A 70,427-nucleotide genomic window follows, 5' to 3' on the forward strand; every position below is an offset into this window, starting at 1 on the left:
TTGAATGGATAAGTGGATGATGGGTGGATGGATGGATGGATGGATAGATGTTGAATGGATAGGTGGATGATGGGTGGATGGATGGATGGATGGATAGATGTTGAATGGATAAGTGGATGATGGGAGGATGGATGGATGGATAGATGTTGAATGGATAAGTGGATGATGGGTGGATGGATGGATGAATGGATAGATGTTGAATGGATAAGTGGATGATGGGTGGATGGATGGATGGATGGATGAATGGATAGATGTTGAATGGATAAGTGGATGATGGGTGGATGGATGGATGGATAGATGGATGGGTGGATCATGTATGGTTGGATGAATGTTTGATGGTTGTATGGATGGATGGGTGTTGGACGGATAGGCAGGTGATGGATGGATGGAAGGATGGATGGTGGGTTAGATGGATGTTTACTTGTCAGATGGATAGATAAGTGGTTGGATGAGATACTGAAATGTGTAATATGTAGTCCTTGTCCTCACTAAGCTCACAGTTCCGTGGAAAACAAAGAGACAGAAACAGATTATTACAATAGAGAGGCAGAAAACCCAGCCAAGGGTGTGCAGGGGGTCGGGGCAACCAGGAATTAGCCTGTCACAAGAAGAGGGCAGTTCCTGCCCTCAAGGAACTCACAATCTAATTAAATAATTAGCCACTTCAGATTCCTTTTGAAACAGAGCCAGATGTAGATAAATCTGTATACAGAACAGTTAAGTAAACAAGGTGTACTTTAAAAGGCAGTGAGCTCAGATGTACAATAAATCCTGATTCAAAACATCATTTTCTCCTTGGAACAACCTCAGAGTTAATTCCCCAAATTTCCCAGAACACACACATTTCTTTGTCCCTGCTGCTCAGCCCTCACCTCCTCTCTGGACCGCCTGCGCTACTCTGATAGGAAAATAAATACCCAAAGCCCTCTGCACCCAGCCCGCCTGCCTGCCTCAGTGTGTTTCAAGGGGAAACAGATCCAATCCTCAGCCTGGAGAGCTCTGCGCCCCTCCCCCAATGGGGCGATCAGACACAGGGATCAAAGGACCGCAAGCTTGTTTTCTCATTAGTGCTTCAGGTTTTAGTCTCAAACGGGAAATAATTCATGGCATGAAATGTGTAAAGTACCTGGCCAAGAGTAATTGAACGAGCCCTAGACTCAGCCCTGGTCCCGGCTCTGCCGCTGGTCACGGTGCAAATGGGGTGGGAGGGGAGGTGCTCCCAGGTCCCCATCTGTCAAACAAAAGGATCCCAACAGAATGATTTCTGAGCTCTCAGTTCTACTATCCAGCAACATATATATTTTTATTTGCAGGTTACAAATGAGGGGGGTTCAAGGGTTTTCAAAAGGGGCAAGTTTGGGGCCCCCTCTACTTAGCATCTGACACAGGAACGTGATCGTGCAGGCTCCCAGCGGTGCTGCAGGGTCCAAACCGGACCATGTCTGTGCAGGTGTTGACAAACTGTAAAGTTCTGCACCGGTGAACGGGAAGAGGGCTTTCTGGACATTCAGAGGTGTGAGCCTAGAAGAAACAAAAGTCACACGAGGCTTCCACGTGGAGGTGAACTGTGTCACACGAGCTCTGAAGGGCCTTAGATGTCTGTTGCCCACCTCTGGGTGGGGAGCTGACGCCCAGAGAAGAACAGGGACCCCTCCTGGGACTAGAGCCGGGTCTCCTTGTGACCAGGACGCTGCTCATCACGAGTGTGGGCCTGGCCAGAGCCTTGGTCCTGCAGGGTCTCGGGTCTCCTGGGGGCAACGTAAGAGCAGATTCCAAATCTCTTCTTCCAGCACCTTCCCGGGCCGCACCTACCACAGGGCTTGGGGCGTGAGGCTTGCACAGGTGAGGACACCCACCCTTGCATTGGTAACGATGGTGTGACATGGGCAGCTGGGGAGCGGGTGTGCGGTCTCCCAGCAAATGGCAGTGGTCCAGTCACCCTCAGCCATGCTCTGGGGGCACAGAGCCAGGCTCCAGAGGGTAGTTACAAGCCAGGTTGTGGAGCCCGGTGCCCAGTGTGCAAACCAAGTCCTGCCACTTCCTTCCTACCTGTGTGGCTGCAGAGATCTGATCTCTTTACGCCACAGTTACCTTGTATGTCAAAATGGTTTCATCGTGGGGTCTCTCCTCCTTCAAAGGGCTGTGGGGAGGATTACATGAGATGGGAGGGAAAGGGCTGTCGTACATCGGGCTCCAAGGAACAGCCTCTAAGATGAAGATTTGCACATGGGAGTGAGTCAGGGAGGGCTCTGGGGAAAGCCCCCGTGAGGGGTGCGGGAGGCAGGACTGGACAGAGTGTAGATCCGCTCTGCAGCTCCAGGGCAGGGATTGCCCCTCCAGCTCTCCCACACTGAAACCAGATTGCTGCACCCGGGGAAGTTGGGCTTGGGCTGAGGGCACTTCCAAGGAGGCACTCGGCAGTGAGCTTTTAGCTGGCAACACTCCTGGAAACTGGGAATGATGCCTTGGTCCTGAAGGGGGACCTCAGCAGTCCACTGTGTCCTCTGCTTAAAAGAGTTTAAGACTAAAAAAAAAAGGGGGGGTGGCGCCTGGGTGGCTCAGTCGGTTGAGCATCCGGCTCAGGTCACGATCCCTTGGTTTGTGAATTCGAGCCCCGAGTCGAGCTCTGTGCTGACAGCCCGGAACCTGGAGCCTGCTTCAGATTCTGTGTCTCCTTCTCTCTCTGCCCCTCTCCCACTTGTGCTCTGTCTCTCTATCAAAAATAAATACATGTAAAAAAAAAAAAAAAAAAAAAGAGTTTAGGACTCAATAAATATTGGCTCTTAAGATCATCATCATCATCACCTTGTTTAACCCTCAAAACCACCCTGGGAAGTGGCTATATTAATATTATTTTACACCTTAGGGAAACTGGGACTCAGAGAGGCCAATCGACTTACCCAAAGATGCACAGCTTATGCATGACAGAGCCAGTACCGGGAAACCAGATCTATCCGTGACGAGCGTTCATGCCTCTCCACTCTAAGATGAAGGTCTGCCCATCCCAATTACCCTTCCTTGCAGAGCTGGACAGATGGCCACCCAGGGTGTCCGTGAACAGGAGTCGACTCCTACCAGGGCACCCAGATCCAGCACTGAGACTCCGTGATGGGGCCAAAGTCTGTCTCTACAAAGCTTTTACCCATCTGAGCGCTAGATCCTAAAATAGCCTAGCTCCCACCACACATATTTCAACCATAACTTTGCACTTCCAGGGTGAGAGAAGGGAGCCCCGGAGGTGGAGCCTTACAAGACCTGAGTCTTAGAAAGACACCCACGGCCCTGAAATGCTCTTGGCCCGATGCCTTCCAGGAGAGTCGCCCCTCACAGTCCCCCATGGCCCCCGTGGCCCCACCGTGAAATCTGAACCCACCCCTGAGTCACCCCCTCCCGCTTTGGGCCTCCTTCCCATCACGCTGGCGTGTTTCAATCCCCCCCACACACACACCCTGCTTGTTCCCACCTGCATCCCCTTCCTCTCTGGTGCCCCCCTTCCTCACCTCCTCCCCTGGCTTCCCCCTATTCACCCCTTGGTGTCAGCCTCCCCCCGAAGACTCTGACCTCCAAAACCCACGTTGGGGGCCTCACCTCAGTGTCCCCAGCACCCTGTGTTTGCCCCTCCTCCACCCCATACCACACTGGGAGCCTTATATGGTCAGGAACCGTATCTTGTTCACTGCACCCAGCACAGCACTGGGCATGTGGCCTGTGATGAATAAATAGTGAGTGAATGAATGAATGAATGAATGAGGTGATGGAGGAAGGAGAGTCACTTGGTGTGATTTACCCCATCCCCTAGACATGACCCAATAAAGGAGAAAGCCCTTACCCCAAGTCACAATACTCCAGTCTTTTTATTTAAAAAAAATTTTTTTTATGTTTTATTTTATATTTGAGAGAGAGAGAGACAGACAGGGTGCGAGCAGGGGAAGGGCAGAGAAATGGAGACAGAATCCGAAGCAGGCTCCAGGCTCTGAGCTGTCAGCACAGAGCCCGACCTGGGGCTCAAATCCACGAGCAGTGACACCATGACCTGAGCCGAAGTCGGACATGTAATTGACTGAGCCACCCAGGCGCCCCCCACAATACTCCAGTCTTAGCCTGCCCTTCTGCCTTACGTTACTCCAGAACCTTCCCCAACCCAACACAGTGAAAACCAAACTGGCTCCCGGACAGGCAGGTTGCATTTGTCCTGAAAATCATAGCCACTATGGTCCTTAAAAACTTGTCGAGGCCAGATGAGGAAACTGAGGCCCAGAGAGGCTACATAAGCCCCCCACACGGCCAGCTGGTAGCCGAGCCCGACCCGTGGCTCCAGCCACCCATCCCCACCTCAGCCTCAGTAAATCCAATCGGCTCTTTCCCACAGCTGCAGCCCCATTGGACCCTCTCTCTGGGGGGGCAGCGAGTGGAGGACGCCTGTCTTCTCCCTGTCCCTGCGGCCAGCAGGACACTTGGATGTTCTCCGGAGCCCATGGGTCCCTTCTTGCCCTCTCCCTTCCCCCACCCTCCTTGCCTCCCTGGCCGCCCAGCTCTGCAGGGGCGGGAACGTGGGAGGTTGGCAGCCGGGAGGCTGCAGGTTGGAAATAAATTCTAATCAAAGACGGAATCATTCCGTCTTCTCCCTCTGCTCGGAGGACAGCGTTTTTGCTGGGTATTACTCATATGTTCGGAGCGAAATCTTCTGAGGCTTCTCAGAGCCAGAGGGGAACTTGCCGGGTTGGGAGGGTAAAAATCTTTTCTTTTTTTTCCCCCCCACGCTGGTTCTCGCTTTTATTATCTTCTCTCTCTGCCTCTCATTACCCGCAGGACTTTGAGGAGACAGATTTCATCTGGCCCTTCTCACCCGGCCTTAAAGGCACAGGACCCTGGAACAGAAGCTGGCACGGAGCAGGTGCTCAGTGGTCACTGAGGGGTGAACGAGCTACCACCATTAGCGGGCAGGGCTTGGGGAGTAAGAAAAAGGTGCTGTAGACATAAAAGGATGACAGGCCAACAAACACTGGCCTGGCGTATGCACTGCACCGGGGAGACCCTTGCCTTCCGCCTCAAACCGCATCCCGCCCAAAGCTGTCCCCCACCCCAGAAGCACCCCTCCGCCTCACTGCCCACCTGCTCCAAAGAATGGCCGAGGCAACCCAACCCCTCTGACGCCCAACTCCCTACGTTCTGGTTCCTGCCTCGTGCTCACAGAGGTGGCCATACCCAAGGTCACCAGTGCCAGGGACCGCCAGGCCATCTCCTCTGACACTATTGACCATCGATCGCCCTTTCCTTAAGCTCTGGTCCCTGCCGGTTCTGCTCCCACCTCTCAGATCACGCCTGGTCTTCCCATCGGCTGTTGCCTGGATTCTGTCCGCAGCCTCGTCTCCTTTCTCTTCTCCGTCTGACGTGTCCCAATTCCACCAGTGTCCTGATGCCCCCATGTCCGATGGCTGAGGCAAACTGACAGTGTCTGGACCCAGAAACATAAAAGTGGGTGTGGTCAATTGTAAGTGTGTGTCTGCTTTTTATTATCAAGTACCGGTCCCGGCCCACCTCACTGATACTGAGCCCACTGAGGCACGTGAACAGACCCTGGGAGGGCGGGCACTAAGCCACTCCCCAGATGCACCCCCACTCAGCACAGGTCATCCACAGCCCGCTGCTCCACAAGCTGGCCCCAGCGTGCCAGAGGCCTGAACAAACATGTGCTGAATTAGTGCATGAATGGATTGGTGTGGGGGGGTAAGTGCTGATTCAAAACCCAAGGAAAGGGGTCGGATTGCTTGGTGGGAGGCCAAAGCGCCTCTTCAGGCAAGGAACACAGAGATACATGGGTAGATGACATGAATCTGGGAGGGGGAGCCACCCAGCAATGGTGGCTGAGACTCTGGGGGACATCTGTGTGGGCGAAATCAGCCTGTAAGACTCTCTGTGTGGCCCTGTGTAATGAGACCCAGGGGAGGACAATCAGAGACCAACCAGTCTCAGGCCACCGTGACACCACGTCTCGGCCGGCCCACTCCGAATGTTCCCTGTATCTCCAGCCACCTGTGCCTCTGCCTTTGCAGGGGGAGCATCTGCAGAGCCGTAAAGGTCCTGGAATGACTCTCACACTAACGTGGTCTTTGAGAGCTTACAAAGACCTAATGTACCTCATCCAGGTAGGTACGACTCTCTCCACTTAACAGATAAGGAAACCGAGGCTCAGAGAGGTGAAGTGACTTGCCCAAGAGCTATAAGAGGTTTGGTGATACCTGAACCCGGGCCTGTCTGACTGGAACTTCACCCTTCCCAGCATTCTATCTTCGGCACTAAAGGTGCACATGAGATGAAAGATATTACAGTCGATGCACACATCCGGTGCTCCAAACCCATGACATCTGCACACAATTGGTGTTGAATAATGCAGTCAATACTGCACAGTGAATGCACTTATCAGATGCCTGCTGGTGATGACAAATGTTACCGGCATGGGGAAGGGGGGGTATCACAGGAACATGTCAACACCCGTCGGCCCATTTACATGAGCTGGATTATCAACCCAATTAGTTGTCATCCAGCAAGAAGCAGGGCTCTGGAAACAGATGGATTTGACAGGTAGGGAGTAGGGCTGGAAGAGTCAGGGAAGAATGGGGAACAAAGCTAGGAAAGGCAGCAGAGTAGAAATAGGGGGCGGGGGGCGGGGTGCAGGATGCTGGGGAAGACGAGGCATGCCAGGGACCAGGCCAAGGTTTCCAAGCCAGTGACTCCCATTTCACTGAGGCCCCATTACTGGTCCAAGGAATCCCAGTGGTGATGGTGATGGCAACAGTGGTACCCAGTGTGCAGCCCCCCACCGGGGCTCCAATTGGGTGTCAAACCCCTCCTCTCTGTCTCACCCCTGAACTCACGCTGCCACCTCAGGGTTTGGTTACCTGTCTGCATCCCAGACACAAAGGGATTTAAAGCCAGACAGTCTGACCCTAAAGGTCCAATGACTTATCCACCATCATACTGCTTCACAGTGGATGGTTGGATGAATGGACGCTTAGGTGGTTGGACGGATGGATAGATCATGGATGGATGGATGGATACAAAATTAGGAGGATGGGGAGGTGAGAGGTGGTAAGATGTTGCAGTGACGGCTGTCCTGATCATTTAAAATCATATCCCACGAGGGATTAGGAGAAAATTAAATAAAGGTTCAGCATAGACCCCTAGGTCAGGGACCAACCACCATCCCTGAAGCCTAGAACTTATGCCATCCTCAGTGGAAGGGCCTGCAAGTATCTACGGGCCTTTGCTCCCTAAAGGTGAAGACCATCGATTAGCAAAGGACACAGGACAGTGTCCAGGATAGAGTCATGTACACCGGCCAGACCCCACAAAATTCCAACTGAATATGATGAGGAATATTTCTTGAACACCTACTGTGTGCTGGGCACAGTCTTCTGCTGACCAGCTGGCCGGCTGGCTGGCTTCCTCCCTCTGGCCGGTTGCCGGCCTGGGCTTGGCCAGCCGACTCACAGAGCCCGTATCCGCTTACACAGCAGTTGGTGTTTCCCTCACTGTAAATGCCCTTGTCTCCCTGGATAGAGGGAGAGTGTGATGATGACAGGGGTGGTCAGAATGATTTAGTTTCATCTCTGAGGCGCCCTGCCTGGGGAATTCTCATTGTCATCAGTTGGTGACAGTTTATGGTTGTGGGTATTCGAACAGCTCGGCTATTTGTTTCGATAGGCCTCATATAAAATTATGAGCCAAGCAGATGCGAGATCAGAGGGACAGCCTGATCTGTTTGGGGAAAGGTTACCTGGAAGCTGCTGACCCCGGGCAGAGGAAAACTAGTCACGAGTGGGTTCTCAAGGCATCCCAGGTGTTAATTATGGAGGCGACTCCCCTGCGGTCACCCCTCTTGAGTCCACAAGGAAAGTGCTCCTGAGTCTGCCTCCCTACTACCATGGTTTGGGGGGAAATAGCTTATCCTCTCGAGATAATAAAAGCAACGTACCCTCACTGTAAAATATTTAGAGAGTTCAGGGAAGTGGGGAAAAGGAAGTAAAACTCATCCGTTAACCCTCATAAGGAAAACAGCATTGATCTTTTCTTCCATCTTTTTATTTCTTCTTATATACGTTGACAATGGCTGAGATGATAATAATTAATGAGAATAAGTATATCTTAATACCTGGCAGGCATTGTTCTAAGTGCCTCACATGTATTAGCTCATTTAATCCTCCTAACAGCCCTCTGAGGTAGCACTCTCTGTCTGATTTGCAGATGAGGACATTGAGGCACTGAGAGGCTAGCTTGTCTGAGGTCACAGCCACTAAGGGGCAGAGCTGGGTTCAAACCGGTCAGCGACGCCTTCTATCATGGGCCCACCTGATGGCCTCCTTTTGGCCTTGAGCATTATGACATCGGCGCTTTCTCCCGTCAGGGCACAAACTGCAGAAACGTCATTTGTAATGGTTGCTAAATATTCCAAGTAGAGGGACTACAGTTCACTTAGTCATTCTTCTATTTTGGAACTCTTTTTCTTGAATGTTCCTGAATGTTCTACGGCATCAGCAGCACCATGGTGAACGAACTTTCGCAGAAGAAAGCCGCTGCCTCCTCACCACAGCACGGGCTCACATGCACCCGCCCCATGGCCACCACACAAGGCTGGCCCCGAGTCCGCGCTAGGACCCGATAGAGGCGACTCCTAGCCCCCGATTCCCCACCCACCCACCCCCACTCCCCGCCCCAGCCCCCCAGACGGCAAGCCTGGGATCCCCGGAACTCCGAGGAGGCCCCCCCCACCCCACCCCCCGGACCAAATATATCACAAATACACCCACGCCTGCCAGACAGTGTGGGCTGTGCACCTGTTCCCCCGGCCACCTGGGGAACGCACCTCATCACAACCAGCCTTTCTTTCTTCCTTACAAAATGGCAAACCATCCCTGCTTACCTCGAATGACAAGTGCTCTGTGACGATCAGATGACAAAATTGCCATAAAAAGGCTTTTGAACCCCGGGAAAGAGCTCTGCATATGCAAGAGGTTGTTATTATTATAACATTAATGCAGCAACATCCCCTGAGGAGCTGCTACATGCCAGGCATTTGTGCGAAGCCCTGGGGAAACCGAGACCAGCCAGAGAGCCCCAGTGCCACCGGAGAGGGAAACACGGTCTGACGGAGGAAGACAGACCAGCAATAACACACAGTAGGACAAGCCATTGAACAAAGGGCAGCATGGGCCCTGCAGGAGCCTCAGCGACGGGCCTAATTCAGGTGGAGGAGACTCAGGGAAGGCTTCCTGGAAGAGGCGGCATCTCAGCTGAAACCTGGAGGACCAGCAGGATTTGGCTAGAACAAAGGGCTGGGAGACCGAGAGGACAGCATATGCAAAAGTGCAGAGGCATAAAAAAAGCATGATATTCTGAAAAGAAAGCATGACCAGGGCATAGCAGATTCATAGAGAAGTGGAAGGAGGGGAGGCTTGCAGTGTAGACACCCCCCCCTCCCCCCGCTCTTTTAACTGCCAAGGATCCCATAACTGGTTAGGGAATGGGGAGGGTGCTGCACACCCACTCCCCAGCAAGGCAACCTCACCAGGCACGCTTAAGAGCAGCAGCACCCACTTTGCAGCCTGAGAGCAGCACAGCATCATGGGAAGGGCCCCATGGGAATGGTGGCTGGCGGGGGGGGGGGGGGGGCGAGGGGTGCTCCGTAGACCCGCACAGGGCAGTCTTTAAAGGCCTCCCCACCAAGCCTTTGCCCACTCTTGCCCCCGCTTCCCCCAGCTTCCTCTAGCCCCACCGGGGCTACCCCAAAGCTCAGACTCGATGGAGCCCCAGGAAGCTCAGGGAAAGAACCCATCAAGTTCTGGGTATCGCCTTTAGGTCTTTCCGGCGATCCTCTGAAGCCTGGATTCACGGTCCCATCTCACAGATGAGGGTCAGAGAAGTGGTGACGTAGGCCCAAGCCACTCGTGGACTGTGAGCTTGGGGTTCAGGGGAACGTAGGCATCGGAGAGGCTAGGTTTGAATAGCTGGGCTGCAGCCTCCCCGTTGGCACGCTTGGACAAATTACCACTTCTTTAAATCCCGATTTCACACCTGTCCCTACAGTGACGATAGTGCCACTACCTCTGCGGGCTGCCGTGAGGCCTGGCTGAGATGTGTTCCTAAAGCATGTGGTGCGTAGACTGCACAGCAGCTGTGCTGGTTCCCTAACGCTGCGTCTGATGCTCCCACATGTCCCGCAGGCACCCACTAGGATCGGATTGAATTTGAAATCGTTCCGCATTCATCAGAGGAGTACGTAAATCCAATCCCAGGCACCAGACACACTCTTGTGCTAAGTGACTTCCAGGTTTGGTCACTGTCCAAGATGCCAGTCCTTTCCAGCTCAGGCAGCACTCCAGGGAGACCCATGGCCCTCAGAACATCTCAGAAAAGTCCCGGGGTCCCTTTCTGTTGGGGGTAGGAAACTAGTGAGGATCCGGTGGCCCAGAGAAACCACCCAGGGGCTTTGCTGCGGCCTCAGCCGGAAAGCAAAAGGGTGAAGGTCCTGCTGTGTGTCTCCAAACGAGACCCTCAACCTTTCGGGGTCCCCACGTCTTCGCAGTTGCAGGAGGCTTGGGAGCCGCGAAGGCCATGGAGGGTTTATATGTTTCCTTCTCAACAAATATTTTGACGCTGTTCTAGATGCCGGCAAGACAGCAGAAAACAAGACACTGCCCTCAGGAGGCTTCCACCCTCTCTTATGCTGCTTCTCTGTGAAACGGAGATGATGACAGTCCCCACTTCACAGAGTTGTTGCGAGGATTAGATAAATTCATATCTGTGGGGCGCCTGGGTGGCTCAGTCGGTTGAGCATCCGACTTCAGGTCATGATCTCACGGTAACGTGGGCTCGAGCCCCACTTGCGCTGACAGCTCAGAGCCTGGAGCCTGCTTTGGATGCTGTGTCTCCCTCTCTCTCTCCCCTTCCCCTACTCACGCTCTGTCTCTGTCTCTGTCTCTGCCTCTCTCTCTCTCAAACATAAACATCTTTAAAAAATAAAATAAGTTCATATATGTAAAGAGCTTGGTATGGGGCCTGGCGCTTAACAAGTGCCCCACAAACATTCAGGATTATTAGTAGCAGTGGCACCTGTCACCGGGTCACAAGGATTAGATGAGATAGTAGAAGTAAAGCACTTAAGGTGAGGCTGGCCTTGCGGCAAGTGTGAAAATACCAGCTATTTCCTCAAATGGAAGCCAATATCACCAGCCCATGCCACGGAGGAGGGAACGGAAGCAGGAGGAGCTCGGTGGCTTGCCCACAGTTTTATTCTGGTTAGCGGAAAGGGGTCTTAAACACACGCCAATTCGGGATTTCTCGACCCCAGCACACTTGGGGCTGGGGAGTTCTGTGTCGTGGGGGCTGGCCTGTGCCTTGGAGGATGTTCACCAGCATCCCTGGCCCCCAGCCAGCAGATGCCAGTAGCTCTACCCTCCCCGCTGCGTGTTGACAACCAGAAACGTCTCCAGACACAGCCAAATGTCGCCTGGAAGGCAGAGTTGCCCCCGTTGAGAAGCTTTTCTAAATCAACCCTTGGGCTCATTCAAGGACTTTCAGGATCTGACCCAAAGCCCCCTCCTCCAACCCTGGCACCACCAGAAATGCCTCGCTCCACCAATACCCAGAGGACCTTTCTCAAGCAGATCCCCAGCTTGCCGGTCCCCGTCCTGCTGCGTCTTCCCTACACCAAGACTGCCTTTTCCGTCCCCAGCCCCATCTCCCAGGCCCTGCCAAAGCCCACCTGCTCCCTGAATGCCCCCTCCCCAGCCCATAACTCACTATTTCCTGCCCAGCTCTCTGCCTGGAACTGTAACTAGTCATGACTGCGGCTGGCCCTGCCTGCTTCCTGGCCCCGCCCCCCACCCTCAACTCCAGACAGAAGCACCTTGAGGGCAGGCAGGGCTGTGCCTTACTCATCCATGTGTCCCCAGCACCCGCCCCGGGCCAGGCCCACCAGGCTGGCTCACTGCTCTGTGTACATGGTGTGTCACAGATGTGACTGGTGCCCAAACAAACTCCTGGGGCTGGTAAAAGGCCTTCAGCCTAGGGAGACAACGTGTTATCCCACTTAGGAGTCAGTAAGCTTCTGAGGACTGACTGAGCACAGGTTACTCCAACCCTCGAGGCGTCGCTTTCTTCGTATGTGAAATGGGGATAATTTACAGTGACCCTGATTGATAGGATCACGGTGAGAACTCAGGGCTCCTGACTCCTCGCCCAGTGCTCTCTTTGGTTCCAGGACAAGGATTCCCAGGGGAAGGTGGGAGAAGGTGGGAAGCCCCTGCCCGAGCTCCCGTGGGGGCCTGACATTGGAACTTCTTGGATAGGGAAGACAGGGCCCCGGCTGCAAACCAGGATGTGAAAAAGCCACGAGGATCAGGAGGGCGGAGGCAGGCGGGAGGCCGCTGGGGAGGCCGCCAGGCACAGTAAATAATTCACACAGATGAACTGGAGATAAGAGCGGCTTCGCGGGGGATTGAGTTCAGGTCAGAGGAGGCGCAGACGGCTGCAGGGGACCTGTGGTCTCCCGGCTGAGAGGGGAGCACCAATGTGGCTCCGTCTGCCGGGGGGGGGGGGGGGGGGGGGGGGGGGGACGCGGCCCCAGGTGCCAGCTCAGGCCACTCCCTGCCACCGGCTGGGGCTCCCCGGAACTGCCCCACGGGGCACCCAGCCCCCACCTGCCGCCTCCGCGGGCCGTCCCCATGGCAACCGCTGGCCTGGTCCAGGGTTCACGGCCAACCGGATCCTCAGCCTCCCCTCCCCCACGGGAGCATGGGCGGTTGGGGCTGTGCCCTGGGCTGGGCCACAGAGGGCTGCAAGTAGCCTAGTCCGACCCCCTTCTCATTCTGGAGGAGGCGAAACCAGGGACTCTGGGGGTCAGCGTCCACCTGTCGCCTGGAGGTTTCAGTCGCAGCTTCACGACTTTCCAGCTGGGCTACCACAGGCAGAAGATTCCCCGGCTCTGTGCCTCGGTTTCCCTTAGCTGTAAAATGGGGATAATAGTAACTACCTCCTTGGGTTGTGAAAATTAAGCGATATAAATGCAAAGAGTGTAGAACAGTTACCGGTGAGCGCCTCATAAATAGTATTTCCACATTGGGAAATGGAGCCCCAGAGGGGCAAAATACCTGTGAACGGTCAGGGGTCAGGGTCACACATGCCAGCACGGTATTGGCACATTCAGGATTGGAATGAAATTGTCAGTCCTTTCTAAGACACCTACCGCCAATGCTGGCAGCATACTTTTGGGGTTCCCCAAGAGTTTCCTAAGTTTCCTGTGGGACCACCCCCCCTTTCCCAACATCCTGAAGCTACACTATTATCAAAGGGTTGTTGGCCAGACAGTGAGGTCCCAGAAGGCGACAGGAAGCCTCATGTTGGCCAGCTCTGTCACCCCCGTGCCAAGCACAGTACCCATTCCACCCCACCCCCATCCCTAGCAGAGGAGTCCTTAAGCGAATGCAGATTTAGTTCATTTCCACTGCCCAAACACCCTCCCAGACCAAGCCCCTTATGACCTTAGCCATTCAGCTCTCTGCCTTATGGAACACCCCTTGCCCTGACAACTTCCTGCCATCCCTGTCTGTCCCCCATCTGCCCAGCCCCCATTGCCACTCTGTTAGGATTTCCCATGGCACACTTCCCAGATCCTTCTCCTCCCTTCAGCCCGTCCTCCCAGACCTCCCTTTCCCTCTGGTGACCCTTTGTCCTCAAACAGCTGTTTCTGGGTCAAGGCCCTTCCTCCAGGCCCCTGGGTGTGCACAGCCCCGGGTTAAGGACAAACCCTCCAATGTGAGAGGTAACAAGAAAAACCAAATCCTCCTCACAGAATGGTGGGGGGGGGGGGGGGGGGGGGGACCGAGGTGGGGCTATCTCTCTGGGGCTTTGGGTTCTGCTGGAGAACAGGCTGGGGCCCATAGACACAGTCTCTCTGTCCCTAGGGGCCACCCCACAAGCTCCAGCCCAGCTGCCAGGTTTCCCCGGATACAGCCCGGTCCTCGGATTTATTTTTGCATATGGTTTGAGAGAATCTCTGTTGCTGGAATAATGACAACATTTTTTTCCCCTTCTGCTTCCCTCCAATAGGCAGATTCTATAAACCAGAGCAGCTGCCTGAGGCTTCCAAGAGAAAATTCTGCACAGTTTCTAACCAGGGTGACAGTTCCCCTCCACAGGAAGTTGCTTTTATTAAGATTGTTGGTTTTTGTTTTTTTTTTAAATCTGTTTTTTTGGTAAGGCTCCATCTATCGGTCATCAGGCAGCACCTTGGGCCTTGTGGGCATTTTTGTTTTTCCCCCGGTTTGCCTGGAATCCGTGATTACATCTAAACCACAGTGGGCTTGCCCAACACAGGGGCAACGTTGAACGGCTGAAAACTGGGTCATTCACGTGACCTGGGCAGAAGAATCCCGAGTAATTTATGGAGATACTCCATACCAAATTACTCCCCACACCTTGAGTGGGCTACACATGATGATTTCCTTCCAGAGAGGACAGTATGGAAAGGAGGTGGGAGAGTAACTTTGCAGTGGAGAAACCTAACAAATGCCAGCTCAGTCAAGTGATCAAGGTCAATATCAACGGTGATTAAGTCATGTTGATAGCATGTACTCTTAATATGATGTGATGAGAAGGGCACTTTATCTCCAGGATCTTCCTCCCCAACCCCATAACCCCAGCTGAACCATGAGAAAAACATCCAACAAAACCCCCAGTTGAGGGGCAGTCTACAAAATACCTAACCAGTACTCCATCAAAAACAAGGAGAGTCTGAGAAATTATCACGGAGTTTAAGGGGACACGAAGACTAAATGTAATGTCCTGGATGGGGTCCTGGAAAACAAAAGGGATGTTAGGTACACAGTCAATGAAATCTGAATGAATTACGGAGTTTAATTAATGGTGAAATACCAGTGTTGGTTCCTTAGCTCCCAGAAATGTACCACAGTAATGTCAGATATTAACAATGGGAGAAAGTAGGTCAGGGGTACTGACAACTCTGTTCACCACTTTTCTGTGAATCTAAAACTATTCTCAAGTAAAAGTTTATTTTTTAGGGGCGCCTCTGTGGCTCAGTCGGTTAAGCAACCGACTTCGGCTCAGGTCATGATCTCACAGTTCGTGAGTTCGAGCCCCGCATCGGGCTCTGGGCCGACAGCTCAGAGCCTGGAGCCTGGAGCCTGCTTCCGATTCTGTGTCTCCCTCTCTCTCTCTCTGCTCCTCCCCTGCTCACATGCTGTCTCTCTCTCAAAAATAAATAAAGATTAAAAAAAATTTTTTTAAGTTTATTTTTTTTAAAAAGGGGGCCCCATGTTTGGGTTTCAGGCAACCCCCAAGACCCAGTTCTCCTTGGCTCCCTCTTTTTGCCTGTACTAAGGGTCTGAGCTGCTGACTTTGATGGTACCCCGGCCCAACCTCATTTCCTTGGAGCTGTCATTTTCAAGCCCAAGGATAACTCCCATTTCCTCACTATTGTATTCTCAGTGTCCGGTCCATAGCGGGTGCCAGTTCATATTTGTCAAATGAATGAAACTGGAGGACTCATCGGAGGAGAAGATCCAAGCAGAGAGCCATGTTCTTCCCTTCCCAGGGCAAGAAGTCAGCACCTGCTAGCTCCCATCCCGAGAATGGCTTCAGGCAATCTGGTTAGAAGTGGGTAAGAGACTTCTCTTAACACGGCCTTTGGAGAACAAGCATTCAGATTTACTTACGATTGCATGTATTGGGGGTTTTGAGGAGCTGATAGATAATAGGCAGGCAGACTCTTCCAAACTGCTCCCCATCCCGCCGCTCCCCAACCCCACAGTGGTGCCTCCACTGCCCCCTCGGTACCCCCAAAGGGCACTTCTACAAAGACACTTCAGGCAACAAGATCTGTTTGCTAGGTTTTGAAAGTCCGTTACCTGGCACACAGTAGGCACTTCATAGGCATTCGTGTTGACGACTACCATTTATTAGGCACCAGGCTCTATGTGGGGGAGAGGGAGGGGTTCCCATTTAATCCTCTGTTGGTAGGCATTACCATCACCCCCATTTCACAGAAAAGCTTGACAAACTGGCCCCACATGACAACTAGGAAGTATAGGGGAGAGGTTTCAAATCCAAGCCAGGCAAGACCCAAATCCTGGCCCTTTGCTCCAACACCAGCCACCTTAATAATACCTTCCCCTTCCACTGGGCCCAGGATCTGCTCCCTGCTGTCCGAAGAGGCCCCCTGTGCTCACCTCTTCATCTGTGGCCCCCAGACGGCGGCAGTGTTCGAGCCTCTTTTTTTTAAAACTCAATTTGCCAATTTCCCCCTTAGAGGTACTTCTTGGTATTCCTCCGGGCCGTCAGCCTGGACTGGCCACGGAAGCAGAATCCAGGGAGATGGACGCTTATTACAAGCATTCAATTAGTGAAGTTTGAATAATGCAGTCCTGGCTGCTGGATCGATGCGTGGAGGCTTAGAGACACCTTCCCCACCTTGGACTTGCAATGGCCTTTTCCGTATTTATTGCCACCTAACCGGATACTTCAAACATATTCTGCACTTGGTATAATTTGATAGCTGCCCAGTCCCCAAAGTGCCTTCTCAACAAATGTTTACCCCCATGTTAGAGTATATTTAAAAGATTTATATTCCCTTTTATTGAATGGAGTCCTCGGGAAAGACAGACTCTGTCTTCCCCGGGCAGAGGATCCTGCCTTGGCTGACGGGGTGGCCTCCAGCAAGAACATTTTAATACATCACTTATTACAATGGACCCAGAGCCTTGGCCGAGGACTCCCGGGCTCCCCCACCCCTTCCCAGAAGAGGGCAGCTCCGGGCCTTTGCTGACACATCCAAGCCCTGCCTCCCTTCTGACCCCTTCCGCAGTCGTCTGTTGTGCAGAATAGCAGAGAACATAACCTCAAAACAGTGAACCAACACAAGGATCCTTAAGGCTGAAGGACCACGGCTGCAGCTGGGACGGAGCCTGGGTCTGGGGCCAGACCATTGTGCATCCCCGTCCCGGAGTGTATGGGCTCTGGGTTCTACTCCTGCCTAGCCTACTTACTAGCTGAGTGACCCTGTGCAAGGTAGTGAACATCTCTGAGCCCCTTTTCTCCTGTACAGTCAAGGTGAGATTAACACCTGCTTCCTAGGGCTATTGTGAGCCTGGCATGCAGTAGAAGCTCAATGAATGTAGTTGTTCTGTGGTCCTTTTAGCCCCTCTGGGCCATCGATTTCTTCACCTACCAGAGAGTTCATCGCTGTGGGTTTCCAGGGTTTCTGGGCTGATTCCGTGACAGAATAGAAGGGAAGCAATGTAATTGCCCAGTGCTTTGATCAGGGAAGCGGCAGTTACTCCTGGTATGGACAGAGACGTGCCTTCGGGATGAATCTTTTCATAGGGCCCCTGCCCCTCCTGGCAGATGGAGGCCGAACGGAAAAAGTGGGCCCTGCCCCTAACTCCTGGTGCAGCGCCACTCGACCGTCTGATGGGAAAAGCACAGGGGAAAAGAGAGGCGGGCTCTGTGCTACCTAAAGGCCCATCAGCTCCAAAACGCTGGGACTCTCCGGGGTTGGGAACAGGGAGAGCCACGTTCAGGACCAGGGTTGTGCGCCTGGGAAAATCAAGCTAGCACCCCCGATCATCGTGCTGGTGCCACCAGCCCCGGCTCGCCCACTGTTCCTACCAGTGACTGATGGGCTGTCCAGCTCTGTTGGGCCCTCCTGAGGCTCAAGGCCCACACTGCCTGGGAAGGGGGATGAGACCTCACTCCCTCCCCCACAGGCCCTCCAGAGCCCTCCTTTCCCCCCACCGCCACCACCCTGGGGCCTGTCTTACCTGATGTCTGAGTCACAATCAGGCTCCTGTCACTGTGAGCTGTGTTGTGACTCCCTGGCTGACAGTTTTACAACAAACACATTAAAAGCTCCCGGCACTGAGGCTCCTGGATGCAGAACAGCCCAGGAGAAAAACCTCTCCAGGCCTTTCTTCAGCCAAAATCCTTCTCCCAACCTTTCCTCCCACAGGGCCCCGCTCTACCACCATTAACTGCTCCAGAGCCCGACAAGGGATTGAGATTTTTTTTTCATCATGAGCTTTTTCTCAAGTGGTGACTCGGGGAAGCTGGAGACCTACCAGGCTGTGGGCCTCTGAAGTTGGGGCTCATCCCTCATATGGTGCCCTGTGAACTCTGCAGTGAAGTCAAAGGTATGTAGTCCCTCCTCAACCCAGCTTCTGAGGACAAGTGGCCCTTTGGTGAAGCATTATATGGGCACACAGTGGCCCGACCCGGAGTGCTACCAACGTCCCTCCCACAACCTTATGAGGCAGGCCCTGCATTATCCCCACCCCACAGACTTGGAAACAGGCTTCAGGAAGCGAGAAGACTTGCTCAAGTCCATACAGCTGGGAAGTGTAAGGAATTGGGATTTTCATCCAAGCCCGCCAGCCTCTAAACATTGCTTTTAAACAAGACTGACGGCCTCCCAACTCACAGGACCTCGTTCTCTGCACACCCCACAAGGGATGGCAGAAACCTCAGGAAGCAGGAAGACCAATGCAAATCCAAATGGAATAAGCTCTCCCTTGGGCGACGGCCCTGCCAGTGCACTGTCTTTCCTGCCATCTGCGCCCAACCCACACTGTCCTCCACACCGCCTCGCCGACCAAAGCTACCATTCCCTCCTTGTCTGCAGCCGGCAGACAGAAAGCAAATCTCCCCCACCCCTCCCGACCAAAGCAGAGACAAGAGAGGAGTGAGACACAGGAACAGTTCTTTTATTGTACATTGGAGAAATAGCCCTGTGTGCTGGTTAAAGGTGCAACATCCAGAATATCGAGTTAAGAAAAGAGGGAACAGGGCAGGGAAGAAACCTCTTGAGGTCCAAAGTTGCAAACAAAAAGTGGTAAAAGATTTCCTCACGCAAGAGGCGTTTTTGCAAATACCATGCAAAACAGGCAGCTGGTGTGCCTTAAGAGAACCCCTATAAATAACAGAAAAGACTCTCCAAGCATTCCTTAACGTGGACTCAGAGCACAGGGAAAAAGAAAGAAACCAAAATGCCTTTTGGCATTTCAAGATATTTGGCACTCTTGTGATTACATTTTTTTTTACAGCCCATCGAAGAGAATAAACTGACACAATATTAGAGAGAAAAAACAGGCTGCTCACACAACAGACTGCAGGAAGAGGTTAGAAAAAGCTCAAGCATTTTTTTTTCTTTGTTTTTGTGTGTTTTTTTTTTTTTCCTGACATATAAAATGTGTCCATTTGCATTAACTTGGGCAAATAGCTTGCAGCAACAGAGAAACACAAGCTTTACAAGTCATTTTAAAGTAAGACAAGGATTCAGTCTAGGTATCATTCCTTAGAAAAGTTCTCTTCTTGTTTTAAACACATTCCTGGTAACTTCAAAAGATGACCAAAAATAAAACAATATCTATAGAGATCATTTGCTGATTTTTTTCTTGTACATCCAAGGAGAACAACGTAAAAAAAGAAAACTGGACAGCATTTCACATCCAAGTGCACAGAACCATTTTTGCAAGATTAAATAATGTAAACATTGGGAACAGCCAAATCAGCGAACAATGCCAACATTCAAAACACCCGGTGTTGCCGCTTCATTATTTAAGTGGCTCAAAATCCAGATCTATAATTGTGCAATATTCACTGCATATAAAAAGAAATAGATATTACTTTTGACAGGTAGCTGCAACTGAGACGTCTTTTTTATTTCTTTATATGTGTGTATAGAGTGATTTTTAAATTTTTAATTTTTTTTTTTTAATTTTTGTTTTTGCTGAGGAGCCCAGAGCCTTCTCCTCCTCCTCCTCCTTCTCCCGCCTCATCTGTCTCCCGGCCTGACGCGAGATACAGGTTGTTGATTTCATCGTGGGTAGCAAGCTAGTAATAAATTTCAAAGTGCTTTCTCTTTTCATGCGTTTTGCCAATGACTGTTACCGCCGTTCTTATTCTCTCCCTTTAACTCATTGTCTTTGGGGGGGGGGGGGTTAGACACCAGGAGGTGCCTTGTCTGTCATATTTTTCAGCACGTCATCAATCCTATCATCTTCAATAACAACTGCAAAAAAAGGGGAGAAAAGGAGACGTGAGCGCGCTTGGGCCTCGCGGGGGGCGGGGGTGGGGGTGGTCTCCGACGTTTCCCATGGCTCCTGGGGACGGGGAAATGCGGGAGGGCGAAGGAGGGGGCGCTGCTCCAGCGCTAACACAGCCCCATCCTCCTCGGCCTAGGCCCGGGGACCCTGTGCTGCTTCCCTCCGAACCACTCCCCCCAGCCGCTCGCTGCGTCCCGGCAGCGTTCTGAGAAAAGGCAGCAGAGAGGGCGCAAATCCCGCAGGCCGGGCCGCGGCCGAAACGCGCTCTGGCCGCGCGTCCTCACCCCACCTCACCTCTCCCCGGGCGCGTTTATTTAGAAAAAAAAAAGGCTCCGGGGCTGGAGAGGGTGGGGAGGAGGAGCCCAGGTCTCCGGCTCAAGGACCCTCGGGGGTGCCCCGAGCGCGGCGCGGGGGGCCAAGGTTCTGGGTGCGGGGTGCAAGGGAGGACTCCGAGGACCACAGCGCGCGGCGGGTCAGGGGTCTGGCCTCGCCAGGGCGGGCGGCCCCTCCTGCGCGCCCCCTCCGCGGAGGTCGGAGCCTCCCCGCGAGGCCGGCCTCCCGCCGGCCCCGCCGCCTCGCTCACCATCTCTACCTAGCCTCGCCTTCCTCAGTCCCGCCATCAGTCTCTCGGCGTGGCCGTCACCTGTCGGGGTCTCTGAGTCTCTCTCCATCTGGGGTGTCGGTCGCCCTCATTGTTTCAGCTGCTTTCCTGTCCTCCCCAGACTGGTGTCCCCTGCTCGCGGTCTCTCCCGCTCTGGCTCCCTCTCCGGAGCTTTGTCTCGGTCTCTGCCCCTCTCGGTCTCCCCCCCCCCCCAAGCCACCACCCGTCTCCTCCCCCCCCCCCCATCTCTGCGTCTCAGTCTCTCCCGGCAGCTGTCGGTCCCCCTCCTCGTCCCCGCGCCTCCGGAGCTCCTCTCCCAGCCTCTCTGAGTCCCAGTCCCCCGGGGCTTTTCCAGCTCCCGCGCCGAGCGCCCGGGCTCAACCGCCCCTCCCCCACTGCTAAGTAACAATGAGAAGCCCAGGCGCTCCGAAAGCCCCTCGCCTTCCCCGGCGGGAGTGGGGTCCCGCCCCGCAGTTCTCCACGCCGTCCCTTGGGGAGCCCTGGGACCCCCCGCCCCGGGTTGCAGAGCGAGTGCAGCTGCGACTACACTGCGCAAAAGGGGAGGGGGTAGAAATCGCAAAGCAAACTTTGGCGCGGGTGGGGACCCGGGAATAACCTTCCAGCCCCCGCGGCCGCTAGAAGCCGCCACGCCCCCTAGGTGACCCCAGCGGGAATCAGGCTGAGGGGGAGGGGTTTCCGCGGCCAGCCGGTGCCCGACCTGCAGTGCGGGATCCCCCCCAGTTCCGCGCGACGGGATTCCATTCGGTCGGAACCGGCTCCCAGGTGCTGAAGAGCCCCCACAAACCTCGGCCAGGCCTCGGCGCCCGAGAAAGGGGGCGTCCGGGGCGGGGGCAGCGAACTCACCCCGCTTGCTCCGGCCGATCTGGCCCAGCTTGGGCGGCCGCTTGTTCTGCCCGGCGCCAAAGAAGTTGTTGGTGTCCTGCAGGCGGCAGGAGAAGATCTGGCCCACGTCGCCGCCGTCGCCGTAGGGGTTCAGCTTCTCGTCGCCGTAGGGCAGCACCTCCGACATGGTCGCGTCCGGGGGCTCCGCGGCGGCGCCTCCTCCGCCCGCGTCCCCGCCCGCGGCGGACAGGGTCAGCGGCGCTGGGGCCGGGGGCGGCCGGCCGGGGACGGCCCGCGGGCTGCGGCGGCGGCGGTGGCGCCGGCGAGCGGCCGGGGGGCACCGCTGGGCGAGAGCGCGCCGCCCGCCCGAGCGACCCGGCGAGCGCCCGGCGCTGCGCTGCGCTCCGGCTCGGCGCGCGAGTGGCTGCTGCTCCGGCAAAGGCGAGCAGGACTCACATCCTCGGCGCGCTCGGGCGCTGGGCGGGGGCCGGGCGGGGCCGGGAGCCGGAGGGGAGGGTGTCCCGGCGAGCCCGCGGGGCGCGGGGCCGAGGAGGGCGCACCCCGGGGAGCCGGGCGGGCCGGTCCTGCGGCGAGTGCGGGCGGCGGCGGCGGCGCGGCTTCGGGGAGGCTGACTGGGGAGCGGCGAGCGGCGGGGCGGCGAGGGGCGGAGGGGGAGGGGAGCGAGGGAGGAGGGAGGGCACGGGGGTGGAGGGGAGAGGATGCCCGGAGGGAGGGAGGGGAGAGAGAAACCGGGAGGGAGACGGCGAGAAAAACAGAGAAGAAAGAGGGAGGCCGGGGGACCGGGAGGGAGAGACGGAGGGGAGCGGACGAGGGGAGGGAGAGAGGGAGAGAAGAAAGGGGAGGCGGCGATGGGTCCGGCTCGCAGCGGCCGAGGGAGGAGCGGAGAGGAGAGGGGACCGGGCCGGCGGGGAGAGAAAGAGGGTCGGAGAGGGAAGGCGGAGAGTGGGAGCGCGCGGAGGAGGCGGCTGGGACGCAGGAGCCAGCCCGCGAGCGAGCTGCGAGCGAGAAATGCCGGCCGCGGCGCGGAGGCGAGGCGCGGGGAGGAGGGCGGGAGGAGGGCGGGGACGAGGGGACCCGGGGCCGCGAGGAGAGATCCCTGGAAGCCGCGCGACGTCACGGGGCCGCGCGGGCCGGCCCGGGCCGCGGCTCGCTTCCTGCCCCCGCCCCCGGCCCCCGCCGGCCCGCCCGCGCCCTGGGGCCCCCCGCGAGCCCCGCCCCGGCCCGGCGGCCTCCGGGCGCCTCCCCCCCTCCCCCGCGCCCCTCCCGCGGGGTGTTTACCCGGCCCCGAGCGGGTGCGCGCCGGACCCGCCGCCCGCTCGGCCTCCCGAGGGGTGGGGGGCGGGGGTTCGGCGACGGGAGGGGGAGCGGACCCGAGACCTCACGCCCGGAAGGACTGACGGACGCCCGTCTCCCCGGAGGCCGGACGCTGGGGCGAAAGGGCGCAGGGCGCCAGGGCGACCCGAGGACGCCGCCCCCCGCCTCCCCGCCGCCGGCCTCAAACCAGGGAACCCCCTCCCCCCACCACGTTTGCGCCCCGCTTCACACGCTCCGGGCGCGGCGCTTTGGGTCTCTCACCCTCCCTCCCTCCCTCTCCCTCCCATCCCAACCCACCCCCGATCGTCCTGGAAGGCCCTGCTCCCGGGCCGCGGCTCAGGACTCGGGCTCCCGCGGGGCCTGGGGGTGGAGGCGGAGGGGGGAGGGGGAAGGGAGGGGGCAGCCCCGCCTCCCGGGGGAGAGTGGAGCGCCTCATTATGCTGGGCTCGCCCGGGATGCCGGGCTCTCGGCGTCCGCTGCCTCCTCCGGGGACGCCCCAGGGCCTTGCAGCCCTCTGCCTGGGGGGACCTCCTTGCCAGCAACAGCCTTGAGCCCCGGGGAGAGACTGGCTTCTGGGCCGAGGAGCGGGCTCCCGGGACCCGTCCCGAGAGGGAGACTGGGGCAGCCCCAGAGGACTGGGAGGCGCAGCTGCCAAGCAGATGGTAACTCCGAGGGGGCAAGGTGCATGAGGAGGGCTCGTTATCCTCGCCCAGAGCCAACAGCACCTGCTCTCCCCCTGGAGACCGCCTTCACTCAGCAGAGCCGGCCTGCCCGCTGAGAGGGGCAACCATCTCAAGGTCGTGCAACCTGCTGAAGGCAGGGCTAGGGAACGCATCTAGGTTCTCCTCCCAGCCCTGCCGTGAGGTCTCAACTGGCTCAACTTGCTTCCCTGCACCTGGTCCCATCCTTAGTGCAAGAGCACCCTCAGGTACACTCTCCCCTTAATTCTAGAACTCTGGGTGGGGGACAGGTTGGAGGGAAAGGGGTGTGCTTTTTTTTAGCGACACAACATGTGATAGAAAGACTACCTGAGGGGAGCTAGCCCAGCCCCCCTCCAACGGTGCAGAAGGGCCCCAGAGGCAGGCACCTTGCAGAGAGGGGAGGAAGCGGGCTGAGCGATGGGAAAGAGACAGTGGGGCAGATCGAATGGTGTGGAATGAGAGATTCAGGCCTGGGTTTGAATCCCAGTCCCGTCATTTGCTAGCTGTGTGACTTTGGACAAGCCACCTCCTCTCTCTGAACTTCCATAATCTCCGCTGTAAAATGGGGCACGCGGCTGGCCAGCTGCCTTTGTGCCTCAAGGACTGTCAGGAAGACAAAATGAAATCGGGCTCCTGGTGCTTCCTGAGTGTGAAAGAACACCACTACTGCATTCATTCCCGCTTCCGAGCTGTCAGAGCTGGGAGGATCCTTAGGGATGATGTAGTTCAACCCCCTCATTTACAGAGGGGGAAACTGAAACTGGCTCAGGGGCTTGTCCCCAAATCCCACGGCTTGTCAGCTTTCCCTTTGCTTCCCTCCACAGTCCCCAGGCTCCATTCATGAAGGCTTTACACAGTGTCCCCTTTGAGGTTAGCACCAGGCCAATTGCTGGAAGAGAAAACAAAAGCATAACAAGCAGGATGATTAGGTTACGACAAGAAGCTCTTACCGTTTGTACCCTGCTTTCTATTTTTCCCCCAAAGCATTTCACATCCATTACTGACCTTGCTTCTCGAAGTAAATACCTTCTGAGGTAGAAAGAAGAGCCCGCTGCATCCCTGTCTAACTGATGTTTCCAGAAAGAGGTAAGTGACTTGCCAAGGTCGCAGACTAGTGATGGAGCCAGGAGAAGCCACTCTTCCAGCTGTGGTTCCAGGTCCTCGAAGGGATACTCCGCGGTGCTAGCATGCAGGGCTGGGGCTACTCTGCTCGTCTCGCACTCACCTTCTTCCTTTCTTGCTGCTGTGTTCCGAAGCAGTTTACACACTGAGCACCTGCCACAGTGCCCCCGCCCCCAGTCAGAGGTAAGCAGAACAGCACAGGGAGGGCAGATGAATCCCTGCACACCCGGCAAGTGAGAGTAAGAAGATAAGCCGGCTTTTATACCCCATCTGTTTTTATGTTTTCCTTGCCTTGTTCCAAATAAGGTTAAAGGTGGCCGCATTGCACCTTCCCAATTCAGTACCCACCCCCTTCCTGAACTACACACTCCGCCCCCCTCACCCCCCACCCACACACCCCAGGCATGAGGCACTTGACAGTTATCAAAGCATTTCCATGACTACTAACCTTCTTAGAGCCTCCCCTTGGCCTTTAGAAGCTGCAGGACTGGGACAGACCAGCCCATTTCGCTGATAAGGGACCTGAAGGTTGACCCGCGTCTCCAAATCCACACTGCATGGACATTCTCCACCTCTACCCTTTCCCAACTGCCTCCCTTACAAAGTCCACACTCGATCCTCTCTTTTGTCCAGCCTTCTTCAGAGGGGCATCCCTTTATCCCAAAGCAGCAGACCGGGATACAGACATGTCCTGGGATTCCATTTCCCCTCCAAAGCTGAGGGGCTGGCTCTGAGCCAGATGCCCAGGGCTGTGTTGAGTTTGCCAGGTCCAGATGGAGGAATGGACCATGTAAGAGTGGAAGCTGCCCTCCCTGCTACCCAGCAAGGAAGAATGGCAATACACAGTCCAGTGCAGTAGCCCAGGGTGAAGGGGGCAGCTTTCACTGGGGCCACCATGTTCAAATCTCTGCTCCGGCATTTCCTAACTCCTTGATTATTTCACCTCATTGTGCCTCAGTTTCCTCATCTGTCAAATGGGGATAATAAAAATTCTTCCTATTTGGTCGGGCTTGTTCTAGGGAAGAAAATCATACATGCGTCATATGCCTGGTACACAGTAAGTCCTGGAGAAATGTAGTTACCATTTTTAGCTATTGACTCTGTGGCCTTGACTAAGCTCATTCTCTCCTCTACACCTCTGACCCCCACATCACAAAATGAGAAACTTGAAGAAAATCACAGCTTTTTTTTTTTTTTTCCAGCTGGAACATCAGCCGGTTCTCCCAAATCTAAAACAGACAAAAACTGCTTGAGGCAAAGGTGGAGTGGGGGAGCCCCCACTCTAACTTCATCTGAAAGCTCCTTCACTGGACTCTAAGACTCTGTAGAACTGAGGACCACAGGACTGGACCATCTCCATGGCCCTTTCGGCCCAGACATTCTAGGGTTAAAGTAATAGGTCTTCACAAGTCCCTGTTGAGCACGGAGCCCTACCCCAGTGTTGGGGTATAGAGAAAAGGAAAGTCAGCCCCAGCAGTACCTGGTGCAAAATAGATGCTTGGCACATGTTGGTTCCCTTTGTTCCCTTCCCCTCTCTCCTACCCAGATGGGGAAACTGAGGCACAAGCGGCCACATCAGAGAGCGATGGCAAAACTTGGAGAAGCGTGGGGCTGTTGGATACCCTGGCCCCCGGTGCCTTGCATCTGCCCACAGCACAGGCCCAGGGTCCCATGGCCTTGCCAGGGCTGGCTCCCACCCTAGCCTTCGGTCAGCAGGGAAGGCCAGGATGCTGTGCTATGCCAGTGGCCAGCTGGTCACCTCCGGAGAGGCCAAGTGGCCTCCCAGCAGGGGACCACCACTCTGAGCCAAGGCTGGATGTGATCACATGTCACCCCCACCCCCTCAGCCCCCCAACTCATCCACCAGAACCTGAGTGCCCCCAGTTCCCCACTGGCCTTGCTAGGCATGGCCTCTGCCCGCACCTCCCCACTTTCATGCACACAGCACAGACACACGCAGTGAGGGAGAAGCATGTGAACTGACTGGAAATGGTGTAGGCCTAGAACCAAAGACAAGGATTCATTCATCTTCCACTGGGTCGGCAAATGTGTGTTGGGGACTTTTGCGACAGTTACCTTCCTTCCCCGGGTGCAACTCAAAAGACTCTTAGCATCTTTTCTTTACTTGTTTAATCACCAAGACACTTTCTTAAAAAAAAAAAAAAAAAAAAATCTTAGGAGAAAATAGGTAACAGGCAAGTTACTAGGGGCTCAAGACCCACACTGTGGGCACCCCCCATACTCCCTAAAGGGTCTCCAAAGAATGCCCAGAGCCCTAGACAGCTCAATGTGAAGCCACTCCTGGAGTTCACCTCTTCCAACCTCCTCCCATTATGGACGGGAAGACTGGGGCCCACACAGGGCTTGCTGGAACCTGGGACTCTGGCTCTTCTCGCTGTATCACCTGGCACACCCAGGATTGTATGGGGGAGGGGAGCTGCACCGGGCACAACTAGTCAGAAAATAAAAGGGCTTTCTCAACAAGGAAGTTTGCTGTGTTTCTTTAAGATAAAATAAATAAAAGGATCAGAGTGTAACCTATTTAGTTTTTATCGTACCAACAACCCACAAAGTAAGAGTCCCACGGGCCCTTCAGGAGCAGTGAGGACAGCTGGAAGGAGTTTAGGACACAGATGTCACCAGAACATGAAAGGGGATGACCGGTGTCCTGACTGTGCTCTCCCCTCCCCTCATCACCCCACAGCTTCACATGGGGGATGGAGGGAGGGGTCCTGAACTCTAAGACAGCAGGCTCTGCCTACCATCCCCAGCCCAGAAGGAGTGGGTGGGGACGCTGGGGCTCTGTGCCACCCTGGAAAACAATAGTCCCTCTCCAGCTGGGAAAGGAGAAGAGGGCGGCAAACAGGCCTGGTGCCACAGTGCTTTTGCATGTACGCACGACCCTGGGAGCAGACAAGGGCAGGTACAACTTTAGCCTTGTGGACAAATGGGGGAGGCTCAGGAGGCTGGGAACTGTGGTCTGGCTGCGCTCTGAATAATTTACTCACCCACTGGGCTTCTCCTGTCCAGAGCTCCCAAGAGCCCCAGAGTCTGCTGACCAAAGAGCCCCTGACTTCACCAGAGCAATGAGCTGAGCTAAAGGGGACTAAGAAGGAGCTGACTCCAGCAAGTTCAGGAAGGGTCACCACCACCTCCGGATCCCAAACTCCTACTACCCGATCGCTACTAAGAGCTTACCCTGCCCTGGGATCATGCCAATGGCTGTAGACGTCTCTACGCTCCTGATTACGTTGGGGAGTGACTGTCATCTATCTTATACCATCTGTAAGGGCCTGAGGCCAGAAAAGTTGAGCAGCAGGCCCAAAGCTGCACAGCGCAGGAGAGGCAACAGGTCTGACTCAAGGCTGAGTTCCCAACTGTTGGGCAACACTGCCTCCCTGAGGACATCTAAGAATCAAGAAACCAGGGACAAGCTTCTTCTGGTCTCTGCACCTCAGGCCTACTACCCACAGATATGGAGGCGGTGTAGATTAAAGAGTCCAAACCTGGGGCACCTGGGTGGCTCAGTCAGTTAGGCATCCGACTTTGGCTCAGGTCATGAGCTCAAGGCTGGTGAGTTCCAGCCCCTCATCGGGCTCTGTGCTGACAACTCGGAGCCTGGAGCCTGCTTCGGATTCTGTGTCTCCTCTCTCTGCCCCTCCCCCACTTGTGCTCTGTCTCTCTCTATCAAAAATAAATAAGTGTAAAAATAAAAATAAAAAATTTTAAAGAGTCCAAACCTCTTGCAGGCTGAGGACTCCTTGGAAATCTGATAAAAGAGATAGATTCTCTTTCCCAGTAGCAGAAAATTGTGGACCCAGTTTCCAGGGGATCTCTGAACCCTTACGGCCCCTTAGATGAAGAATGCAGGACTGGTCCTATAAAAGACATTCCCCACCAGTCTCCTGTGACAATAAAAAGGCTTTTAACATCTTAAGCCCAGAGGCCCTCACCCCTGACTCTCCCCCAAACCTGGGGTCAGACCTGTGGCAGCTCAAGCCTGTGCAGAGGAAAGTGGCCATTGACTTCTGAGCCCACTGGGGGGCTGTGCAAGGCTCTGGACCCTTCTGCCTCCATGGACTGTTACTCAAGCACTTTCCCATCCCATGGATGCAACGCCATTTAATGTCCATGATGACCGGTAAGGTTGGCAGGGCAGAGGAGAGACACTTTCCACCATACGGTAGGGAAAAGTCAGTCCCAAACAAGGAAGGTGAACTGCCTGGCTGGAGAGAGAGCCCTGACCAAGACCCCAGGCCTCCCAGCACAGAGATCTATCTAGTGGACCCAGTGAAAAGCAAGTGAAAGAGAGTAAATCAGAAGACCCGGGGTCACTCCCAGCTACACCCCTTCCTACCTGTGTGACTTTGAGGCAGTCACTTCCCTCTCTGAGCCAGAATTCCTCTCAGCTATAAAATGGGGGGGGGGGGGGGAGGGGTAACCAGACCAGCCTCAAAGGGAGATTGTGTGGATTGGATGTAGGGGCTGTTGGGTCACTCAGATAAGAGCAGGGGACAGCTCCATGCTGGGAGTCTTACCACCCAAAGCCTGCCAGGAGTGGACAGAAGGGCCCTTTCTTCTGAGGAAAGGAACTTCATATGTAATAGGGAGAGTGGAATTGAGAAGCGGTCACCGCACGGTCACAGAGGCCCTCCCCACCCTGCCCTGCCAGACCCGGAGCTGAGCAGGGGCTGCGGAAGAAGGAAATCCCGTCTGCGAGGGCAGGTGCCAGGCACGGGTGAGAAATACACCCACAGAAGCAGAGAGCCTAAAGGAAGCCTCGAGGAGGAAGACAGATCCACACGCAGAGGAAGACACTCTAACACACACTGGAAAGCAAGAGGCAAACAGGGCAGACAAGAGGCAGGACCGCCAAGGAAAGCAGTTGACAGCTGTGTCTCATACAAGCAGCCGAGAAGGGGCCAGAGGAGCTGGGTACATGGACGAGGGGCCAAAGGCAAAGACAGCACAGAAGAGACCAGAGCAAGGACGGCAGGCCAGGCTGAGAGAAGCAGGATTTCTCCGCGGAAAAAAAGGCTTCCGGTGGAGGGGAGAATCAGAATCTATGCCATACAATTTTTTTTCAGCATCCTTTACCAGTATGAAGTCATCTGGGTATTTTAAGAACATGTGATGCATTATGCATATCTCATTTTTGTTGAAAGAAGCCTGGGTTAGTATATTTAAAGATGTGAATGCCTGGAAAATTATCGGGGGAGAAATGTGGGATTGTTCCCCCCCCCTCCCAGAATTTTCTGGGCTTCTCAAAACTTTCACATCTGCACCCAGCTTCCTTCGGGCAGAGATAGGAAGGAACCCAAGAGAAAATCCCTGATTGTCCCCCTTTCCGGGCTGTGGCCCGCTGGCCCTGGGATCAGCAGCCCAGGATCCTCCTCTGACTGGGCTCTCAGGCCTCTGAGGCCTGTTCCCCACCCGGAACGGAAGAGAAAATTGACCTTTGGAAACGCGGCCTTGGTTTACACCCGAGTCCTCGAGCCGTCCTCAACCGTGGGGACACAGCGCCACCTGGAGGTCATGGTAGACACTGCAGCACTAGGACAGATGGCCGGCAGAGTCCTGAGTCAGGAAGGGTAGGAAGAAATAAAGACTATGGACAAACTTATTGCAAGCATTTATGAAGCTTCACCCTATGAAGCACCTTAAATACTAGGAAAGATGATGAGGGGATGGGAGGTCTGCAATTGTGGCGACTTGGACATGAAGATTAACATGACCTCATTTGTAACTCCCTCCCCGCGGCCTAGAGAGCATTCAGGTTTACGGATCCAGGGTGCCTGGCACACGAGGTGCCTAATAAATGCTTGTTGAGTTCGGTTGTGGCTCTCCAGAGTCATGGCCCAACCCTGGAGGGATCTGAATTTGAGGAACGTAACGGGAGGCCGCTCCGGAAGGGACAGAGGATAAAGGGTAAGCGATGAAGGCCTTGTAGTTTTACCAGGCGGACCCTCACCCAGGCCCAGTCAGCCCCTCTGCTCAAAGCCAGTGTCACTAGCTCAGCCTCGTGTGCCCTACTCTTGGGAAAGGGAAATGCCAGGTCCCTCGGCTGGCATCTGGAAAACAATAAGGCAGCTGCAGGGGAAGTGACTAATGAGCACTCCAGGGAGCAATTCAGGACATCATACATCGAAACTTCTCCCATTCAAAATTGATAAGTTACCACTATCTAATTAGAGAGAAAATGTGCTGATCTCCCCAGCTTCATGGGAACGTGGTCCTGAGGCTGTTTGCGGGCAGCTAAGCCTGAAGAGGGCCCACATCTCATCTGTCAGAGCAGCAGCCCCAAAGAGAGCCTCAAAACCGCCCTCCTCACTCCCTCATGCATTCCCATCTCTGAGACGCCAACTGTCAGAGCTGGATGGAGACTTGGAAGGTTCTAATCCGACTTGCTCCTTTTCTAGATAGAGCTGAGGCCCAGAGAGGTTAGATCACTCCGTTAAGATCACACAGCAACACAGCCAGGACCCGAGAGCAGGCCAGCCTTCGTGCTGCCAGTCCAGACTATTTCCCACCACACAGGGACGTTGTGCCAACTTTGTGTGGAGTCCTCAAGGTTCTGGTCAGCTTGCTGGACGTGATGTTTCTCTGACACAATTTATCCACCTTGGCTCGAGGCCCTAAGAGGGGTTCTTCCCTCACTCCTTACAACCAAGTCATGGCCCAGATCTCTGGTCCAATAACCACCCCCCGCCCCAGGCAGCCTTCCAGAACCGTGTTCCCCACACCTATTTCCCTCACTAATCAACTCACTCACTCCACATACACTCATTGCTTAAGCTCTTGGGCTTGGAGTCAGACCACCTGGGCTTAAATCTTGTCTCTCTTGTGAGCTCGGCAAGATCCCTGACCTCTCTGGGCCTTGGTTTCCTTTTCTTTAAAGGAAGAATGATGCAAACACGTAACTCACGATGCGGGTTAAATGGCATCAGTCACGTGCAGCATTTAGTGAGTACCTAGCGAAGAGCAAGCCTGAAGTTAGCTCTAATGAGTGCACAGTGACGACCAAAACATCGTGCCTGGCAAGAACTAAGATACGGAAACTGCCCAAGACGTGGGCAATTCGGTTAAGGGCAGGAAAGGGAAGACTCTATTAGGGAATCTCAGGGGAAGGGGCCCTAACTCTGCCTAGGCATCTAGGAAGGGAGGAGACACCACCTAAAGCTGAGTTTTCAAGGGTGAGTAGATGTTAGCAAGGTGAAGAAAGATCTGGGGTTCCAGAGGCAGGACTCAGCATGGCACATTTCAGGAACCTCAGTGCCTTTGCTGCCGGAGCCACAGGTGTGAGAAAGAGAGCTGCAGAGAGGCTTGGAGAGGTGGCCAGGGGCTGGGTCACACAGGCCTGCAGACGCCATGGACGAGTCAGGGCTTGGGCCTGGAGATGACAGGGAGCCTGGGGAAAGGCTTTAAGCAGAGAAGGGACACGATCAACTTGGTGTTTTAAGTAGGTCATCCTGGGCTCTGTGGGGTAGATCTTCTCTGCTTGGCTCTCCTTCAGCAATGATGTGGTGCCCTTGGATGGTTTATTTTAAATGGTCAGGGAATCTGCTCTAACCAGGCCAATTTCAAAGGCCCATCCTAGCTACGCTATTGTGTGGACCACATATATTCCCAACAACTGACAGTCACCACACCCGTCCAATAGGGTTTACTTGCCTTTCAGACAGCTGGGGTTTATTAAGACAACTCTGAGCCCTTTGAGGGCAGAGGCTGTTTTATTCATTTTTGCATCTCCAGACACAGAATATACATTTAGCAAGTGTTTGTTAGATGAGTAAGTGCTCGTCAATGATACCAAACTCTTTCTCTGAGCATTCCAGAGGCCCTGTGGGATCAGCACTGGATCCATCACCCAGTTGGGGGTTTCATGGCCTAAGACCAGGGTGATAAAGGGTGTCAGATTGGCCAAGTTTGTTGTGCTGTTGTTTGCTTAATTTTTCTGCATGTTATTTGCTTTTTAGTTGTTCCACATATTGTTGCTTCTAGAATATTCTATCATAATTCTGAATGGGTTAGGATTCCAAAGACCTGCCTTCCAGCTCCTGTTTCATCAAGATAAGCTAGGGAACCTCAAAGCCTTACCCTGTGGTATGTAAAACCAGGGTGTGACTCGTGATTGTTAATGTGCTGACTGGCTTGGAAAACACTGTGTGTCTGTAATACTCGGTTGTCTGTTGGACAACTTCCCTTCTTAGCCTCTCGGGCTTCATGTGATAAAAGACGAACTGCCTTTGGTCTTTTATCACATTAGGCATTATAGTCAGACCTTGGTAGCCTTCAGCACATCACATAACCTGTAAAAAGGGGTGATTCAGTCTCCCCTGATTGCTTGCCCTAAGTCTAAGAAACAAGGCCTGTAAGGAAGCTAACGCTGGCTGGCTCCTGAGGATGTGTGGCTGTAAGCACAAACATAACCCTCCCTTTTCTCACTTGTAAACTGGGGATGACAATATCCACTTCGTAGACCACACACATCAACACATATGAAGTGCCTAGCAGACGTTCAAAGCCAGGAGTGGTTATTCAAGATGACTTCTAAAGCTGTTTGCCTAGGATTAAAGTGGTGAGCATAAGGGTTGAATCAGCAAAGAATTGAAAACTCTCAACTATCCCAAGGCCAGTCCAGAACTAACCGCTATGTCCTCGCCCCCCTGTCATGCCCTGCTCCCAGCCTGGGCCCATCTCCGTCCAGCATAGGTCCTGTTCAACCTTCTTGGAGACGAGGCTCCCGGGATGGAAGGTGGGAACTGCCACAGGTGAACGAGACTGTGACAGTCCCAGCCCCAGCTGGGCTAGGACCTAGCAGGGACCTCAAATCCAGAACCTGAGGATATGTGTGCCCATGTTCCCAATCAGCTGTCACTTCCTAGGGCAGGGACAGTGTGCTGCTGTGGGTCTCCCCCAGCTCCACTTGGAAAAACACTTGGGGCAGATGCGATCTGCCCAGATCTGAGCGGGGCTGGGGTAGAGCAGGCTGCCTTCCCTCTTCGATCACTCTGGCCTGATTTTTTGCATGAAATCTGTGCCGAGGGCTGAACTCTTGGTAGACTGCCACGCACACCCACCGCAGGCGGCTCATTCACCCTCTGCCAAAGGCCTGAAGGACAGGACAAAGGGGGCAGGTGCTTTCAGGACGCTCGGCCACCCCCTCACCCTGCCCGACCCCAAGGCAGCTCCACGGAAACCCAAACTCTTCCCACCTCACCGGACAGGACTCGGTACAGGCACAAGGGTTCTCGCGTCTGCCTGTTCCTGCACAGCTGGCCCCTCCGCTAACATGGGAGCGATACCTTGGGGGATATTCCCGCACACGGAGGAAATTAGCCAGCCCCACTGCCACAGCAGGAGGGGGCTTTGAAAACATCTTGGGAGTTTAAATGTAGAGCCAGCACCTACCAGCTGCAAGCCCCCAGCCCAGTGAACTTCCCCTCTTGGGCTAGTTCCTTGACTGTGACAGATGCCATGAGAGCCTGCAGGTTTTGTGAGGATTAACCTGCCTTGAAATTAAAGCTTGAAAGAGCACAGAGTACAACACTCTAAACGTCAGTTTCCTCCCCACTATCCTCCAGCCCCCCACGGCTGTCCCACGGTCTCACTGGCCCTCTGGTCAAGACTTCTTCAAAGACGGCTGTCTCAGTGAGGCCAGCGCCACCTACAGGCTGGCCTCCGGAACGCCCTCCTCCAGGCCTCCGCCTCCCCAAGCTGCACACCACCTGTGCGTGGGAGCCCCCAGCCACCTCTCTACAGAGAAAGAAGATACACACAGAGGCCTTGAGGTCCCTAGATCATCCCACCGCGGCGGGATTCCATTCCATCTCGGGCAAGCCTCAGCCTAACCATCGAACTTTTGTTGACAAAGCAACAGGCTAACACTTGGTTGTAACGTGTTTAATTTGTGCTGTCCACACCGGACGCTGCATAGAACCGGAGTCAGCCCCCTGAGAGCACCCCCACCGCCCCCACACAGAGGAGGATGGGGATGGATGTTCAGAGCCAGGGAAGGGAGAGAAGAGCTGTGTGTAAGACTGCGACTCCCCGGAGGGGGTGAGAGGTTCCCCTCCTTGTCTGGCAGGTGAGGGGGTGAACGGCAATCCAGAGGGGGCGATGTGATTACACCCACGGGATGTTAACTTTGCCACGTGAGGAGGCGGGACCCTGGAAAAGGCTCTGTGCTCAGGGTGCTGGCTGGCTGCTTGTCCTCGGTGACAGCCTTGGAGGGAAGCGGAGATGGCCGGGAGGCCGGGGCTGCAGAGGCCTTACCGCTTCCTTCAGGTGGCGATGCCTTTCCAGCTGATCTCAGGCCCCCTCAGGTCTCGGGAGGTCCCAACCAGGGCCGGAGGAGCGCTCTGACGGCCCTGCCTTTAGATCACCGGAAGGGCCGCGGCCAAGCTGCCGTCTTCACCACCAGGGACCGCAAGACAGCGCAACTGTCCCTTCAAGTGACCGCTCTTCAGCTTGCCGAGCAGTTCCCATCTTTTAGGTAGAAGGCAAATGCCAGACTTCACTCTCTTCCGTCCTGACACACATGTGCACACATTTACGAGGTAAGCCGGTGAGGGAAAGGGACACGAGTGACGCGGCCAGCCTGGCTTCCTCCTGGGGTACAAGCAAGACTGAGAGTCTCTTCAGAGGCAGCTCCTCCAGACACACACCGCACCCAGAGCCCGACTTCTGCCTCCCTGCTGGCTGAGTCACTCAAGGCTGAAGTCCACAGGAACGAGCAATTCCCCAGAAAGGACCAGAAGACACCGGAACAGAAGAGCTAGAGGTCACTGGCTTGGGCCCTTGAGCGATGAGGTGTTGTCAGTCACACGCACACTCCTCAGGTTCCAGGAAGGAATGCAAGGCCACCACACCCAGCCAGGGTGGGGCTGGGATTCTGAGGCAGTGCTGGAAGGGTCCCCCTCAGGGTGGAAAGGCATCATCTAGTGCTAGAGGCGTGAGATCTGACTCCCCCAGTCCCCTCCCTCGGTCGTACCTAGGATAACAGCTGCCCCCATCACTGCTCTGCTAAAGGCCTCAAGACGAAAATTCCTGAGAAGGTTGGGCGGGGGGGGGGGGGGGGGGGGGGGTCCCTTCACATCTACCTGTGGGGCTTCCAGACTGTTAGCTGTTGAACAAGGGAATCACCCGGGTGATCTCCTGTCTGCAGATGGGGCACCTCTTGGGCTCCGGCAAGGCACGGTAGCACTCGGCACAGGAACAAACGTGCCCACACTCCAGAAAGACGCAGGACTTGAAGTTGCTCAGACACACGACGCAGGCGCTCTTCAGACTCTCCCTGTCCTCAGGCTTGGCGCGGCTCAGCAGCTGGGCCTCGTGCTCCTGGAACTCCTTCTCCATCTGCCTGAGGCGCAGCCGCTCCTGCCGCTGCAGATAGTGCTTTCGGAGGACGAAGAAGAGGGCCGCGCATGTGGCAAAGCCGAAGACCAGCGTCAGGACCTTCCAGAGCCTGACGCTCGACTCCTGCCTCTGCAGCAGGCTGTCAAAGTCCTGGCTGCTTAGATAGTACTGCATGCCCTGCTTGGGGGGCTGCAGGCGGACGGAGTTGTTGTCCAGGACCAGCTCGCCGACCCCCGTGAGCGTGGCCCCAACCTTCAGCATCTCCTCGGTCTCCTGGATGCCTTTGGGCCGCTCGCCGCTGATATAGTGGCCGATGACATCAGTGAAGGACTGGATGGAGGGGTGGAACTTCTCGTACACAGTCTCCAGGCCCAGATCCTGGGAGTCCAGGGGCTTCAGCACTCGCACGGCCATGTCCACGCTGTCCTCGTGGGGTACCAGGTCAAAGGGCACCGTATTGGTCCTCTGGTGAATGATCTTTGAGCAGTCATTCCTAAGACAGCAAGAGAGCCCAAGATAAAATGAAGGACAGCAAACACTTCCTGCCCAGGCAGAGACGGGATGGCCGAAATGCCAGGACAGGATAAAGTTTGAAATACCTAGAAGAATACACACAAATCGCTACTATCCAAGTGCCTCATAATAGGGAAGCTCAATTTTTTAGGTTCTCGGGCAATACCAGTGGGCAATAAACACTGTCACGGGTCACCTCTGCCATTTATTTCTCTTTGCCACATTCAAACAAACATCCGATTTCTTTAAAAACATTAAAAACAGAACTACGACAAAGGTGCCCAGGTGGCTCAGTCGGCTAAGCATCTGACTTCGACTCAGGTCATGATCTCACGGCTCATGAGTTCCAGCCCTGCGTCGGGCTCTCTGCTGTCAGCACAGAGTCCGCTTGGGATCCTCTGTCGCCCCTTCTCTGCCCCTCCCCTGCTTGCATGCACTCTCTCTCTCTCTCTCTCTCACGAGATAAATAAACATTAAAAAACAAACAAACAAACAAAAACTACCATATGATCCGGCAATCCCAATCCTCTGGGGTTACATCCCAAAGAACTGGAATCAGGATCTCAAAGAGGTAGCTGCACTCCCCTGTTCCCCGCAGCATTGGTCATGGGAGCCAAGACACAGAAACAACCTGGGTGCCCGTCAGCGGCTGAGTGGTTAAAGAAAACGTGACACGCACACAGTGGGACATCACTCGGCCACAGAAAAGACGGACACTCTGCCGTCTGCGACGACAACAGGGATGAGCCTGGAGCACGTCGTGCTGAGCGAACTGGGCCACTCAGCAGAAAGACAAACGCTGCATGATTCCACGTACACGACGATCTGAAAAGGTCACGCTCATAGAAACAGAGAGCAGATTGTGGTCACCGGGGGCTGGGGAAGAAGAAAACGGGAGTTGTTGTACAATGGGTATAAAGTTTCAGTTATACGAGGTGAAGAAAGTCTGGAGATGTGCTGGAAGTAACAGCACTGCCTGCCACGCTCCCAAACGTGCCAGAAGGGTAGATCTCACGTTACGCGCTCTTACCACGGTAAAAAACAAAATACAGAACAAAACAACACCACACAAAAAACTAGGTCAGTTGGAAAAACGGTTGTCTGTGTGATGGCACAAAACTGTTGCAATAGATGCTGAATTCACGAACCCATGCCATAAATCGGTGGTTCTCAAACTCAGTGGGCATACCAACAGATTCCACGCCCCCCACGGTGCGAATGCTGGCTCGGTAGGTCTGGAACGCAGCCCAGGAACCTGCATTTGAACAAGATGCTTCGGGGACTCTGATGGAAGAGGCCCTCAGACCACACGCAAGCACGCTGTCAGCATGAAGAAACTGGTCTGTGCGGGACACCAGCGTCCGAGCCGACCGTGAGGGGTGGCGAGGCGAGAGGGGATGCGTACCAGAGGTGGGTGGTTCGATTCCACACCATCTTGTGCTCCTGCAGGGTCAGCCGCTGAATCACTCCCTTGCAATTCTCCACGAACTGGCTGTTAAGCGTTTCTTTAACCGATCGGACAGCTCCTAAACGGAAACAAATTATTCGCCTTCTGAAGAATTCTTCCGCCCTCTCCTTTTACGGTGATTTACATTTCGTCTGGTTTGAGCTTAATTAATCAAAATGATGAAAATGATTATCACGGCAGGTTATGTTTTGCGGGCGCTCTGCTAAGCACTTTACAAGGATCCCTCATTTCAGCTTTACGACAGCCCTGTAAGGGAGGAATTCCTTTACAGATGGGGCAAGGGAGGTTCAGAAAGGTTCGGTGGTTGCCCCCACGATCACAGAGCAAAACCAGGTCTTTCTGACCCTGAAGCCCAAGTTCTGGACCACTGCCCCAAGGCTACAAAAGGCCCTCGATGTCAGCCAAGATTTTTATCAAACTTTTAGAAGAGGAAGTTTTTAATTTTACCAATAAATAAACATACCTTCAATAACTGCATAAGGCACACATTTTCCTGGAGCTTCTGAAAGAATGCTCTTCAAGTCTTCACCCAAGTGGATTCTTTTCGCTCCCTAAACGCAAACAACATATTACGCTGACTGATGAGTACTGCGCGTTCTATCAAACCTAAAGGCCAAACAAGAAAATGACTATTTGCTTGTCTCACGTCGGGAGAATGAGGAAATCAGGCAGGAAGGAGCGTGTGGAGAACCACGTCCCCAAGCTGTGTCCCAGAAGTTGTACCACATAACCAGGCATGTGCCATCTAGAGACCGGGGCGCCGTGGACATTCTTTCTCCTGTTATTGGAAACATACCCTCCTTTGCGTTTTAACTTCTTTTGGTGAAAACAGCAAAGGAACTTATCAGTCTTCATACCATAGACTGACCATGATTTAATCTCTTCCTGACGACACCGAACTGCGCATCCAAAGGGCTTACGTGGAAAGCACCTAAACGGGTGCCAGACGCGTGGCAGTGGCCCGGGCAGCGGGGTCTCTGAGCAGGTCTCCATCCGTGCTCCCCGTTACGCATGGCAGGAAAGGAGAGCCTTCACTTTGCAGGGCGAGGCTCTGTTTGCTGGCGCTATCCTCCCGCTTTCCCGTTCGCCGTCCTACCCCTGGACAAGCAGGTGAGCACGGTGACCGCCGCTGCCACCTCCCTAATCCTGCCACCCCTCCCTCCGTTCAGCCTCCGACCTACCGCGCGTGGGGACCCACCACGCCTGGCGCCCGCTGCATCACAAACAAGACAGAATTAATAAAATCAATGACCGTGTCCTGAGCATCCATGCGCCAGGCACTGTGCTGGGCGCTGGGCGTTCAGGGATGAAGGAAGGACACTCCCTACTTGCGGCATATCGCCGCCAACAAATCTGAAGATGCCAGGCAAGTAAAGCCTCTGGGAGTGAGGGGGGACTTGGCACTCTGGGGTCACTGTGAGGTGAGGCTAGTGCTATACAGTAAACGACAGGAGCCACGTCAATACAAACTTATTAACCACCTACCCTGTGAGGATAATACAAATAGCAGCCTAGCAACTCACGCTTACAGTCTATCGACTTGTTATCTGTCTCCCTCCCCCGGACTATTCAACTCTGGGAGATGGGACCTTGCTTGTCTTGTTCACTGCTGTCCCCCCCCTAGTGGCGAGAACAGTGCCTGACCCCTAGCAGGCGCCCAATAGGTGTCTGATGAATACGTTAAAGAATAACCACTCAGGGGCGCCTGGGTGGCGCAGTCGGTTAAGCGTCCGACTTCAGCCAGGTCACGATCTCACGGTCCGTGAGTTCGAGCCCCGCGTCAGGCTCTGGGCTGATGGCTCAGAGCCTGGAGCCTGTTTCCGATTCTGTGTCTCCCTCTCTCTCTGCCCCTCCCCCGTTCATGCTCTGTCTCTCTCTGTCCCAAAAATAAATAAACGTTGAAAAAAAAAATTTTTTTAAATAAAAAAAAAGAATAACCACTCAGACTCACTACAGTTGACCCTTGAACAATGCAGGGGTTAGGGGTACCGACGCCCCCCCACACTTGAAAATCTGTATATAACTTAACTATTCATAGCCTACTTTGACAAGAAGCCTTACTGATAACATAAGCAGTCAACCAATACATATTTTGTATACGTGTTTTACACTGTATTCTTGTACTAAAGCAAGCTAGAGAAAAAAAAAAAGTATTTTTTTAAAAAATCGTTAAGAGAAAATACATTTGCCATCCTGTATTTATCAGAAAAAACCTGCGGATAAGTGGACCCGGACAGTTCAAACCCATGTTGTTCCAAGGTCAGCTGTATACACCAGGCACTAAGCTACACACTTTAAGTGCATACGTTCATGTGATGCTCCTACCATCCCTATACAGTAGACATTATTATCCCCAACTACAGACAAGGAAACGGAGGCTCAGAGAGGTGAAGTGATTTGCTTGAAGTCACACAACTGGGAAAGTATCCACCACAGAATGGCCAGTTCGATTTTTTTTTTTTTTTAACGTTTATTTATTTTTGAGAAGAGAGAGACCGAGCGTGAGTGGGGGAGGAGAGAGAAAGAGGGAGACACAGAATCCGAAGAAGGCTCCAGGCCCTGAGCTGTCAGCACAGAGCCCGATGCGGGGCTGGAACTCACGGACCGCGAGATCATGACCTGAACCGAAGTCGGACGCTTAACCCACTGAGCCACCCGGGCGCCCCTAGAATTTTTTTTAAAGATGAGTGGGAATAGGGTCAGAAAGACCTGGGGTTTAATCAAGCTCCAGTGTACCTACTATGACTTTGAGCAACCTAATTTACCTGAGTGTCCCTTTCCAAAACTTTCAAAAAACTGGAGAGAAAATAGGGTGCCTGAGTGGCTCCGCCAGTTAAGCGCCCGACTTCAGCTCAGGTCATGGTCTCACAACTCGTGAGTTCGAGCCCCGCATTGGGCTCTGTGCTGACAGCTCAGAGCCTAGGGCCTGCTTCAGACTCTGTTTCTATCTCTCTGCCCCTCCATCTCCCTCTCTCTCTCTCAAAATATAAGTAAACATTAAAAAACTTTTTAAAAACCTGGGGAGAAAAATCTCACCGGAGTTTTAGGTGTACTAAATGAAGCTTTAAGGTGTGGGAGAGCCTAGCCCAGGGACGGGCACATAGCAGGCATGCAGTATGTATTCCCATCGCCATGAGAGATCCACAAGGATAAGACTCAAACCTACTCTGGAAATTTTGCAGTCTGATCAAGAGAATAGACTCTAAAATGTTAGGAATCCCGACTCTTTCCAGGAAGGGGCTTTTTCATCCTCATTTGGGAACTAACTGGCAAGACTTTTCGAAAACGGATCCTGGAGAGTTCACAGTTTCAAAGCTCCCACATTCAGCCAGCCTGATGCCAACCTGATTTCTGACTTTGAGAGGCAGCGAGTGAAGTTATCAGTTACACTCCTAGCCAATCACTTCAGGAGTGACTTATTTATAATCAGAAAAACAACTGGGCAGCTGGAATCTCACGAGGAGGCCATATGCACCACAAATCCAACTGCGTGGTAACCCAGTTCATTTCAGATGGATTCCAACACTCCCCTCGATAGCAGGGATTCCACTGAAAACGATATGATGATAATGAGCTGAGTCTGGTTTAGGAATCCTTCTTCAAATAAATGTCAAGTTAAGCCCTAACTGCGATATTGGGACATTTCAGCCAAAAGGAATCGACAAATATCTACTGAGCATCTATCACTCGTCAAGCACAGAGTTAGAACCTAGAAGGAAAGAAAGACAAAGCACAAATGAGACTCTGCCTCCGACCTAAAGAGGTCCATCTCTCATGGGCCAGACATTCACGATAAAGCAATGTGGTCAATCAGGAAAAAAAAAAAAAAAAAAAAAAAATCCCACACTTGGAATCAAAAGATCTCACGTTAAGTTCCAACCAGACCAGCTGTAAGACCTTTCCTCTGACTCTCAATTTCCTGCTTTGCAATCTGGAGGGAACTGTCATTTTCTCTACCTCAAAAAATTATCGTGAAGAAAAAAAAAGATGAGAAGGTGCTAAGCTGTAAAGGGCAGCCCAAGGAAGGGTTATTTTTAAAATAACTAAAATATTAAAAAGGAAGAGTCTGTAGAAGCAAGGAACTGAGTAGTTACATAAATGGGCAAAGTCTAGGGTTTCTGCACTTGCTATCGCCTCCATCCGAATTGTTCTTCCCCTAGACACCTGCACGGTCTCCCTCACCTCCTCCTGGGCTCTGTTAAATGTCACCTTATTTAAAATAGCAAACCTCCCTTTCTCCAGCATTGCATTTCCTCTCTTCCCCGCATTATTTTGTAGTATTTTTCTCCCCATCTGTCATGCCATCTGATGTACTTGTTACTGTCTGTCTGCTTGTACCAGAATGCGATCTCCGTGAGGGGAGGGACTTTGGTCCCCGAGGGCCTGGAGCAGAGTCGGTGGTCAACAAATAGTTGTCGAATAAAGTCATGAAATCGAGATTCCGAGTAATGAGAGGGGCTTCGGAAAAAAGGGGGCAGTGAAACGGTTATTACGAAACCCGAATTCTGGTCCTAGCTCTTCCAGGGACTGGCGGAGCGACACCTGTCAGGGCCGGTTTCCCCTTTGGCCAAGTTTCCGACGCTGGAGCGGCCCAAGGCGAACCGGGGGCTCACCAGGACCGGGGGCAGGGGTGACCCGGCTGAGGCCAGGCTGGCTCCAGCACTGACCTTGAGCTCTTGGGCGACCTGGGCCTTCTGCCGGTACACGGAGTACAGGACGGCGGTGACGACAGAGCTGGCGCCCAGGAGGATGAACTGGCCCAGCGAGGGCCGCCCTCCGCTCTCCATGGCCGCGTGCCGGCGGCGACGCCGAGGTCAGGCCGCGCGCCCCCGGAGCTCCGCCGCCCTCCACCCGGGACCGCGCCCCCGCACCGCCCTTCGCGAGACCGGCTCTCGGTCCCCAGGCGATGACGCGCGGCGCCGGCACCGGAAGTGGGCGGGGCCGAGCAGACCGGAAGGCGGCGTTGCCGGGGTGATCGTCCGGCTGCGGCGGCCTGCATGGCGGCGGGGTCTCCTTCGCAGAGGGGAGGAGCGGGATGGTTTGGGGGAGCTCGGCGACGGCTTGTCGCTCCTGACCCTTCTTCCCCTTGGACGCGCGGCGCACCGGCCACAGTTGACGTGCTCGCGCCGCCCTGGTCTCGAGCCCTCTGGTTTCCTGGGCTTACTGGGTTGTTTGATAGGTTCTTGGATGGCTCCAGTCAGTAGATTGAAAAGAAAGAAGAGGACGAGTGTTAGCAGGCACTTGCACATTTAAGCTGATGGCAAACCTTGAGCCTTGGATTTTATTCTTCCACTTTACAGACGCGAAAACTGAGGCCGGGGAAGTTAGGGAATATGCACAAAGTCACACTGCTAATGAGTGCTAGAGAGGAATTTATCGCACTCCAGAGCCCTTAACCTCCAAGAGGGCAGATTAGATCACCAAAGTAGCCCTTTAATCTGCCATCACCCCTACAACAACATATTTGTTAACTAATAATTACAGCTATTTTGTTGAGTGCCTGTTATGTGTCGGCTACTGTGACAAAAGTATTATGGACATGCCATTTAATCCTCACAAGACGACTATAGAGCAGCTTCCAGACTATCTTCCGACCTCTTTAGTGATCTCTTAACTAAAATAATCGGAAGATACACAAAATCTTACCCAAAACATCCGTGTGTTCATCAAGCTGGCTCCTACAGGTTATGCTTTAAATTCTTGAAAATGTAGGAAGGTACGCACTGGTCAAAATTAATATGTAAAATGCATCTAAAATCTGTAAATTTCGCCACAAAAATAAAACCTCTTTACTAAAGAAATTGGCTATCCATGACATTTTCGACCACATTCCTTAATTATCCTTGGAGTCAACCAAGAATTACTTGGAGTCTAACCAAGAACATGGGGTTAGAATCTCCAGATTGTTAACATCCCCAGATACTTTTGATGATTTTCAATCCAAGAGGTGATCGTGAATTTGTCACACGCATATACACTTAAAATGAAGTCTAACTTTAATTTTTTTAATGGAACTTGCCCAAAAGTTAGTAACACATTGTGTTGGCAAAGGTGCAGGGACAGAGGCTGTCATATATTGATGATGGGTGTGAAACTGCACATTCCTTATAATTAACAATTAGGCAATGATGATCAAGAGTAAAAGTGCCCACACCCATTGGCCTAGAAATCCCACCTCCAGAAATTCTCCCTACATAAATTCTTACACATCTGAACATGGCAAATATACACGATTATTCATTGCAGCATTGTTTTTAATAACAAGAATAAAAACAATGTCAACGTTATCAATAGTTAATTGGTTAAGTAAGTTTTAAAAATAGGTGTATATGAGGAGCACCTGGGTGGCTCAGTCAGCTGCGTGTCCGACTTCGACTCAGGTCATGATCTCACAGCTTGTGAGTTCGAGCCCCGCGTCAGGCTCTGTGCTGACAGCTCAGAGCCTGGAGCCTGCTTTGGATTCTGTCTCACCCTCTCTCATTCTGCACCTGCCCCGCTCATGCTCTGTCCGTCTCTGTCTCTCTAAAAAATAAACATTAAAAAAAATTTTTAAGTAGGTGTATATGAGCATAGTAATGTGAAAACGCAAAGTGCAAACCTGTTTAAGTATGATCCCATTTATTTTAAAAAGGAGGGAGGGAGCGCCCGGGTGACTCAGTCAGTTAAGCATCCTACTCTTAATCTCAGCTCGGTCATGATCTCACAGTTTGTGGGTTCAAGCCCCATGTTGGGCTCTGCACTGATAGCATGAAGCCTGCTTAGGATTCTCTCTCTCTCTGTACCTCCCCCACTCGCGCACGTGCTCTCTCTCTCTCTCTCAAAATAAATAAACTTTTTTAAAAAGGAGGGGGAAATATATATGTTTACATATATCTAGAAAGATTCATAAAAAGCTGATGATATTGGTTGTTTACATAGAAAGGAATCTGGTGTCTAGAGAACAGGGTGACTTTTGACTCTTTTGTACCTTTTGAGCATGAACGTATGGCATGTTTTGAACTAATAAAACTTGATTTTATTTTTTTTTAATTTTTTTCAACGTTTATTTATTTTTGGGACAGAGAGAGACAGAGCATGAACGGGGGAGGGGCAGAGAGAGAGGGAGACACAGAATCCGAAACAGGCTCCAGGCTCTGAGCCATCAGCCCAGAGCCTGACGCGGGGCTCGAACTCACGGACCGCGAGATTGTGACCTGGCTGAAGTCGGACGCTCAACCGACTGCGCCACCCAGGCGCCCCTAAAACTTGATTTTAAAAAGAACAAGAACACGCTGCTCCACAACCCATGATTATGAGAGCCTCCTTTATCCGAGGCTCTGGCTGGGCACTAGAAGATACAACCCTATATACCCAGGCTCTGCCCTCTGGTAGTGTAGGGTCTTGGGGAGAAGCAGAAATGGACAGTTATCTGCTATCCGGGCCCAATGGAATTAGGGCAAGCAAAACTCCGCCCGCATAGGGAGGTGCAGCTTCCTCTCCTCACTAGGGAAGGAATTTGAGTTCTGTAGACATGACGGAGGGTGGAGTGGGGAGGTGGGAGTAGGAAAGACTTCATGCAGAGGAAGGAAGATAAGCAAAAAGTGCAAAGCTACCAAGAGCTGGCTGGGACAGCCCGAGCCCAGGACACGTGATGACAGAGAACGGGGAGCAAGTATTTAAAAAGGAAGGTGGCAGTCAGGTCCTGTAAGCTCCTAAATGTCAAAACAAAAATTTCAACTTCTTCATTTGGGAGATGCAATCTAGTAAAGCTGGCTGAGAACCAGCAGCACGTGATCTAATCTGGTTTTGGTGTTTTTTTTTTTCTTTTTCATCATCAAAATCCCTATATCCTTAGCACACAGCGGGGGGAAGAACAAAAAAGGGAATGTAAAAACGCAAACAGGTGTGGCATCTCCACTAAAGGGTCCTTGTTTATGGGTTGTGATTATTTGCTTTATTCTACAGACCCTTTCATGGGTTCCTTGGGAGCTTGTTAAAAGACCATCAGTCTTAAATGAAACAGTTTGATTTTAACCAACCCTGCCATTTCTTTGCCAAAGGCTAAAATCTTTCATTAGCCATGCTGAGCACAGTCCGATTGGGCCATTTTGAAATGTGCATGATGTGGATCTTGTTAGGAACGATTGAGAGATGGGCAGTTTCGGCTGCAGCCAGATGTCCCTAGGGAGCCATTCCCAGCTCAGAATGGCTGTCCTCATTGAATCACGAGGTAAAGATGAGCCTCTGATTTCAAGAGAGTGAGTTAAGTTCATAACGCACCAGGCGGAGACTCTGGGAGGTGGGAGTTGGGGGGCAAGCCTGAGAGAGATGGGTTACCAAGGACACTGCCACCACTGGAAACACTGAGTACCAGACTTTTGTCATTGATTTTCTCTTAGAGGAGCAACAGTTCTCTGTGAGCCTCTTAGGCTGTCCGTCCAGTGAGACATTTAGCGGAGTCCAGGCACCAAATAAAAGGAAAACTGGCATCTTAGCCGCTGCACTGATGTTACCAGACAGGTGCCACAGGAGACAGAAAATAGAAAAGATTCACATCCGATTGTCATTCAGTGTCCTTACAGAACTTTCCATGGGGAGAGCCACGAACATCATAAGTATTAGGAATTATATAATGTATTTAGCATATTTTTAATGAGCATTTTCCCCATGCTATGTACTCTCCCAGATACGGTGGGTCATGAGGATAATGTACAGGGCATGCCCCCTAACCTCTCGCAGAGCACAGGAGACTTTTTCTTCTTTTCACGATGATTGAAACTGCACCTGTTTGGGTAAAGAATCTGAGATGACTTCCTAAGATAGAACATACCAAAGAACAGATATATTAAAAACAAATATAGAAATCAATCAATTAGGGGCACCTGGGTGGCTCAGTCAGTTGAGCGTTGACTCTTGGTTTTAGCTCAGGTCATGATCTCAGAGTTCATGGGTTCGAGCCCGGCATCGGGCTCTGTGCTGACAGCACTCAACTTGCTTGGGATTCTCCCTCTTCCTCTGCCCTCTTCGCTCACTCTCTTTTTCTGTCTCAAAAATAAATAAATAAACAATTTTTAAAAGGCAATCAATCAATAACAAAAATCAGCTAAAGGAAGCAAGAAACGACCTGTTACTAGGCCCTAGAATGAGTTAATCGTTACAAGTGGACACCATCCTTGACTGTGAGCTTCCCAACAGCCATGGCAAAAAGGAAATATGTTGATCTAGTAGAAAACATGGGGCAGCAATCCCTATCAAAATAACACCAGCATTCTTTGCAGAGCTAGGACAAACAATCCTAAAATTTCTATGGAACCAGACAAGACCCCGAGTAGCTAAAGCAGTCTTGAAAAAGAAAACCAAATACTGGAGGCATCAAAATCCCGGACTTCAAGCTATACTACAAAGCTGTAATCATGAAGACAGTATGGTACTGGCACAAGAACAGACACTCAGACCAATGGAACAGAATAGAGAACCCAGAAATGGACCCACAAACGTATGGCCAACTAATCTTTGACAAAGCAGGAAAGAATATCCAATGGAATAAAGACAGTCTCTTCAGCAAGTGGTGCTGGGAAAACTGGACAGCGACATGCAGAAGAATGAACCTGGACCACTTTGTTGCACCAGACACAAAAATAAACTCAAAATGGATGAAAGACCTAAACGTAAGACAGGAAGGCATCAAAGTCCTCGAGGAGAAAGCAGACAAAAACGTCTTTGATCTTGGCCGCAGCAACATGACTCTGGAGGCAAGGGAAACAAAAGCAAAAATGAACTAATGGGACCTCATCAAAATGAAAAGCTTCTGCACAGCAAAGGAAACAATCAGCAAAACTAAAAGGCAACTGACAGAATGGGAGAAGATATTTGCAAATGTCATATCAGATAAAGGGTTAGTATCTAAAATCTATAAAGAACTTATCAAACTCAACACCCAAAAAACAAATAATCCAGTGAAGAAATGGGCAAAAGACATGAATAGACACTTCTCCAAAGAAGACATCCAGATGGCCAACCGACACATGAAAAAATGCTCAACATCACTCATCATCAGGGAAATACGAATCAAAACCACAATGAGATACCACCTCACACCTGTCAGAATGGCTAACATTAACAACTTAAGCAACAACAGATGTTGGTGAGGATGTGGAGAAAGAGGATCTCTTTTGCACTGCTGGTGGGAATGCAAACTGGTGCAGCCACTCTGGAAAACAATATGGAGGTTCCTCAAAAAATTAAAAATAGAACTACCCTACGACCCAGCAATTGCACTACTAGGTGTTTATCCAAGGGATACAGGTATGCTGTTTCCAAGGGGCACATGCACCCCAATGTTTACAGCAACACTATCGACAATAGCCAAAGTATGGAAAGAGCCCAAATGTCCATCGATGGATGAATGGATAAAGAAGATGTGCTGTGTGTGTGTGTGTGTGTGTGTGTGTGTGTGTGTGTGTATTATATATACACTGTGGAGTATTACTCAGCAATCAAAAAGAATGAAATCTTGCCATTTGCAACTACATGGATGGGACTAGAGGGTATTATGCTAAGCGAAATTAGTCAGAGAAAGACAATATCATATGACTTCACTTATATGAGGAATTTAAGATACAAAACAGATGAACACAAGGGAAGGGAAGCAAAAAGAATATAAAAACAGGGAGGGGGGACAAAACGTAAGAGACTCTTGAATATGGAGAACAAACTGAGGGTTACTGGAGGGGTTGTGAGAGGGGGGATGGGCTAAGTGGGTAAGGGGCATTAAGCAATCTACTCCTGAAATCATTGTTGTACTATATGTTAACTGACTTGGATGTAAGTTAAAAAATTAATTAATAAATTTTTAAAAAGAAAAGAATCATAACAAACAAGCCTTGCTAAATTTCCCCCAGTTAACTACACTTACCTCATACCCTTTGTCCTATCACACTTCTCCACAACTGCCCATCCTTCATCAAACCTAGCGCAAAAATGCTCAGGTTTAAACATGTCTTCAGGTTAAAAATAGAACTACCCTACAATCCAGCAATTACAATACTAGGTATTTACCCAAAGACCACAAAAATCCTAACTCAAAGGGATACAGGCACCCCAATGTTTATAGCAGCATTATCTACAATAGCCAAACTATGGAACTAGCCTGTGTTCATCAACTGATGAATGGATAAAGACAGAAGATATAGTGTGTGTATACACGTACATATATATACATATATGTACACACACATATATACATACATGTGTATATACATATATATACACACACAATGGAATATTACTCAGCCATAAGTAAAGAATGAAATCTTGCCATTTGCAACAAAATGGATGGGGCTAAAGAGTATTTTGCTAAGTAGGTCAGAAGTCAGCAGAGGAAGAGAAATACGGTATGATTTCACTCGTATGTGGAATTTAAATAACAAAACAAATAAGCATGGGCGGGGGAGAGGCGGGCAAACCAAGAAACAGACTCTTAACTATAGAGAACAAACTGATGGTTACCAGAGGGGTGGGGAGGGGGGGGAATGGATAAACTGGTGATGGGGATTAAGGAGGGTATTTGTTGCAATGAGGACCAGGTATTGTATGGAAGTGTTGAATCACTAGATGGTATAGCTGAAACTAATATTACACTGTATGTTAACTAATGAATTTAAGTAAAAACTTGAAATATAAAAAGGAAAAAGGAAAGAAAACATGGGCAAGCATCTGAAAGATCGATTCAAGGCAGTTCGTGAAAAGTCTGATGAAGAGGGAGGGACCAAGTTGTCTGGAGGTCAGCAAGATGGTTCGCAGTCCATCTCTGAGGATGCTGCTATCAGAAGCTCATGGAAGGATGTAGGTTTCGAGGATTTCCCAAAAGAGGTTGCACCCAGAGTAGGGGGTGGGAGGGGTAGTGGACGCCCAATGGGTTTCCTTTCTCTCAGTTTCCTTTGGGCCAGGGCACCTACTCACCATTGGCTGACCAAAGGTTCCAGCACAAAGATGGGAGATCTTCTGGAAAGCAAAATGGCCTGTGAGGATAGAGTGCTTAGGGCTTGGCCTCACCAGCACCGCAAATCACAGAAGTATCAGTCTCTAGATGGGGACTGATCTGTCACAACTTCACTTTGAAACTCCCCAACATACTATGTTATGAACTGTAATTTTCTTTTTTTAAACAGCTTTATTGACACACAATAAACTTAGTTTTGACATCTGTACAGACCCATGAAACCCTTACCACAATTAAGATAGTAAACATATCCATCACCCCAGAAAGTGTCCTAATATCCCTTGGCGATCCCTCTCTTCTGCCCCACCGCTGCTTCATCCCCAGGAAACCACTGATCTGCTTTCTGTCACTATAAATTAGTTTGTGTTTTCTGAAATCTTATATAAATGGACTCATGCAACATATACTCTCCCTTCTCTGGCTTCCTACACTCAGAATCATCATTTTGAGGTTCAACGATGTTGTTGCACGTATTAATAATAGTTCATCCTTTTCTTATTGCCGGATAGTATTCCATTATGTAGATACACCACAATGTGTTTATCCGTTGACCTGTTGACGAACATTTGGGCTGTCTCTAGTTTTCAACTATTACAAATAAGGCTACTTCGAACATTCACGCTCAAGCATTTGTATGGACATAAGCTTTCACTGCTCTCGGACTGGGATGTCAGGTCATACGGTAAATCAACATGCAACTGTTTAAGAAACTTCAAAACACTTTCCAAAATGGTTGTACCATTTTATGTTCCCACCAGCGGTGTATGTGAGTTCCAGATCTCCCACACCCTCACCAATATTTGGAACATTCAGCCTTTTGATTGTAAACATTCTAATAGGTGTGTAATACATTTCATCATGGTTATAATTTGTATTTCTCTAATGACTAATGATGTTGAAGATTTTTATGTGTTTATATGCCACGTGTCTATATTCGTGGGTGAAGTGTCTGCTCAAATCTTCCTCCCATTTCTTTTTTTGGTTGGGCTGTATGGCTTTCTTTCTTTTTAATGTTTTTTTTTAATTTATTTTTGAGAGAGAAAGAGAGGGAGCGTGCACAGGAGCGAGAGGGTAGGGCTAGAGAGGCAGAGAGAGAGAGACACACAGGATCTGAAGCGGGCTCTGCACTGACAGCACAGAGCCTGACGTGGGGCTCGAACCCATGATCTGTGAGATCGTGACCTGAGCTGAAGTCAGACACCCAACCAACTGAGCCACCCAGGCCCCCCTGTTGGGCTGTATTACTTTCTAATTATTGAGAGTTCTTTATATATTTTGGATACAAGTCCTTTATCAAATATGTGATTTGTAAATATTTTCTTTAAAAAAATGATTTTAAGTAATCTCTACACCCATCGTGGGGCTCAAACTCACAACCCTGAGATCAAGAGTCACATGGACTGAGCCAACCAGGTGCCCCATAAATATTTTCTTCACTATCATGTCTTGACTTATTCTCTTAAATGGCCTTTTGGGGAGCAGAAGCAGCTGACTTTTATGAAGTCCAATATATCAATTTTTTTTTCTTCTACGGACCATGTTTTCTGTGTCTCATCTAAGAAATCTCTACCTAACCTGAGATCACAAAGATTTTCTCCTGGCTTCTCCCCAGAGTTTTATAGTTTTCAGATTTACATGTAGGTCTACAATTTATTCTGTATATATGATGCTCCAGGCGCTGGGCTTTCTGTGTGCCGTCTCACGCTAGTAAAGTGGTTATATACCATCTTCCTCCCCATTTTCAGATGAGGACACTGAGGCTCAGGGAGGTGATGTGGCAGGGTTTATCCAACTTCATCGTTCTCCAGATCTACCTGCTTAAGCACTAAACTATACCGGCTTTCACTTCATTCATATCGTTGGCCCCGAAAACAACTTAGTGATTGGTCGGTCATTTCCTACCCTGAATCCCACAAGTTACTCCCACTCAAAGATTTAGTCAATGACAGCCCATTTGGGGAAATCGTCTAGGAACCAGGACTCCTGAGCTCTAATCCTGACTCAGGCGGGTTTTACTACTCCGGAAAAAGATGGAAATTATTTGTAAAACGATATCCAAACGTCCTTCGACCTCCACATTCCATGATTTTCCAGCATTTTCCCAGGAACAGGTGCAGTCAGTGCTGCAGTGGATACTTTTAGCCACAAGGAGGTGCGAGGAGCACAAGAAGCAGCAGGTGAAAAGCTCGAGAATGAAAAGAACTGGGATGTAGGGAGGGGAGAAAAGGAAAAGGGAGGATCTGGAGATTTAAGGGGAGCATTCAGGCTCACTGTGGCCCCACGCTGGGCTGTTTCCAGGCGCTCGACTATGCCTCGGTCTTCTTATTTCCCAGCAGGTCCTGTGACCCTCACCTGTTGTTACTTTCACCCCCAGCCTCACCTGGGAAGTTCAGGAGCCGCCTTAGTTGTTAACGGCACCCCTTGCCCAGTTGGAAGGACCAGCACCTGGGTATTGGAAAAGGGGGATTAGGCAAGCTTGAGCCCTAGGCTCTGCCATTTACCAGCAGGGCAAGTCCCAGCCCCTTCCTGAGCCTGTTTCTCATCTGTAAAATGGGAAACCAGTAGTAGATGATCCCCCAGATTATCTTCCAGCTGGGATTCTATTCGAGCTACTTAAAAATTCGAGAAAGAAACATTCTCCTCCCCAGGACAAACCATTTCCCCATTCTGAGCCTGTGTTTTCTTAGCCAGAAAGGCAGGTAACTGCTGTCAGCCCACATAAGCAAGTGTGTGGGAAACTGCTACGGACAGGTTAGGAATCATTCTCCTTTTAATTACTGTTTGTGGGGGCGCCTGGGTGGCGCAGTCGGTTAAGCGTCCGACTTCAGCCAGGTCACGATCTCGCGGTCCGTGGGTTCGAGCCCCACGTCAGGCTCTGGGCTGATGGCTCAGAGCCTGGAGCCTGTTTCGGATTCTGTGTCTCCCTCTCTCTCTGCCCCTCCCCCGTTCATGCTCTGTCTCTCTCTGTCCCAAAAATAAATAAACGTTGAAAAAATAAATAAATAAATAAATACTGTTTGTGTTCTTGGCTTGCCAAATGCAGTCAAGGAGTTCATAAATTTGAACAATTCTAGCTTTTTTAACTAGTTGAATCTGTTTGTCATCATTTGCTAGGTTACTGTTGTCGTTTCTTTTTTTAATATTGATTTTGAGAGAGAGAGAATGTGTGCGCAAGTGAGGGAGGGGCAAGAGAGAGAAGGAGAGAGGGAGAATCCCAAGCAGGCTCCTCGCTGACAACACAAAGCCCCACGTGGGGCTCAATCTCAGGAACCACGGGATCGTGACCCGACTGGAAATCAAGAGTCGGACGCTCAACCAACTGAGCCACCCAAGTGCCCAAGCAGTTTCTGGGGGGAAGATTTGCTGTGGTCACAAGATAAACGGTTTACATTAAAAGTTTAATAAGAAAATCAAATGTGGCCAAATGGCAAATGAGTAACACACAGACACAGATGATACAGAGGCCCAGAGGAGGAAAACATTGCCATAGGGTTTCTACGGTTAGGCAATACCAGAAAGAGTGACATTCACTGAATACCTACTATGCGCCAGGCACTCAGCTAAGCAGTGTGCACACAGAATCATCCACCTTGGATTCAAAGGGGGACTTTGGGGGCCGCCTACCATACCTGCACTTATATATGTGCATGTATATGGGGCCCCTGGGTGGCTCAGTCGGTTAAGCATCCAACTTCAGCTCAGGTCATAATCTCATGGTTTGTGAGTTCGAGCCCCGTGTTGGGCTCTGTGCTGCCAGCTCAGAGCCCAGAGCCTGCTTCAGATTCTGTGTCTCCCTCTCTCTGCCCCTCCCCTGCTCGTGCTCTGTCTCTCTTTTTCTCTCAAAAACTGAATAAACGTTTAAATTTTTTTTTATTGTATACGAACATGTATAATGACTCATTTAAGGTCCGTCTCTCCTGCTAAATTTTAAGCTGAATGAGCCCAGAAGCTGTAGCGGTCTTGTTACCTGCTGCATTCTCAGCATCTAGCCCAGGAACTGGTATTTAGTAGGTGCTCAATAAATACTTGTTGAATAAATAAATGAATGAGCAAACCCATTCCAAGCTCACTCCCAGTAGAAAAGTCCTTCTATACTGACTCAGAGAGGGCCATCCAGCCTTTACTTGAATAATTCCTTTGGTGGAGAACTCACTACCTCACGGGAGTCTATTGGCAGCCATCTGTGTCTCTGGCACTTCCCCTTCTTGGCCCTGGTTCCGCCATCCCGAAGCTCTGACCATCCTGAGGAAAAGGCTGAACATTGAGCTCCTCTGCACACCTCGGAAACTTCCTTTGAGTTCTGCCACCCCTGAGCACACCTAACTCTAATGGAGGGAAGCAGAGAAACATTACGGCGGCTGAAAAGAGTACAAGATGGGAGGAAGTTGCCTATATGTGAAGCAGATGGGACAGACCCTGAAGAGGAAACAGATCATAAACACTGGAGAGGAAGAGATAAATGTAGGACCCTCTGGGGAACCACGTGTTGCAAGAGGTGGACCTTGGCTTCGGCCCCAGCCAATCACGGTGGCCCTGGTCCCCTCGCCAGGGATTAGCTTAGGAAGGAGCACATGACCCAGTTCTAGCCAATGAGCTGGGAGAGAAGGTCTGTTGAGGGGCCTCAGGAAAGTTGCTCTTAAGAAGCACAAGCTGAAAGAGCTGGTCCCTTTTCTGCCTCTGACGGACGGATGTGGGTGTGATGCACCTGTTGAAGCCCTCTTGCTGCCACAAAGACCAATACGCGGAGAAGGGAAAAATCCAAGAAAATCATAGAGAAGCAGAGCCGGAACTTTGATCAAACTGTGCCTGAAGGTGTTCCATCCCTGAATTTCTTGTCAATGGGATAATAAAGCTTATTGTGTAATCCCAGTGAATTGGCCATTGGTAAGTACTACCACCAAGAGCATCCTAACAGATACACAGATTAAAAAAAAAAAAAAACTACAGGAATGAGGGCTTTTTCAGGGACAAATGCGGAGGCTCAACTCTAACATGTTTTCACAAAGAATAGAATGCATTGGGTCAAATAACTGAAATGTTCAGGGTTGGTTGGATCCAGGACTCAAGTCATGTCATCAGGACTCACCTTTCTCTCTTTCCCCTGTTACATTCTTTTTTTTTTTTTTTAGTTTTTTTAAACATTTATTCATTTTTGGAAGACAGAGAGAGACAGAGTGCAAACGGGGGAGGGCTAGAGAGAGAGGGAGACACAGAATCCGAAGCAGGTTCCAGGCTCCGAGCTGTCAGCACAGAGCCCGACGCGGGGCTCGAACTCACGGACCGGAGATCATGACCTGAGCCGAAGTTGGCCGCTTAACCGACTGAGCCACCCAGGCACCCCTCTTCTTTCCATTCTTAGACAGTCATTCCCCAGGTCGTAAAATGGTCACTCATTGCCCCAGACCCACATCCTCACAGCTTTGCAGTCCCAGTGGAAGAGGACTTCTCTTTCCTAGTGGTTTCAACAAAGGTCCTGGGATTCAATTCCCGTGGACTTCCCTGGGTCACACATCCATCCCTGAGCTAATCACTGAGGTCAGGGAAGAAGGAATGCCGTAGCCACTCTTAGATGTGTTGTGGCGTGAGGACTGGCCAGAGATCAGAGTGCTGTTCAGTTCCATCCAAGAAATATCTACTGAGTGCCTTCTATGCAACAAACACCGCACTAGGCACTGTTCCCAAAGAAGAGGAGACGAATTAGTGTCCACTCTCCCAGCCATAAGACAAGTCAGAGTGACAAGAGCTCTGAGAAATGTACAAATGATAGCTGACCAAGTTATAACCAACACAACCGCATTCTTGGCATAATAGCTTGTGTTGCAGCCCAGCCAGTCCTTGGCAGTTGTGGAATGGGCTATAGTTTGCTTTCTTAGCCTAGAAGCCTGCTGGCTTTGATCCAGTCGTCTATGTTCTTCAGGATGTGCTCATTAATATGTAGACGTATTTGGCCAATGTGATCAACTAATATAACGTTTTTAACCTGCAATTACAACGTACAAGTAGAGTTCATATGGGGCAAAAATTCACTTAGTTACAAGTCAGTGAAACTCAGCTGAGGGCCAAGACAGAGGTGCAGCCAGTGAGCACTCTAGGATACAAATTTAAGGAGGCGCTCATTCTCAGGTTCATACAAGCAAGCTCGCCTTGCTCTGGTCCCAGCTCTGGCTCAACTCAAACTAGCTTGAGCCAAAAAGGAAAAATTATTTACAAAACAATATTCGAACTAGGGAAGGTACAGTGGTGAAGGCCGCCTACAGGGCACATGGGTCTAGGACTCAAATGCACCCGTATTTATTCATTCTCTTCTCTTCTCCCCTTCCCCTCTTCCACCGCCTCCTTCCTCCTCTCCTCTGCCTTTCTCTGCCTTTTTGTTTCCTCTGTCCTACTACCATTAGTCCTTCTCCTTATAATTACATCATAGTCGCAAGCAACACCAAGTTAAGCCCCTTATCTTGCAAGCAAGATGGGAGGGGGCACTGGGAGAGTTTCCCAATAGTTTCACTCAGGAAAAATCTCAGGGAAGACCTCACATTGGTTACCTTGGGTCACATGTCCATGCCTGGACCAAACACTGTGGCGAAGGGGTGGGATAATATGATTGCCTAATCTAGGACATGTATTCATTCCTATGGTCCAGGGGCTGCAGGTTGAGACCAGAAAAGGATCAGATGAGCCCACAAACTCCTAGTATTTAAAGTCTGAAACATTCTAGCTCTTGTTTGTTTGTTTTTTCCATTGAAACAATTATTTTTTAAAAAAAAATTTTTTTTTCAACGTTTATTTTTGGGACAGAGAGAGACAGAGCATGAACGGGGGAGGGGCAGAGAGAGAGGGAGACACAGAATCGGAAGCAGGCTCCAGGCTCTGAGCCATCAGCCCAGAGTCTGACGCGGGGCTCGAACTCACGGACCGCGAGATCATGACATGGCTGAAGTCGGACGCTTAACCGACTGCGCCACCCAGGCGCCCCGAAACAATTATTTTTAAATAACAGTTTGATAACCCAAGGTTCCTCAAAAAAATGCAACAATTGAGTTACAGAAGAAGAGATTCCAGGTGGGGGGGGGGGCGAGGGGGCAGGGAGGAAGAGGTGGTGGGGAAAGAGGCTAGAAAAAAATAAATCAGAGCAGATCAGCGAGGTCCTTTAATTAATTACTTTAATACATTTGTATCAAAGCCTACTGCTTGGTGGAGTCTGGACTCTATAATCAGTCAATAGCAAGGACTTTTTGACAGAGCAGAGGCATGTCAGAGTGAGAGAAACCACTCTGAAAAGCCACCAAACTGTGTGGCCAACACCTTTCAGGCCGGGACAAGAGGTAACAAGGCCCATGTGCTGGAGAGGACCGCAGAAGCCAGTGGCCAGCACTCACTGGCCACATCTTCTGTGCCCACCTACTATGGCATCTTGTGGGACACATGGTCCCCAAGAACTCAGAGGACTTCCTGAGAGTCATGCCTGACACACCTTCACCCCATATGACTCCCTGCTCTTTCCCAGGCAGACCCACTCAATGCCCACCTTTCAGTCCTGTGGCCATGGGTCAGTCACTTGAGACCTGACCCTTTACCTCTACTCATTTGTCCCTCTACTCAATGTTTACCATGTACAAATAGCTCCCAGGTACACATATATTGAGAAAACTTTGTGTTGAAATACAGCTAGTATTTACAGAGTGCTTAATCTATGCCAAATCCTTTGTATTCATTATCTAATCAAATCTGTGTGACAACGTGTGGCAGAGACAGCTAACTGCACCCCAATATTCGTCCCATCCTTTCTTTCCTTGTCATAAAAGCCCTCAGTTTTAGCTGGGCATATAAAAACTACATTTCCCAGCCCTCCTTGCAGCAGTATAACCATCTAAGCAACTAAGTTCTGGACAAAGGAGAGGAAAGGGAAGTGTCACATCAAACTTCTAGGGAATGTTCTCAACAACACAGCATCAATTTAATCAACAGTAGGGAGGGGCGCCTGGGTGGCTCAATCGGTTGAGCGTCCGACTTCAGCTCAGGTCAGGTCAGGTCTCACAGCTTGTGAGTTCAAGCCCCACGTCAGGCTCTGTGCTGTGCTGATAGCTCACAGCCTGGAGCCTACTTCTGATTCTGTCCCCCTATCTCTCTGCTCCTTCCCTGTTCACTCTCTCTCTCTCTCTCAAAAAATTAATAAACATTAAAAAAAATTTTTTTAAGAGTAGGGAAAGAAACACTTCATGAAATATATACATTGATCACAAGACACAGCCTGATTCTAGAAAGAGGCACATCCTCCTGTACTCCCTCCTTTGCTCCTGCTGGCTGGAATATAGTCAAGATAGCCAGAGCTCCAGCAGCCATACTGGATCATGAGGGAGAAGCTAGGTGTTGAGGACAGCACAGCAATAACACAAGTGGGACCTAGGTCCCCCAGTGGCTATAAAGCCACCCTGAACTTCTTATATGCATCACAGAGAAGGGAACTTTTCTCTTTTTTAAGACACTTTTGCTTTGGCTTTTTTGTTACTCCCAACAAAACCTAATCTCAACTGCTAATCCTAACTCCCTGGCATTAGCTGTCCTACCCACTTCCCTGCTTTATTTTTCTTCAGGGAAAATATAATTGCCACCACCTACTAAATTATATTTTAATAATGCGTATGTTTATCATTGGTCTGTCCCAGCAAAATGTAAGCTCACAAGGGGCAGAGATTTTATGTTTTGTCCACTTCTGCACCCCCAGCTCTTCAGCAGTGCCTGACATATAGTGGATGCTCAATGAAAATGTGTTGCCTGGGCAAACAGAAGGATAAAGTTATGTCATAGAATGATCTTACGGATGAGGGTGCAGAGGCTTCTAGAGGGTCACCCAGATGGGTAGCAATGGAGCCCAGACGTGATGTGAACTTACACAGTCTGACTCCAGAACCCATGCTCTCAAACACTAACTAAGCTGCCACCCAACTCAGGGAAGCCCCTCAAAATCCTTCTAACCAGAACCATACCTTACTTCTAATGGGAAAGGCTACATTTCTTCAGGGAGGAAATATGAGCAGGAATCTGAGGCCAGAAAGATTCTCTGAGGTCTCAGGCTTGGTTACTAATGAATATTGGAAACAAAAAAAAAGGGGGGGGGGGTGAAAATCTCGTGCTTCCTTGATTCTAAGACACTACTGGTTATAAGACACACTGTCAATTTTATTGGGACGAGGGAAAGAAACACTTCATTAAATAGATACATCGATCATAAGACATCTTGATGTCAGAAACATTATAATGGAGTGGCCAAAATGCCTTTGAGAAAGCTGTTAGAGGTATTTCCTTAAGTGTTCCTCGAATGAATATAGTTTGGCCAATTTTTTCCATAAAAGAAGCAAACACAAGGCTGGGTTCTTTGCTTTCCACCCCCCACCTACATCTACGCCAGAGTTAAGCCCTCCCTTCCTCCCGGTGCCTTATGCACGCCTCTTTCTTTCAAGCTGCTGTGTAATTTATGTGTTTACTTATCTCCTCTGTAAGATTCTGGGCTGGAAAATGAAGATCACTGAACCGTGTCCTGTTTGCCCCTGCAGCCCCAGCACAGCCCGGCACACAGTAGGGTCTTAGGGAATGTTTACTGAGGAAATGCATGAATGAATCAACGAGCAAATGAATAGAACAATGGGTGAATGGTTATGCCTACACCTGTCAGATCCTCAGCCCATAGGGGTGGGAGTGGTTCCCATGTATGTCCCTGGTAGAACCCAAGCAAAGCTCCAGGGATTTGAACAGCATCAAAGAAGGGAGGGACAGAAGCCAGAGCTCCTTCCAAGGATGAGGGGAAGACATTGGTTATATGACCTTGTAGAAAAGAGCTGCTTTTACACTGGGGGAGGGCTCCAGCCTCTAACCCAAAAACCTCAGTGTCTCATCAATTCTGGAAGGAAATCTGGTGCTGCTGAGCTCACCTTCCCCCTCCTCAACTCACAGGCAGGAAGAAGGCAGGACACATTTTCTCCCTGAAATATGCAGAACGGTGGTTGCCATGAGCACTGAGATCCGCATGTTGCTTGACATCCGTTTTTTTAGAAGTTCAGTTGCCATGGTAACAAAATACCATGTGCAAGACTGAAGATGAATCTCTCTAGCTTGAATCTGAGGGAGACAGAGGCTCGTTCTAGACATCTCCTGGTGTGGCAGGGTGGGACCGAGCCTTCCACCTCAGGACTCAAAACACATCAAAGAATTCAATCGAATTGCACTGAAGCAGCCTGCCAAGACATGGCTGATGGAAGGGGAATGCAGCTCCCATCATCAACCTGGCTGGGTTGGGGGGCTACCCAATACCCTCCTTGAAGCCACCCGAGGCACTGTGGACACTGCCTGCCACAGGTGGCATGTGCTTTCAAACAGCAGTCACTGCTGCTGGTGACACATATCCCAAGAACAGACAAACACGGCCACAGGCAAAACAACAAGTGTTCATGCCACAGAAATATTTATTGAGCATCTACGATTAGCCATGGATAGTCCTAGGCACTGAGGATACAGACAAAAACCCTCCTCGAGGGTCTAAATCCTGCCCTCAGGAAGACAGATGATAAATACAGAAGTAAAATATGGTTTATCAGAAGGTGGGGTAGGTTGACGAAGGCGCCTCGCCCCAAAGATGTTCGACATCCCTGTGAATTTGTGAATATTTTGCCCTGTGTGGCAAAAGGGATTTTGCAGATATGATTAATTCAGGAATCTTGAGGTGAAGGTATTATCCTGGATTATCCAGGTGGGCCCAAGGTAAACAAGATGCTGTGCTGCTGGCTTTGAAGATGGAGGAAGGGGTCACAAGCCTAGGATTTAGGCAGCCTCTAGAAGGTGGAAAAGAGAAGGAAACAGATTATCCCTTAGAGCCTCCAAAAGGAATGCAGCCCCATGGCCGTCTGACCTCCACAGTTATAAGATAATAAATTTGTGTTGTTTTAAACCCCTGTTTGTAGCCACTTGCTACAGTGACAATAGGAAATTGATACAGATGGAAACACATGTCAATGGAGAAAAATACAGCAGAGAATAAGGGCAGAGAGTGCCAGTACAGGGGAGGAGGTCGAAGTTCCAAATGAGGTGGTCCGCAAGCCACTCTGAGAAGGTGGCATGTGAGCAAAGGCATGGAGGAAAGCATGAGGGGAGTGGGTGTCTGAAGAATATTCCTGGCCAGGGGAATGGCCAGGGGGAAGACCTCTAGGTGGGAGTGTGCCTGGCCCGCTGGAGGATCAGCAGGGAGGCAAGTGTGGGAATAATCGAGAAGTGAATAATAGGAAGTAAGGTCAGCCAGGCTGAGGATGCAGCTCATGGGCTTAGTAGAACACGGGAAGTCTATAGACTAGATGTTTGTGTCCCTACCCACTAAAGTCGTGTTCAAACTCAATCCCCAGTGTGCTGTTGTTAGGAGGTGGGGGCCTTCGGGAGATGATTAGGTCATAAAACCAGAGCCCTCATGAATGGAATTAGTGCCCTCATGAAAGAGACCCCAGGGAGCTCCCTTTCCTCTTCCACCACTGAAGACACAATGAGAATGTGGTCCTCTGTGAACCAGGAAGCAGGGCCTCACTAGACTAAATCTTCCCGAGCCTTGATCTTGAACTTCGCAGCCTCTGGAACTCTGAGAAATAAATTTCTGTGGATTCTAAGCCACCCAGTCCGTGGCATTTTGTTATAGCAACCCAAAGAAAGTGAGACAGGAACTCCCAAAGGGCTTTGAGTAGGGGTGGGACATGACTGGATTTACCTTCTAAAGGGGTTCCTGTGTTGAGAATAGCTGATCAGGACCCTGGACAGAGTTAAGAGGGTAGTGAGGAACAGGGTGTTGGGGGGACAACACGGGGCCACATTGGGGGCCATGGGCGTGGTGGGAAAGGAGGAGGGGGTCAGACCCCAGATGTTCTTGGAGGGAGAGCTGACGTGAGGCAGATGGACTGGTTGAAGGCGGGAAGAAAAGAGAGGGGTCGAGATTGATGCTAAATTCTTGGCCAGAGCAACTGGCAGGCTGGCCATCACTGGTTTGGGCCATTTTCATTTTGAGAAATCTATCTGACCTGCAAATGCAAGATAGGAAAAGAGTTTGGAGTTCAGAGAGAGGTCCAGGCTACAGACAGAATTTGGAGGTCGCTGGCTTATAAAATGGTATTTCGGGCTAAGAGCCCAGATGAGATCACCAAGGGAATTCAGGCACTCCACCACCACCACCCCCCACCGGAGATCAAGGAGATGGGGGAGGACTCAGCAAAGCAACTTGAGAGAGTGGCCATCGAGAGACCAGGACACCAAGGAGGGCGTAGAGACATGTGTTCCGGAGGAAGCGGTGGCCAGATGTATCAAATGCAGCCAGGAGTTCAGTAAGGTGAACACTGAAAATCGACACTGATTTAGCAGCTTGGCAGTTGGCAGTGACCTTGAGAAGCGTGGTGGAAGCCAAGGCCGGATAAGAGCGGATCCAGGAGAGTGGGAGGGAAGGAAGTGGACCCAAGAAACAAGTTTTCAAGTTTTGCTGCACAGAACAGCGGGGAAGATGGAGAGACGATGTCTGATCAAGAGAGGGCTTTATTTTAGTTTTGTTTTGCAGGAGGTGAAAAATGACAGCGTGCTTGCATGCCGATGGAAAAATATCCAAAAGAGAGGAGAGGGGGAAATGGAGCACCGGGAAGAAAGTGCAGGGGCTTTCGGGGAGTAAAGACCCTGAGGAAGTGAGTGGGGTGGGCTCACTCCCTCCAGCAGGGGGGCTGAATTTAGGCAGCGCTGCCGCCACAGCAGAGAGAGAGGGAAGCCAGCGTGCGAGCACAGAGCAGGTGGGTGGGTGGCTGTGCTGCTGAGTCTGAGGAAGTTCTCTTCCGACTGCCCCAGTTTTCTTTGGGAAGTAGGAAGCAAGGAGCCTCAGCGGAGAGTGAGGACAAGGAAGGAGGCGTGGGGGTCTAGAGAGAGGAGGAGGTGTGAAGTCATCACGGAGAGAGGGAGAGTGAATGGACGAGGGACATATAGTAGAACCGGCTGGCAGTCTAAGGTTTGCTCGAGAGGAGTGGTCATGAATGGAGAGTGAGCTCCGGTTTCTGTGTTTGTCCGGCCACACTGAGCGGCACGGGTGCAGACACGGAGGAGGTGGCCGGTCGGATGAAGTGAGATTTGGGATTCTGCTCAGGTTAGTAACATAACCTAGGGGAAGGGCAAAGCACTTGAGGGGCTGGTGGGAGGCAGAATAAGGCCCCCCCCCCAAAGATATCCACATCCTAATCCTTGGAACCTCTGAATATGTTAGATTACCTGGCAAAAAGAAACCCATATTGAGGTGGCAGATAGAATTAAGATTGGCAATCAGCTGACCATGAAGTGGAGACATTATCCTGTACAGTCCACACCGGCCAAATGTGATCCCAGGGGGTCCTTATAAGTGGAAGAGGAAGACAGAAAAGAAAGAGCTAAAAAAATGGCCGTATAAAGACTCAGCCCAGCATTGCTGACTTGAAGATGGCAGAAAGGACAATGAGCCCAAGAATATGGGCTAGAAGCCCCTAGAAGCTAGAAAAGGCAAGGAAACAGAGTCCTCCCTAGGGCCTACCAACAGCTTGGTGTTAGCCCCATGAGACCCACTTCAGATTTCATACCTCTAGAACTGTAAGAGAATAAGTTTGTGTTGTACACAAATACCATTATGTCTGTGGTCATTTGTGATAGCACCAGTAGGAGACTGGTACAGGCGTGTGTGAGGAAGTCATGGCATTTGAGCGGAGTGAGGAGGGAAATGAGCTAGGAGCAGGATAAAAAGGTAGTAAGATCGATGAATTAGAGGCCAGGTGGAGTCAAAGAATTGTTGGAGATGAGGCACTAGAAGATAAATTCTAATACGATGGCGTGCTCTGAATTGACACGAGAATGGAGTTGCAGCTTTTGATAATGGCAAGGTCAAGGGTATGACCATGGGAATGAGTGCTGAGACGGGGCGGAAGACAGGATCCTCAGAGGAGGTGGTAGGGAGCCAGAAGAGTGAGGAATCACTTTTGTGGATATCGAAATCACCAAAAAGTAAGCAGGAGTGGTAGAGCAGAGAACTAAAGCCAGGAGTTAAAATCTTTAGGGAAGAAGGCCCCTGGGCTAATGAATGACCACAGCATGTGGGTGGCATGGTCCAGTGACATGGGAGACTTTAGCAGCAGGGGGAAGGGATTTTGACTTGTGAGCAGCAAAGGCGTGTGCCCCACTGAAGGTCCAGTGGCTTGAGAGGTGAGGGACAGGACCCACCCATCCATTGTGAGGGCTACAGGAAAACATTGTATGGGAATGCCACAGCTTAACCTCTGTTGACCTGTCATTTGTAACCAGCCTCTAAAATGCCTCCCAGTGGTCCAATTTCCCAGCACACACAACATGATGTGGGACTGGCCCTGTGTGACCAATAAAATCTGGCACAGAAACACTCTGTGACTTCTGAGACTAATCATAAAAGGCTTTGCAGCTGCCATTTTGGCCTCTTGGCTCATTCTCTCTGGGGAAACATCAGCCCCCATGCCATGAGGATACTCAAGCAGTCCCATGAAGAGAAACCAAGGCCTCGGCCAACTGCTGGTACCATCTTGCCAGGTACAAGGGTGAGCCATGTTGGAGTGGCCCTCCCAGCCCCATTCGACCCTTCAGATGACGGCAGCCCCAGCCACTATCTGACTGAGATCTCACAAGAGACCCTGGGAATGGGCTGGCTGAGCTGCTCTCAAATTTCTGACCCACAGACACCACGAGAGGGGACTAAATAATTGTTGTTGTTGTAAGCCACTGAGTTTTTGGGTGATTCATTACACAGATACTAATACACTAGTGCTCTCTTAATAGTCTCTCCTCTGGCAACGCCTCTAAGTTTCAAATGAAATGACTTCCTCAGGCAGGTTGCCCCAGACCCCCTCTCAGAGCACTCCATTCTTCTCACCATATAATTAAATAATGATTTGTGTGATCGTTCATCTCATGTATATTCCTATGGCATATATCCCTCTCCCAAAGAAGACCGTAAGCTCCAGAGAAGGACCACACATGCCTTACCGTCCTCTGTACCCAGGACCGGCCACAGAACAAGTAAGTGTTCAGAAACCATCTGTTGAATGGCTGATTGAGCGAATGAAGATGGGCCATATTTGGTTAGATTAGGAGGTCAGGTGGACGGTGTCATGCTGAGATCAGTATCATCACAAAACGGAGCCCAATTCCCCTCCTCTGGCCTTGTCGTTGCTCGCCCCCGCACTGGCTCAGGGCCCAGTGGGCTGCAGGTGTCTCCTCTTGTCTGCATTCCTGAGATCCAGCTGTATCCAAATACTGGCCTTTGTTTAGACTGTTCTGTTTGTTATGCAAACATGACTTTGCTTTGAACTGGACTGCAATTTGATGGATGCACCAGGAGCTTATCTCGTGAATACAGGTGCACTGAAAATAACATTTCATCCATCACTTTAGTTCATCTGCTGTATTTATACCACTCGGTACTCAGGCACCTGATTGTAGACTAATGCTATTCCGAAGGCTCCTGTACGCTCAAAATCCTCCAGAATGAATAGAAATTTTTGTCACATTCCTCTTTTTCTTTATGTCTTCCTCTATTTCTTATTTGTGGAATCACAAATCCACAGGCACAATTTTCCCAAAGGGTTAAGAGCATGCCAAACAGATTTTGGCCATTGTTCTGCCAGCGGTGTGGCCTTAGGGAAGCTGTGGGTCCTCTCTGAACCTCAGTTCCCTCATCTGTAAAATTGGAATTATAATAGTTCCTGCCTTGCAAAAGTAATTGCGAGGATCAATTACGATAAAGGAAAAGGTTTCACATAAGGCCTGGCACACAGCAAGCGTTCAGTAAATACTGGTTTATTATTATCAGAAATGAACAGAGACATGTGACTTTGAAATGAATACGGCTTCAAATCCAGCTTCAAACAAATTGGCAGGAATACTGTGGATGTTCATGAGCATTCTAGAACAAACACAGATTCTTCTTTTTAAAAAATGCACACACAAGTATATACCAATGTAGCACTAAAAGACACACACACACACACACACACACACACACACACACACCTATAACTGCAAAGCATCCACATGGTAAATCATAGCTCATTTCTATTCATCCCTTACATAATCACTTACAACCACCTGGATATTAGGAAAATTGTACTTCAAGAGCTTTGAAAACCTTGCCAAAATCTCTCTAAATGAAACCGTTCCCAGCCTTCAAGAGAAACATTGCACTACCCACCTTTTTCGGGGAAGGAAGACAAGTAGTCCAAGGTCACAAAATGAGTCACTGTCGGAAGTGAGATTTTTTTTTTTAAATAAAAGTGTATGTGCCATCCTTTAAGGATAACGTACTGACGTACTGTCAGTTAGAGATTTGCTGTAAGCTGCTTCTCTCATAGTTAGGAGGATGACAACAGAGTCAGCTGTCAGGAACCCACCTTACTCAGCTGTCCAGCAAATGTCTTTTCCGAACCTACTATGTACCAGATGCTGTCCAGGGCACTGTGGAGTTAGCAGCCTCAAAGACAGATGCATTGCCTGCTCTCAGAGTGCTCAGTGACTTAGGGGTAGAGGGAGACAGGCATCCAATAAATGATGACATAAATAATGACATGACGACAATTCTGATAAATGCTTTAAGGGAGCCAGGAAAGGCAGAACCACAGGAAGTCAGGGGAGCTTAGGGGACTGTTTCCCTAGGAGTGGGGACATTTAAAAAAAAATTTTTTTTTGTAATGTTTATTTTTGAGAGAAAGAGAGACAGAGCAGAAGTGGGGAAGGGACAGAGAGAGAAGGAGACACAGAATCTGAAGCAAGCTCCAGGCTCTGAGTTGTTAGCACAGAGCGCACACCGGGCTCGAACCTATCAACCGCAAGATCCCCACCTAAGCCAAAGGCGGATGCTTAACCAACTGAGCTGCCCAGGCACCAACAGTGGGGACATTCAAGCATTGGCTTGGAAGATGAATAGGAAGGATGGGGATGAGCAGAAAACAACCTATAGAAAGCACATAATGGTGCTAGGGAGGTAGAGGGACTGGAAGGAGGCTCGCATAGCGTGCCTGAAGCAGAGAGAGGGTCTCCCAGGGAAGCTGGGGGAGGGGATGGAGTGCAATCACGAGCTTTGGGGGCCAGCGTGACAGATTAGGAATTGTATTAGTTATCTTTTGCTAAAAACAAATCCTCCCAAAGCTTAGTTGACTTAAGACACCAGTGAACATTTGTCATGTCCCAGTTTGCGTGGGGTGGGAGTTTGGGACTGGGTTAGCTGCATGGTTCTGGCTGGGGGTTCTCACGAGGTCGCAGTCTAGATGTAAGCTGGGGCTAGAGTCATCTGACATCTGACTGGGGCTGCAGGGTCACTTCCAAAATGGCGCCCTCACACACATGGTGAATTGATGCTGGCTGTTGGCACGAGGCCTCAGTTCCTTGCCATGTGCCAAGCACTCCATGCTTGAGTGTCCTCGTGATACAGCAGCTGGTTTCCACCAGAGATAGTGACCCGGTAGAAAGCATGGCAGGAACCACGATACCCTTCATATCCTGGCCTCAGAAACCACATCATGTCCCTTCCCCAATGCCTGATTCATGACCTAGGTCAGCCCTACTCGTTGTTGGGGCGGGGACTACACACAGGCATGACTACTGGGAGGTGGGGATCAGTGGGAGCCTCGTGGTGGCTGGCGAGAGCAGGGATGTCTCACGCATTTCTTCAGTGTCCCCTGTGATGTCTAGTTTTGAACTCAGCACGCGCTTAATAAAACAATTCCTGTGATGACAGAATATCTAAACCAGAAGGGACTATGGCAATGAGTCCAACTTCCTCATTTTGCAGAAAAACATTGCTGAATGAATACATAAATAAATATGGAATAATTAATCAACTGATCTAGATCGAGGCACTTTTATGTTCCTAGGAACAAACGATCATGAGAATATGACACGTGAATCTGGAACACAATAATGGTCCATCTGAAACTACTGAGGAGAGACTTCTGGTAGACCCAGAAAGTTGAGGGAAACTCCCCCACTCCTTCCCCAAGCCTCAATAAAAGACAAAAAGAACAATAAGAGGACAAAAAGTGACATAAACTGACAAGGAAACACAGAGAAGTGATGACAGCAGCTGACATTCTTAACATTCTGGAAGACGGACGGCACACGAGCAAGGGGTCGCAAGCTCAGTAGGGTGGGAAAACGGAAACCTCCCAAGAGTCATGCTGGGGAGCCTGGAGCCTAGGTATTCCACGCACCAGACATCTCAGGTGATCAGGTGCAGGGGGTAAGGAAAAACCGAGGGCCAGGTGAAAGCCTGCAGTGAGAGGCCCAGATCCAAGCCTTCTCCTGAGAAGTGCACACATTCCCACCCCACGCCCTCGGCCAGAAGACTAGAGCTTTCCTCTCGAGGGGGACTGCCTCCAGAATATCTGGACTGAGCACCCCCGGGCACAGCTGAGCGTGAGGGAGCACCACGCTGAACACAGAAGCACGGGCAGCCTGCATGCTGATCAGGAGACAGGAGGCCCTGTCTCCACTCCTCCCCCAGAATCCTGGCAACCCTGCTTCTACCTCCCCTCCCCCATGGGCAGGCTGCTCTGGGAGTTCTCTCCAGGGACAGCGTCCAGCCCAAAAGAAGACCTACAGACCTCGATATGGTGAGGGTTGTTAAGAAAAACCAGAGCGGGACTGCTAAAGCGGTAACTATTGCAATAGGGGAAGAGAGACCTCAGTACAAAACTGGGCTCCTTTCCCGATACAGCAAGAACAAGTGAGGATTTATGGCCAAGAAGCAGGGGGAAATCAATCAGTGGGTGGAAAATTATTAAGAGGATACATCAGGGGTAAAGGCTTATTCTTGCTAAACCAACTCCACAAGACTCTTGCTGAAGGTGATCAGATATCACCTGGAGGATGGTGGGGGGTGAGGAATTGGATCAGATATTGAGGGTGGCAGATATGGAGGGTGGGACCCTACTTTATCAATAAACTGACTTAACAAGATTCTGGCTAAAACTAAGCAATGTAGGACTGGCAAGGATGGGGCCATAGAGAAAAGGGTTCAGAAGAGTCTGACTCAATTTTTTTAATGTTTATTTATTTTTGAGAGGGGCGGGGCAGGTGGAGAGGCCAGAGAGAGAGAGAGAGAGAGACAGAGGACCCGGACGTGCGGCTCGAACTCACCAACCATGAGATCATGACCTGAGCCAAAGTTGGACACTGAACCCACTGAGCCACCCTGGCACCCCCTGACTCAAGTTTTGTCAAGGAGAGTCTTTGTTGGGGTTTCCTTACAAAATGGCTGAGTATGTCATCAGATACTGAGACCCACATATGACAAAGACCCGTTCATCCCCCTTCACCCTCCAGACATGAGTTTTCAATCAGCATTTGTGCCTCTCAGATACAAGAAGCGAGGATTAGAGGAAAGCTGTCTAATGAGCTCAGAGATTCATACTGAGCTCATGAGAGTCAGAGATTCATCAGAGATTCTCTGAGGAGAGTCAGAGATTCATATTTCTTAAAATTAATTATTAAAAAACGGAAAACAGGAAAAAGGAATTCAGGGAGCAGAGCAATGCATGAAACTGAAGAAGGCTTTTCTTAAAACAACTATAATTACAATTCCAATGTTACTGTTTTCTCTATATATGATCAACACACAAAACTGCATCACAATGTTGTAGTAATAACGCAAAGTTTATAAAACATAATTCTTACAGCTCTCATTCTAATCAGGATACCAAATGGAATAAAAATCACAACAGTCTCCAGAAATAATGATAATAATAAATAAAAATTTAAAAATGAAAACAACTGTACTTGGAAAACCCTAAAGATTCCACACACAAAAAAAATTTTTAGAATACACAAATTCAGCAGTTACAAGATACAAAATCAACACACAAAAATCTGTTGTATTTCTTTATTAAAAAAACTTTCTTAACGTTTATTTATTTTTGAGACAGAGAGAGACAGAGCATGAACGGGGGAGGGGTAGACAGAGAGGGAGACACAGAACTGGAAGCAGGCTCCAGGCTCCGAGCTGTCAGCCCGGAGCCCGACGCAGGGCTCGAACTCACGGACCGTGAGATAGTGACCTGAGCTGAAGTCGGACGCTTAACCGACTGAGCCACCCAGGCGCCCCAAAAATCTGTTGTATTTCTATACACTAACAATGAACGATCTGAAAAAGAAATTTTAAAAAAATTTCATTTCAAATAGCATCAAAAAAATAAAATAAAGTACTTAGGAATAAACTTCACCAAGAAGGTAAAAGATTCATGTGCTAAAAACAATAAAATGTTGCTGAAAGAAATTAAAGGAGACACAAATAAATGGCAACGTGCATGGACTGGAAGACTTCATATTGTTAAAATGCCCATCCTACCCAAAGCAA

At 50.9% G+C, this 70,427-nt stretch overlaps 2 protein-coding genes and 3 long non-coding RNA genes across 6 annotated transcripts; 1 reads left to right on the top strand and 4 right to left on the bottom strand.

The window, feature by feature from the left end:
- Positions 1-15,228: 15,228 nt before the first annotated feature.
- On the bottom strand, positions 15,229-17,788 carry LOC123599940. Of its 2 annotated transcripts, none has more exons than XR_006713369.1 (3): positions 17,683-17,788; positions 17,243-17,481; positions 15,229-15,662 (listed from the first exon to the last, which is right to left on the bottom strand). It is a non-coding gene; the product is annotated as an uncharacterized LOC123599940 (long non-coding RNA). The 2 variants fall into 2 exon arrangements; XR_006713370.1 differs by having other exon boundaries at positions 15,229-15,700.
- A 964-nt stretch (positions 17,789-18,752) lies between these two features.
- CAMK2N1 (calcium/calmodulin dependent protein kinase II inhibitor 1) lies at positions 18,753-21,866 on the bottom strand. The gene is made up of 2 exons (XM_045475919.1): positions 21,580-21,866; positions 18,753-20,080 (listed from the first exon to the last, which is right to left on the bottom strand). The coding sequence occupies exons 1-2, from the start codon at positions 21,743-21,745 to the stop codon at positions 20,010-20,012; spliced, it is 237 nt and encodes a 78-aa protein (XP_045331875.1). The 5' UTR covers positions 21,746-21,866; the 3' UTR covers positions 18,753-20,009.
- Positions 21,867-23,079: 1,213 nt separating this feature from the next.
- Positions 23,080-26,864, top strand: LOC123597314. Its single transcript, XR_006712072.1, has 2 exons — positions 23,080-23,821; positions 24,579-26,864. It is a non-coding gene; the product is annotated as an uncharacterized LOC123597314 (long non-coding RNA).
- A 7,740-nt stretch (positions 26,865-34,604) lies between these two features.
- MUL1 (mitochondrial E3 ubiquitin protein ligase 1) lies at positions 34,605-42,983 on the bottom strand. The gene is made up of 4 exons (XM_045475920.1): positions 42,723-42,983; positions 38,519-38,606; positions 37,993-38,113; positions 34,605-36,567 (listed from the first exon to the last, which is right to left on the bottom strand). The coding sequence occupies exons 1-4, from the start codon at positions 42,840-42,842 to the stop codon at positions 35,838-35,840; spliced, it is 1,059 nt and encodes a 352-aa protein (XP_045331876.1). The 5' UTR covers positions 42,843-42,983; the 3' UTR covers positions 34,605-35,837.
- A 23,798-nt stretch (positions 42,984-66,781) lies between these two features.
- LOC123597317 lies at positions 66,782-69,328 on the bottom strand. The gene is made up of 2 exons (XR_006712073.1): positions 69,208-69,328; positions 66,782-66,893 (listed from the first exon to the last, which is right to left on the bottom strand). It is a non-coding gene; the product is annotated as an uncharacterized LOC123597317 (long non-coding RNA).
- Between the last annotated feature and the right edge of the window lie 1,099 nt (positions 69,329-70,427).

This window comes from Leopardus geoffroyi, chromosome C1 (genome assembly GCF_018350155.1).
Source record: "Leopardus geoffroyi isolate Oge1 chromosome C1, O.geoffroyi_Oge1_pat1.0, whole genome shotgun sequence".
NCBI lineage: Eukaryota > Metazoa > Chordata > Mammalia > Carnivora > Felidae > Leopardus > Leopardus geoffroyi.

Coding starts and splice junctions, on each gene's coding strand:
- CAMK2N1 (XM_045475919.1), bottom strand. CDS start 21,745: ATGTCGGAGGTGCTGCCCTACGGCGACGAGAAGCTGAACCCCTACGGC. Junction 20,081..21,579: donor GATCGGCCGGAGCAAGCGGG/GTGAGTTCGCTG, acceptor CTTTTTTTGCAG/TTGTTATTGAAGATGATAGG.
- MUL1 (XM_045475920.1), bottom strand. CDS start 42,842: ATGGAGAGCGGAGGGCGGCCCTCGCTGGGCCAGTTCATCCTCCTGGGC. Junction 38,607..42,722: donor AGGTCGCCCAAGAGCTCAAG/GTCAGTGCTGGA, acceptor GTTTGCGTTTAG/GGAGCGAAAAGAATCCACTT. Junction 38,114..38,518: donor GCCTTATGCAGTTATTGAAG/GTATGTTTATTT, acceptor GTTTCCGTTTAG/GAGCTGTCCGATCGGTTAAA.